The sequence below is a fragment of the Loxodonta africana genome, chromosome 10 (assembly GCF_030014295.1).
Source record: "Loxodonta africana isolate mLoxAfr1 chromosome 10, mLoxAfr1.hap2, whole genome shotgun sequence".
Classification (NCBI taxonomy): Eukaryota; Metazoa; Chordata; class Mammalia; order Proboscidea; family Elephantidae; genus Loxodonta; species Loxodonta africana.
Window position 1 is genome coordinate 26,390,554 of NC_087351.1, and position 72,089 is coordinate 26,462,642.

At 37.7% G+C, this 72,089-nt stretch overlaps 1 protein-coding gene across 1 annotated transcript; it reads left to right on the top strand.

The window, feature by feature from the left end:
• The first annotated feature begins 35,700 nt into the window (after nucleotides 1-35,700).
• Nucleotides 35,701-36,627, top strand: LOC100653724 (olfactory receptor 4K15-like). Its single transcript, XM_003423710.2, has one exon. It carries the CDS (start codon nucleotides 35,701-35,703, stop codon nucleotides 36,625-36,627), a length of 927 nt encoding a protein of 308 aa, XP_003423758.2.
• The last annotated feature ends 35,462 nt before the right edge of the window (nucleotides 36,628-72,089 follow it).

The following is a 72,089-nucleotide window of genomic DNA, read 5'->3' on the forward strand; positions in this document are numbered from 1 at the left end:
AGCTCCCCTTGGTGTGGAGAACTCAATCCTCAGGAAAAGTTAAAAGGGTGAACCAGACTCTATCAAATTCATGTTTTTTCTACTCAACCTGATAAAAATGTATGAAAATGTTCAAAATATTAAAGTAATATAACATACTTAAATAATGTTTTTGAAGTTTCAGAATACTATTTAATTTAAATTCTCTTTTACCAGTTTTCATTTTAAGTGATATCACATTTTAATTTGAGGAATCTTCTTGATCTTCTGATGTTTAGTGTTAGAAAGATAATGCCACACACCAAAGTACAGTTATGTTTCTGAAATAGTGTGGGATAAATGGTATATTGGAACAGGATTTAATATCAATTAGACATAAAACAATGTTTAACTCATTTTGCTCCTTTATAATTTCAACATTCCACAAGGCCCTGTTGATTCTTTTTGAAACATAGAATTAACAAACAAAAAAACCTAAAAAAGGACAGTGTCATATGATGAATATGATAATGAAAATAAAGTCAAATTTCTATATAATGGTCAATATATAGTTTACAAATTGTGTCTTTATATATTACCTTAATTGACATTAGAAGACAGTTATACTTCTATTACTGACAATGTTGAAATTTAGGTATTCAGGACACTTAAAGTAAAATACCTATGAATTCTGGGAGCATTCTTTAAAACAAACATATGACGCCATGACATCTAAAAGAGTGAAGCTTTGAGAGAGGAATGGTGATGGGAAGAGATTTCAGGTAATCAAAATGATAGAAGACCATTAGGTAGAAATTTTGTCCCTACAAGAGTGTGAAGTAGAATTAGATCCCTTGGACCTGAGACCCTTAGAGCATTTTCCTTCAGTGAAGATGTGGTTTTGAAGAGTGTTCTGAGCAGCACAAGGAAAATACCAAAAATGTGTTCTAATTAGCCTGATCTATGGATACAAAAATTGTTTACTCTTGGAAATCATAATCATGGGATTGTCCATATATGAATTCAGAGTTTGAATTTATGTAATAAATATAGATCATTCCAGGGGTCAAAAAATTCTTGGGGCACTTGGAAAAATAAAGAGAAAAATCTCTCTGGTTGGCCACACCCTTACCCTGGCCATACAGGATTCTTTTTTATTTTTTTAATTAATTTTTTATCGAGCTTTAAGTAAAAGTTTACAGATCAGGTCAGTCTTTCATACAAAAATTTACATACACCTTGCCATACACTCCTAATTGCTCTCCCTCCAATGAGACAGCACAGTCTGTCCCTCCACTCTCTCCTCCTGTCCATTCGGGTAGCTTCTGGCCCCCTCTGACCTCCCTTTCCCCCTCCAGACAGGAGATGCCAACATAGTCTCATGTGTCCACTTGATCCAAGAAGCTTGTTCTTCACAAGCATCATTTTTCATCCCATATTCCAGTCCAATCCCTGTCTGAAAAGTTAGCTTTGGGAATGTTTCCTGTCCTAAGGTAACAGAAGGTCTGGGAACCATGGCCTCTGGGGTCCCTCCAGTCCCAGTCTAACCATTGAGTCTGGTCTTCTTATGAGAATTTGCGGTCTGCATCCCACTGCTCTCCTGCTCCTTCAGGGTTTGTCTGTTGAGTTCCCTGTCAGGGCAGTCAGCGGTTGTGGCCGGGCACCATCTAGCTCTTCCGGTCTTAGGCTGATGTAGTATCTGATTTATGTGGTCCTTTCTGTCTCTTAGGCTCGTAATTACCTTGTGTCTTTGGTGTTCTTCATTCTTCCTTGCTCCAGGTGGGTCAAGATGAAATAATGCATCTTGGATGGCCACTTGCTAGGGTTTAAGACTGCAGACCCCACTCTCCAAAGTGGGATGCAGAATGTTTTCTTAATAGATTTTATTTTGAAAATTGACTTTGATGTCCCCAGAAACCATGGTCCTCAAGCCCCTGCCCCTGCTATGCTGGCCTTTGAAGCATTCAGTTTGTTCAAGAAATTCTTTGCTTTTGGTTTTGTCCATTTTTATTGACCTCGTCTGTACTGTGTATTGTCTTTCCCTTCACCTAAAATAAAACTTATCTACTATCTAATTTTTTTTTTTTTTACTATCTAATTAGTGAATACCCCTCTCCTTCCCTCCCTCCCTTCCCCCCTCTTAAGCATCAAAGAATATTTTCTTCTCTGTTTAAACTGTTTCTCCAGTTCTTATAATAGTGGTCTTATACAATATTTGTCCTTTTGCAATTGCTAATTTCACTCAGGAAACCCTGGAGGCATTGTGGTTAAGTGCTATGGCTGCTAACCAAGAGGTCAGCAGTTCAAATCTGCCAGGCGCTCCTTGGAAACTCTATGGGGCAGTTCTACTCTGTCCTATAGGGTTGCTATGAGTCAGAATAGACTCAACGGCAGTGGGTTTGGATTTTGGTTTGGAATTTCACTCAGCATAATGTCTTCCAGATTTCTCCATGTTATAAAATGTTGCATGGATTCAACATTGTTCATTATCAATGCATAGTGTTCCACTGGGTGAATACACCATAGTTTATTTATCCATTCATCCATCGATGGGCACCTTGGTTGCTTCCAACTTTTTGCTATTGTAAAGAGTGCTGCAATGAACATGGGTGTGCATATATTTGTTAGTGTAAAGACATTTCTCTAGGATATACTCCAAGGAGTTTGATTGCTGGATCATATGGTAGTTCTATTTCTAGTTTTTTAAGGAAGGGCCAAATCGATTTCCAAAGTGTTTGTACCATTTTACTTTCCCACCGGCAGTGTATAAGTGTTCCAGTCTCTCCACAACCTCTCCAACGTCTATTGTTATGAGTTTTTTGGATTAACGGCAGCCTTCTTGGAGTGAGATGGAATCTCATTGCAGTTTTGATTTGCATTTCTCTAATGGCTAATGATTGTGAGCATTTCCTCATACATCTGTTATCGGCCTGAATGTCTTCTTTAGTGAAGTGCCTGTTCATATCCTTTGCCCATTTTTTAATTGGGTTATTTGTCTTTTGTGGTTGAGTTTTAGCAGACTCATGTAGATTTTAGAGATCAGGCGCTGATCAGAAATGTCATAGCTAAAAACTTTTTCCCAGTTTGTGGGTAGTCTATTTACTCTTTTGTTGAGGTCTTTGGACGAGCATAGGTGTTTGATTTTTAGAAGCTCCCAGTTATCTGGTTTCTCTTCAGCATTTTTAGTAATGTTTTGCATTCTGTTTCAGCCATGTATTAGGGCTCCTAACATTGTTCGTACTGTTTCTTCCATGATTTTATATTTTTTATGTATATAGATTTTATATTTAGGTCTTTGATGCATTTTGAGTTAGCTTTTGTGCATCGTGTGATTTATGGGTCTTGTTTCATTTTTTTGCAGATGCATATCCAGTTATGCCAGCACCATTTGTTAAAAAGTCTGTCTTTTCCCCAATTAACTGACTTTGGGCCTTTGTCAAATATCAGCTGCCTATATATGGGTGGATTTATGTCTGCATTCTCAATTCTGTTCCATTGGTCTATGTGTCTGTTGTTCTATCAGTATCAGTCTGTTTTGACTACTGTGGCAGTATAACAGGTTCTAAAATCAGGTAGAGAGAGGCTTCCCATTTTATTCTTCATTTTCAGTAATGCTTTACTTATCTGGGGCCTCTTTCCCTTCCATATGAAGTTGGTGATCTGTTTCTCCATCTCATTAAAAAAAGTCATTGGAATTTGGATCAGAATTGCATTGTATCTATGGATCACTTTTGGTAAAATAGACATTTTTACAATGTTAAGTCTTCCTATCCATGAGCAAGGTATGTTTTTCCACTTATGTAGGTCTCTTTTGGTTTCTTGCAGTAGTAGTGCCTTTTATTTTTCTTTGTACAGGTCTTTTAAGTCTCTGGTAAGATTTATTCCTAGGTATTTTATCTTCTTGGGGGCTACAGTAAATGGTATCGATTTGGTGATTTCCTCTTCGATGTTCTTTTTGTTGGTGTAGAGGAATCCAACTGGTTTTTGTATGTTTATCTTTTATCCTGATAACTTTGCTGAACTCTTCAATTAGTTTCAGCAGTTTTTTTGAGGACTCTATGGTTTTCTGTGTATAAGATCATGTCATCTGCAAATAGAGATACTTTTACTTCTTCCTTGCCAACCTAGATGTCCTTTATTTCTTTATCTAGCCTAATTGCTCTGGCTAGGACCTCCAGCACAGTGTTGAATAAGAGTGGTAATAAAGGGCATCTTTGCCTGGTTCCTGATCTCAAGGGGAGTGCTTTCAGGCTCTCTCCATTTAGGATGATGTTGGCTGTTGGCTTTGTATAAATGCCCTTTATTATATTGAGGAATTTTCCTTCTATTCCTATTTTGCTGAGAGTTTTTATCATGAATGGATGTTGGACTTTGTCAAATGCCTTTTCTGCATCAATTAATAAAATCATGTGGTTCTTGTCTTTTATTTATATGAGAGATTACATTAGTTGTTTTTCTAATGTCGAGCCATCTGTGCATACCTGGTATGAATCCCACTTGGTCATGGTGAATTATTTTTTTAATAAGTTGTTGAATTCTATTGGCTAGAATTTTGTTGAGGATTTTTGCATCTAAGTTCTTGAGGGATATAGATCTGTAATTTTCTTTTTTTGTGGTGTCTTTACCTGGCTTTGGTATCAGGGATATGCTGGCTTCATAGAGTGAGTTAGGGAGCATTCCGTCCTTTTTTATGCCGTGAAATACCTTTACTAGTAGTGGTGTTACCTCTTCTCTGATAGCTTGGTAGAACTCTGCAGTGAAGGCATCCAGGCCAGGGCTGTTTTTTTGTTTGGAGTTTTTTTGATTGCCTTTTCAATGTCTTTTTTTGTTATGGGTCTACTTAGTTGTTCTATTTCTGTTTGTGTTAGTTTAGGTTGGTAGTGTGTTTCTAGGAATTCATCCATTTCTTCTAGGTTTTCAAATTTGTTAGAGCACAATTTTTTTGTTGTAATCTGATATGATTCTTTTAATTTCAATTGGGTCTGTTGTGGTATTGCCCAATTCACTTCTTATTTGGGTTATTTGATCCTTTCCTGTTTTTCTTTCGCCAGTCTGGCCAATGGTTTATCAATTTTGTTAATTTTTTCAAAGAACCAGCTTTTGGTCTTGTTAACTCTTTCCGTTGTTTTTCTGTTCTCTAATTCATTTAATTCTGCTCTAATTTTTATTATTTGTTTTCTTTTGGTGTTGACAGTTTCTTTCGTTGCTCTCTTTCTCTTTGTTCAAGTTGTAGGGATAGTTCTTTGATTTTGGCCCTTTCTTCTTTTTGTATGTGTGCATTTATTGATATAAATCCACCTATGAGCACTGGTTTCAATGTTTCCCAAAGGTTCTGATAAGAAGTGTTTTCATTCTCATTGGATTCTATGAATTTCTTTATTCCCTCCTTAATGTCTTCTATAACCCTGTCTTTTTTGAGCAGAGTATTGTTCAGTTTCCAAGTATTTGATATCTTTTCCCTACTTTTTCTGTTATTAATTTCTACTTTTATGGCCTTATGGTCAGAGAAGATGCTTTGTAATATTTCAATATTTTGGATTCTGCTAAGGCTTGCTCTATGACCTAATTTTGTTGTCTATTCTAGAGAATGTTTCATGTGCTCTAGAAAAGAAAGTATACTTTGCAGCTGTTGGGTCGAGTGTTCCGTATATTTCTATGAGGTCAGGTTGGTTGATTGTGGCATTTAGATCTTCCGTGTCTTTACTGAGCTTCTTACTGGATGTCCTATCCTTCACAGAAAGTGGTGTGTTGAAGTCTTCTACCATTATTGTGGAGCTGTCTATCTCACTTTTCAATGCAGTTGGAGTTTGTTTTATGTATCTTGTAGTCCCATCATTGGGTGCAAAAATATTTAGCATGTTTATAGCTTCCTGGTAAATTGTCCCTTTAATCATTATATAGTGTCCTTCTTTATCCTTTATGATGGATTTAACTTTAAAGTCTATTTTGTCAGAAATTAATATCACCCTCCTGCTCATTTTTGATTGTTATTTGCTTGATATATTTTTTCCATCCTTTGAGTTTCTTTGTGACTCTAAATCTAAGGTGTAGGCAGCATATAGCTTGATTGTTTTTTCTATCCAACCTGCAACTCTCTGTCTCATTATTGGTGCATTTAGTCCATTTACATTCAGAGTAATTATACATAGGTATGAGTTTAGTGTTGTTTTGATGCCTTTTTTTGTGCATTGTTGACAGTTTTCTTTTTCTACTTACTTTTTTGTGCTGAGAAGTTTTTCTTTGTAAATTGTGTGTTCCTCTTTTTCATTGCTGTTGAATTTGTTTTTGCCGAGTCCTTATGTTTATCCTGGTTTTTATTTTGAAGCATGGGGTTGATAGTCCTCTTTGTGGTTACCTTAATATTTACCCCTATTTTTCTAAGTATAAATCTAACTTGTGTCATCCTATATTGACTTGATTTCCTCTCCATGTGGAAGATCTATGCCTCCTATATTTAGTCCCTCTTTATTGATTATTGTCATGTTTTACATAACGACATCAATGATTCCCTGTTTTTATTTTTTTATTAATCTTATTTTATTTTTGTGATTTCCCTATCTGAACTGATATCAGGATGTTCTGTTCTACGTCCTTGTGTTGTGTTGATATCTGATATTATTGCTTTTCTGACCGAAGAACTTCCTTTAGTAATTCTTGTAGCTTATGTTTGTTTTTTTGCAAATTCTCTAAGCTTGTGTTTATCTGTAAATGACTTAATATCACCTTCATATTTAAGAGAGAGTTTTGCTGGATATGTGATTCTTGGCTGGCAGTTTTTCTCCTTCAGTGCTCTATGTATGTCATCCCATTGCCTTCTTGCCTGCATGGTTTCTGCCGAGTAGTCCGGACTTTTTCTTTCTGATTCTCCTCTGTAGGTGACTTTTCATTTATCCCTGGCTGCTTTTAAAATTTTCTGTTTATATTTGGTTTTGACAAGTTAGATGATAATATGCCTTGGTGATTTTCTTTTGGCATCCACCTTGTATGGGGTTCGATGTGCATCTTGGATAGATATCCTTTCAAGATGTCAGGGAAGTTTTCTTAAAAAAATCTTCAACAATTTTCTCTATATTTTCTGTTATTCCTCCCTGTTCTGGGATTCCAATCATGTGCAAGCTATTCTTCTTGATAGAGTCCCACATGATTCTTAGGGTTTCTTCATTTTTTTTAAAGTTCTTTTATCTGATTTTTCTTCAAGTATATTGGTACCATTTGCCTTATCATCCATCTCCCTAATTCTGCATTCCAATTCCTCAATTCTGCTCCTCTGACTTACTATTGAGTTGCCTAGTTTTGTAATTTTATTGTTAGGCTTTAAAATTTGTGAATGCTGTCTCTCTATGGATTCTTGCAGCTTATTAAATTTTTCATTATGTTCTTGAATAATCTTTTTGATTCCTTCAGCTGCTTTATCTGTGTGTTCCTTGGCTTTTTCTATACATTTCCTTATTTCATTTCTGATGTCGTCCCTGGTGTCTTGAAGCATTCTGTATATTAGTCTTTTGTATTCTACATCCGGCAATTCCAGGAATGTATCTTCACCTGGGAGAGATCTTGAGTCTCTGTTTTGGGGGTTTATAGAAGCTATCATGGTCTGCTTCTTTATGTGATTTGATATCAGCTGTTATCTCCGAGCCATCTATAAGTTATTGAAATAAGTTATATTTGCTCACTGAATCTTATCTTCTTGTTTTGTTTTGTTTCAATATACCCAGAAGGGCTGCTAGAGTGCACTAACTTGATTGTTGGAGACTTTGAAGCACTTATGTCTGTTATCAGATGGTTAAAGCTGTTACCAGGTATATGAGCCTATGAGTCCATTCAGTATTCTTGAATAGAGTAAGCTCAGGTGTCCTGATGGTCAGTCACCTAGTGTGTGGTGTAGGTTTTCACCTACCATCTTAGAGCAGTAGTGGTGATGGTTGTACACACCAGTTGCTGGTAGCAGCAGGGGGTCATACTCCCAAGAGGGTAGGGTGCTGACAGCCTTCCCCCAAGTGCCAGTGAGGAAGGAAAATTTCTGTTCTCTAGAGTGCTCTGGTGGGTGGGCTCTGCAGCTGTGCCTTAGGCACCTAATGCTTTTACTGGTAAAGACTGGTAGGCACCACTATCCTCAGACTCTTTTCGTAGGTGGGTAGGTGGTGTGGATGGAGCCTCAGCCCTCAGTTCCCTTTGTGGGTAGGAAAAGGCTCTGTTTAATAGGTAGAGTGATATCAGACCTCCAAAACATGCCTGTCCATGGCTCAGCTGAAACAATTACCATCAGACCTCTAACAGAATTGCCTTTGCATTATAATAGCCACTTGGTTCCATGTCGTGGTGAAAGCCAAAGACTGTGGATCTCTTAAGTCTGGAATTTAGCTGCTTCTGTTCTGATCTTCCAGTTTAGGGAAGTCAGGAAAGGATTTTTCTCATGATTGTTAATTGCTGCTTTTCCCAGGCCAAGAGAATGGGTTAGAAAAAAGCAGGGCACTTCTATCTCTGGCCCAGGGAATTTGAATGTTAGTGAAGACGACTGGGGCAGGGAGGGGAGGAAGTAAATAGATTAAAAAAAAAAAATAGAAGAGAGTAAAATAGATAAAATCACTTGTGTGGGGAAGGCTGTTTTATCTGAGATTCCAGAGGGGTGTGTAGCATATATGAGCTTCCTGGGTCCCCTCCGAGAATTCCCCAGGGCACTGGGCTGTGTCCAGTGCTTGCCTTGTCTCAGGAAGCCACCATCAGCCCCACTGCACTCGTGCCAAAGCACCACACCAAGGAATAAGGACTGGGTCACTGCTCCAGCTTCATGACTAGTTGCTGATTCTGTGCAGTCTCTCACTCCTCTGTCACTAAGATCGATTCCTTAGTTCTGTGTTTGATGGTCAGGGTTTGTAGATTGTCATGTATGTAATCAAGTCACTTGTTTTTTCGGGTCTTTGTTGCAAGAGGGTTCTGCCTAGTCAGACATCTTGGCCCCACCTCCCCACACAGGATTCTTCCACACAAAGACCTACTAAATTTGGGCTCAAAATCAAACTCACAAAACACACAGGGAGCATAGCTACAATGAACAAAAGTTAGAAAACAGAATAAACAGTAGACTAACTTCCCATTCCCAACTTAAGTAAGTAATAAATCTATTGGAAAAGGATATGAAGTGAATTTGTTTAAAATGGTTAAATATTAAAAGCAAATAAAAATAAGATAATATTACCATCAAAAAAAAAAAAAAACAGTTGATTTATGTTCTTTGGAAGATGATTTTTTTGTTTTTTTGTGTTTCTTCTCCTAATTACCACTAAAAGTATGGGAATTTTCTTTGAAACAAACATGATAATACTGTAAGAGTTGGACAGAAGAAGACAGACAGGCTAGGGTCTCAAGGAATGATTTGTTGGTAAGTTCCCTGAGTTTTCTTGGAGATGAAGTAGCCAGAAATTCAGAAATGTCAATGGGAGCAAGAGAAAGACAGAAAGAAGAAGGGTGGAAGGGAAGGGAAAGTAATGAGAGGAAAGAAAGGAAAAGAAATAAGGCTAGAAGGAAAGCAAGAAGGAAAAAAGACCCTATTCATAGGACCAGGAAACAAGTAGACTAGAAGTACAGAAAACTTTTAGGTGGTAACCACTCTAGCCAAATACCACAAAAAAAAAAAAAGGTGCCAACCTACTCATGCCAGCAAAAGTCAAGTGGGAATCCTACACTTCTACTTCCCCTTCATACCAGGTACAACTCTCCCCTCCAGCCACCTGTGGTGGGAGTCAAAGAAGGTCAAGCAAAGAATGAGCATTTCACTCCTATAGGGTCAGTGGAGGCCATATAGCAATAACAATGCATTCCTACTACTCCCAGTCTAAGAGGTATCAGTGCAGATCTAGTGGTGAGTCAGAACTCTCATTACCATCAAGCAGTACCAAGGAGCCCTTCTGCTCGGGTATCAGTGGAGGTAGAGTGGGAAATCTTGCTTCTACTTCCACTTTGCAGTAATAAGGCAACATCCCCCCTCCCATTCCACTGACAGAGTAGTATAAGAAAAAGCCAGCTAAACAGAAGGTTTAAATTAAGTCCATTCCTATAACACTCAAAATGCCAAGGTTTCAAGAAAGAAAATATTCACCAGTCATACAAATAACCAGGAAATCTCACTATGAATGAGAAAGGACAGTAGATGGCACACCAAGGTGACAGTGATGTTAGAAGCATCTGATAAGTATTTTAAAGCAGTCATCATAAAAAAAACTTCAATGACCACTTATGAACACATTTGAAACCAATAATAAAAATCCTCAGCCAAAAAAGAAAATAGAAAGTTTCAGCAAAGAAATAGGAGATATAAAGAATAACTAAACGGAAATTTTAGCAATAAACAACAACAAAAAAAATCAATGGATGGGCTTAACGGCAGAGTGGAGGAATTGAAGTAACAAAGGATAATGAAGTGAACATAGAACAATACAAATTATATAATCTGAGAGAAAATAGACTAAAGACAAATGAAAAGAACACTCTACCCTCAAGGAGGTACAGCATAACTCCTCACTCCTTAAGTGTAAGCTCCCCATAGTGACTTTCTTCCAAAGAGTAAAATATGGAAAAGAGAAAAAAAAATCTAACTTTACAATGGAGAAAACTGAGGAACACTGTCTCAGACAGATAATCAAGGTCAATACAAACAGTGATAAGTTATGCTGATAACATGTACACTTCATATGATTGATGAAAATGACATCTTTTTCTTGTGTTCTTCATCCAAAAATCCATATTCTGGGTATAATCATGAGAAAAACATTAGGCAATAAAAACAAAACAAATTTTTTTTTTCAAAAAATGTACAGACCTCAGGGAACTGTGGGAGTATAACAAAATGTCTAACTTTTGTGTCATTAGAGTCACAGAAGGAGAAAAGAATGAAGGTGGAGTTGAAACCACTTGATATAATGGCTGAATTCTTCCCAAATTTAGCAAAAGCCATGTATCTACAGATTCAAGAGGCCAAGCAAAGTCCAAATAATATAAATTCAAAGAAATTCATGCCAAGACACATGAGGGCCAAACTTCTGATAATTAAAGAAAAAGAAAAAAACACTGACAATAGTAAAAGAGAAAGAACACTTTATGTACAAGGAAAAAACAATTCAAACGACAGTGGCTTTGATATCAAAAGCCATGTTGGCCAGAAGGAAGTGCCATGACATATTTCAAGTGCTGAAAGAAAAGGACTGTCAACTCAGAGTCTTACACTGAACTAAAATATCCTTCATGAATGAAGAAAAATAATGACTTCTTCAGATGAAGAAAAATTGAGATAATTTTTCACCAGCCTACTGATCCAAAAAAATGGATAAATGAATAAGCAGAGAGGAAGTAATAATAGAAGGAACCTTGGAACATCTAGAAGGAAGGAAGAACACGGAAATAAAAAAATATAGGCACATACAATAGATATTCTCTCATCAGCTGTGTTGCCCACATCATGTTTAATGGTTGAAGAAAAATTATAACACTATCTAATGTGATTTGAAATATATGCAAAGGAAATATTTGAGACAATTATATTATTGATGGTGGCAGGTAAAGGGACATAAAGGGAGGTAAGGTTCATATGCTTTAACTGAGCTGGAATAATGACAGCACAAGTGGACTGTAATAAATTATTTGGATATAATAAATATCTAGAGCAACAACTACAAATTCTTTCCAAAGAAATGCATTTAAAATGCTACAGTTAAATCAAAGGATGTTTTAATAATATCTAAGTAACCTACAGGAAAAAGGCAAGGAAAAAGAAACAGATATACATCAGAGGAACAAACAGAAAACAAAAAATAAAATGGCTGATATAAGCCCAAACATGTCAATGATTTCATTAAATATAAAGTGTCAAAATATACCACGTGAAAGACAGAGATTGGTAGTGGACTTAAAAAAAAAACACAACTATGTTGTTGTTACTGTTGTTAGGCACAGTTGAGTTGGTTCCAACTATTAGTGACCCTATGTACAACAGAAAGAAACATCGTCCTGTCCTGCACCAACCTAACAATCGTTATGCTTGAGCCCATTGTTGCAGCACTATGTCAATCCATCTCTTTGAGAGTCTTCCTCTTTTTCATGGAGCTGCTACATTACCAGGCATGATGTCTTTCTCCAGGGACTGATACCTCCTGACAACATGTCCAAAGTATGTGAGATATTGGGTCACCATCCTTGTTTCTAAGGAGAATTCTGGTTATACTTCTTTCAAGACAGATTTGTGGTTTCTTTTGGCAGTCCATGGTATATTCAGTATTCTCGAACAACACCACAATTCAAAGACATCAATTCTTCTTCATTCTTCCTTATTTATTCTCCAGGTTTTACAAGCATATGAGGCAATTGAAAACACCATTGCTTGCTCATGAACACCTTAGTCCTCAAGGTAACATCTTTGCTTTTCAACACTTTAAAGACATCTTTTGCAGAAGATTTGCCCAATGCAATACTTCATTTGATTTATTGACTGCTGCCTTCATGGGTTAAGTGCTACGGCTGCTAACCAAAGGGGTGGCAGTTCGAATCCGCCAGGCCCTCCTTGGAAACTCTATGGGGCAGTTCTACTCCATCCTATAGGGTCGCTATGAGTCAGAATCGACTTGAGGGCACTGGGTTTTGGGTTGGCCTTCATGGGTGTTGACTGCGGATCCAAGTAAAAGGAAATCTATGACAACTTCAGTCTTTTCTCCATTTATCATGATGTGACTTACTGGTCCAGTTGTGAGAATTTATGTTTTCTTTATGTTGAGGTGTAATCCATACTGAAGGCTGTGTTCTTTGATCTTCATCTGTAAGTGCTTCAAGTCTCCTGCAGTTTCAGCAAACAAAATTGTGTCATATGTATAATGCAGGTTGTTAATGAGTCTTCCTCCAATCCTGATGCCATGGTCTTCGTCATATAGTCCAGCTTCTTGGATTCTTTGCTCAGCATATAGATTGAATAAGTATGGAAAATGCATACAAACACTAATGCATACCTTTCCAGATTTTAAACCACACAGTATCCCCTTGTTCTGTTTGAATGACTACCTCTTGGTACATGTAAGGTTTCTCATGACAACAATGAAGTGTTCTGGAATTCCTATTCTTTGCAATGTTATCCATAATTTGTTACGATCCACACAGTCAAATGCATTTGTACAGTCAATAAAAAGCAGTTATACTTCTTTCCGGTATCCTCTGCTTTCTAATTTTTTTTTTTTTCTGCTTTCAACAAGGATTCGTCTGATATCAGCAACTATGTCCTGTGTTCCACGTCCTCTTCTGAATCCAGCTTGAATTTCTGGCAGTTCCCTGTCGATGCAGTGCTGCAACTGCTTTAAATGATCTTCAGCAAAATTTCACTTGCATGTGATACTCATGATATTGTTTGATAATTTCACATTTGGTTGGATAACATTTCTTTGGAATAGGCATAAATATGGACTTCTTCCTGTCAGTTGATCAGGTAGCTGTCTTCCAAATTTTTTGTCATAGACGAGTGAGCACTTCCAGTGCTGTGTCTGTTTGTTGAAATATCCTAATTGGTATTTTGTCAGTTCCTGGAGTCTTGAATTTCACCAATGCCTTCAGTATAACTTGGACCTCTTCCTTCAGTACCTTCAGTTCTTGATCATATGTGACCTCCTGAAATGGTTTTGGTATAGTGACACTGTGTATTCCTACCATTTTCGTTTAATGCTTCTTGTGTCATTTAATATTTTCCCCATAGAATCCTTCTATATTAAGCCTGTGTTTAAGATCCTCTAAAATATGGTCCCGTAAAACTCTCTGACATATGCTATGCTGTAGCCAAACTGGTGGTTCTTGGGTCACTTCCACTTTTCTTCACTCACATCTTTGTTTATTTTGGGTACATACACCTAGTAGCCATTCCTCACTCAGTTTCTCTGCCTTTCGAAACTCCATGTCTTACTGAAGACCCTTCACAAATACTACCTTTTTGTCTTTTTCCTTCTTCTTTGTATTTATCTCCTCTATCCTTCTCCTTCTTCATACTTCCTCCTTTCCAGAATAATATAATCTCTCCCAATGCTGAATAGCTATGTCGTTTTATTTGACCTTCTCTTGTAATACATATACTATTGTAATACATGTACTAACGTACTCCAGTGTCCCACCTAGTCTGGAGCAAGGGAAAACAAAGAAAACTGAAGACACAAGGGCAAGATGAGTCCAAAGGACTAAGGGACCACAACTACCACAGCCTCTACCAGACCAAGTCAAGCACAGCTTGATGGTGCCCGGCTGCCACTGCTGACTGCTCTGAAATATATCACAATAGAGGGTCCCAGACAGAGCTGGAGAAAAATGTAGAGCAAAATTCTAACTCATAAAAAAAGACCAGACCTACTGGTCTGACAGAGACTGGAGAAGCCCCAGGAGGTATGGCCCCCAGATATCCTTTTAACTCAGTACTGAGGCCACTTCAGAGGTTCACACTTTAGCCAAAGATCAGACAAGCCTATAACACCAAACAAGACTAAATGGGCACACTGTCCCAGGGGCAAGCATGAGAAAGCAGGAGAGGACAAGAAAGATGGTAATGGGGAACCCAAGGTTGAGAAGGGGAGAATGTTGACATGTCATGGGATTGGCAACCAAGGTCACAAAACAATACGTGTATTATTTGTTTAATGAGAAACTAATTTGCTCTGTAAACCTTCAACAAAAGTAAAAAAAAAAAAAAACTCTGTAAAAGAGAATTAACCTCTAAAAATTCCACGAAGCACAGTTCTACTCTGACACCCAGGGGGCTGCCGTGAATGGGAGTTGATTTAATGGCAACTGCAACTGGATTATTACAGCAATTAGAATGTGGCTTGAAACAATATTTATTCCATGGATCCCACAAAGAGAATAGAAGTTACTTTATGAGAATGTAATGATAACTCTAAAAAATGCTCAGATATTTTGCCTGTGAATAAATATTTATAAGAAACTAATGCCACACTGGTTACAAGAGGCTTAAGATAGGTTGGGGTATGATTCTTAGAAGTGTGAGTCCCTAGTCAGAAATAATACTTGCTAGTCTTTGATATAAAAGGGCTTGTTAGCAATGGTCCCACTGGGACAAAATTACCCTTCAGTGACAAACGCATTTTCACCTCCACATCCTCTTAAATAAAGTGTGTAAAGCACAAGCAAGGCAGTTGCAAATTGTAGGAGAAGATCACATTTCTAATGTCATGATAGCTTAGGTTATCCCAGTGGAACTTCTGAAATAAAGAGTCAACAAATGCCAACTGTCTTAGTAAAGTCTATATGGGAACCCAGCAATGACTCATGTAAGTTTTGATACTTCTGTCACTTCAAAAAGTTCTTTGTAGACAACTTATTTTAATATTGTTTTGTATTTCTTTTAATTCCATCAGTGAGATTGAATTTGTCTCACGTTGTTTGAACACCCTCTTAATGCCCTGAGATGAGCTAACTCTTCATATGCCACTCAACCTCATGTCTGCAAAAGTGCATCTTCCTCTTCTGCAGACTCAGCCCCTGTGAGCTCTGACTTTATTCTCCAGTTATAGGAACCATAATGTGGTTCTCCTGTGAATGGCCAGTGTGTTGGCTTAAGTTCCTTCTTTACACATGTATGCACAAGCCTTTCTTTAGTTGATGCATTGATCTCCATGCTTGTAATTAGGCAAACACAATTTTAGAATGCTTAGAATACAGTTTATTCAATGAAAAATCTAGGTTTGTCACTTTCTTTGTCATATGATTACATTAATAGGTTACCTTTACCGAGATTCTTTTATATAAGAATAAAACCATACTCGAAGGGTTATTACGAGCTTTCCAGATTACATGTTTATACATACATGCATAGGTATATGAGCATATATGTATACATATATATGGAAACCCTGGTGGCATAGTGGATAAGTGCTACAGCTGCTAACCAAAGGGTTGGCAGTTTGAATCCTCCAGGCGCTCCTTGGAAACTCTGTGGGGCAGTTCTACTCTGTCCTATAGGGTCACTATGAGTCGGAATCTACTAGACGGCACTGGGTTTGGTTTTTTTGGTGATGTGTATATATGAAGTTCTGTATGGTGTATTTATGTTTGTATATGTTATATGTAAGTATAATTCTGTATATATGTACCTATATTTCTGTATATATATATATTTCTGTGTATATTAATATATACTTCTGTATATATGTATATATATTGAAATAGATATATCAATAATCTTATAAATGCTTTGTAGAATTCCTAGGAAATAATGAGTATACTAGAAATGGTGGATATTAATATCTCATCCAAAAACTCTAAAAATAAATAAAACAATCCAATTATAATTTATATTTAATAGCTTCTAAGTTTTTTCCGACATTGTCTTTTGGGTGCCATTCCTGGTGCCCTGGTAGCACAATGAGTGGTTAAAAGCTCCACTGCTAACGAAAAGGTCAGCACTTCAAAGCCACCAGCTGCTCCATGGGAACCTTATGAGACAGCTCTACTCTGTCCTATAGGGTTGCTGTAAGAGGGAATCGACTCAATGGCATCAGGTTTTTGTTTGGTGCCGTTCTTAGTTTACAGTTAATTACAAAGATTATTTCAGGCTTCATACTTTCAAAGGTCCCATGTTATTTGTGCACTGGCTTCAGTGCCTCAGCTTGTTGGTGAAGTATCCACAATTCAGCGCTCAGACAGAACCAATACATGCAAACTCAACCTAACTCTTTTACTTTTATCGAGGTAAGTTTGAGAGACTATCTTCTCTTTTGCACATGCCTTTCTGCTTGCCTCTTATGAAGATGTTTTTTCCCTTTAAGGGTTTATTCATTTTTTTTTCCTTTTGCATCTATAATGATTTGGGACCAGAAAGACACACAAATATGATTTTCCATAAGATTCCTATTACTAAGCTGAAAAGATGTACAGTGTATGGAATCACTCAAAATTAAATAATCAACAATAGAGATTTGGATTAAGATTTGATTTCTGGGTCCTAGATCTGTACACTCAGCATGTGTGTCTGCCTTAAGACTTATAGTACCGAGTGATCCAGGATTTCTGTTTATGTTAAAATAGTCTCTTATTTCTTATTATTTATGAAATTTCAATCAAAATCATGCCATGCAGTAGATTTTTCTTGTATTCAAAGCTATGCATTCAAAATTGATTCATAAGTAAATAGCTCTAAGTAATATTGCCTTCTGATTTTTAATCCCTGTTTCTAGTTTTACATTGTCAATTATATAATAGGAAGAATATTCTGCTGAATGTTCAGAAAAATGATTCAAATGGAGAGCTTTATCATAGTGCTTAGAGGACTTTACCAGTGCTCAATAAATTAGTATGATCATGATGGAAAAAGGTAATCAGTCTGAACACGCCCTTTCTTCCTTCCTTCCTCTCTCCCTCCTCTGCCCCCTCCTCCCTCCCTACCGTTTTTCTTTCCTTCCTTCTTTTCATCCTCCCTACCTTTTTAAAATTTAGTTGTCCTTTAGCATAGTCATGGTGTCAAGATGAGAGACAGAATGTGAGTGGACTCTTTTGAAATTTTTCATATTTCAAAAATCTAATTAATTACTTATGATTCACTTACTCTGTGGCTTGGCTTCTTTTGTCTGTAAACAAGAGAGGAGCCCTAGGGTACAGTATTTGAGTGCTATGGTGGTAACAAAATTCAATGGTTTGAGCACAACAGCAGCTCCACCAGAGAAAGATGTAGCAGTCTACCTCCTCAAACTTTATGGGGCAGTTCTACTCTGTTCTATAGGGCCCCTATGAGTCAGAGTGGTCTGGATGGCAATGGGTTTTCATACACAAGGACAGAACAATAACATAACAATTTGTGTTTCATCAATCATTATTCTGCCTGCATATTCATTCAAGCACACATATAATTATTCATATTATTTTTTATGAAGCTATTCATTAATTTGGCAATTTTTTTTTGAGCTTTTATAAACAGGCCCTTTGTGAGGCACAGGCTTAACTGTGGTGAGGAGGAAAAAAAAAGCTTAGTTTCTTTGCTTGTGGAGTTTAGAATCAAATTTAATCACTTGAGAGGTTATAATTTCAGCTTCTTTATTTTAAAATAAATAGCAACTAAATGAGTAATAAAACAGTTTTTTATACATTTGTACTTTGAGTTAATTGGTTATTGGTCCTCCTTTGGGTAATGAAGAATGTCTTAGACTGCTCTCTGATCTTTGGAACCTCTGGTATCATATCCTTCTCTGGTATCTCTAGCAAGGTTTGGTTTACTTTAGGAGATTAAAGTTAAAGAAAATATATGGCCAGTTACAAGGACATACAAGAGAGATTAGCCTACTTATGAGTCTCCTTAGCCTGGTACTAGGCAAAAGTATCAGCTTGATGAAATAGTTGGAAATTTTGTGAAGTGATTTCAGAGGCACGCTGAAAAATTTCATTCCTTACACTCCTTCAACTCTTTGCTGATACTTGTAATTTCTATGAGGGAATTTCATCTCTTTTAGCATAAAGCTTTGATTACCATAGAAATGGCATCCTTCATAATCACCCCCATCCAGCACTGGCACTCCCCTTTGTCCAGTAAATGTGGCATTTGAAGATGTGATCTCTCAAATTTTCACAATTAAGAACTCACTAAATTTATTTTCCCAAAGTCACCGTTGTTTTAAAGGCTTTGTTTAAAAACTAAATTTATTAATTCATAAGCTTTTTCCCTATATTTTTTTAAATAATGAAGAGACATTGCTGGTCAAAGATTTTTTTTGTGTGTGTGTGCAATCATTCTTCTTTTTTTATATAATTTTTATTGTGCTTTAAGTGAAAGTTTACAAATCAAGTCAGTCTCTCACACAAAAATCCATATACACCTTGCTACACACTCCCGATTATTCTCCCCCTTTAATGAGACAGCCCGCTCTCTCCCTCTACTCTCTCTTTTCATGTCCATTTAGCCATCTTCTAACCCTCTCCACCCTCTCATCTCCCCTCCAGGCAGGAGATGCCAACATAGTCTCAAGTGTCCACCTGATCCAAAAAGCTCACTCCTCACCAGCATCCCTCTCCAACCCATTGTCCAGTCCAATCCCTGTCTGAAGATTTAGCTTTGGGAATAGTTCCAGTCCCAGACCAAGAGAAGGTCTGGGGGCCATGGCCACCGGGGTCCTTCCAGTCTCAGTCAGACCCTTAAGTCTGGTCTTATGAGAATTTGTAGTCTGCATCCCACCTGTCTCCTGCTCCCTCAGGGGTTCTCTGTTGTATTCCCTGTCAGGGCAGTCATCGGTTGTAGCCAAGCACCATCTAGTTGATCAAAGGTTTTTTAAGCTGGACAACAAAGGCAGAAAACATTTGGGAAAATATTAGATCTAAATTTATTAAAATATTTTAAATAATTTTATGGAAAATTTGACACAAAGAAAAGGAAAAGGAAAAGAGTAAACTAAAATATTTTTGGAATATCTGTAAAAAAAAAAAAAAAAGGATAATACCTTAATAGGTAAAGTGTCTTTATATGTAAATAGGAAGAAGATGGAAGGCCCAACAGAAAAATGTTCAAAGAACATGGATAGGCAATTGAAGAGAAAAAAATACAAATGGCCAATTCATGAGTGAATAAGTGGCCAACCCCATTAATAACTAAATGCATTGAAACATCATTTGGATGCACTTTCATGTAGCAAATAAGTAAAGATAAAAAGCTTGACATGCTCTCTTGACAAGAAGGGAGAGGTGAAGAATGGGCATTCTCATACATCAGTTTAGTGTGAAGAGTTGTGGCATAATGGACAGAAAGCTTCTACAGTGTATACTTACAATGAGATATCTTAAAAATTTATGTATACCCATAAATTTTTAGTTAAAAATATGGTTATTATATAAAATAATACAGAAAATTGAAAACATCCATTTGTTTTCAATGTAAAACAATGAAATGGAAATGTAAATATATTTATGATAATTACTGACTGTTATGATATAAAACAATATGTATTGTACATATAGTGATATATATATATATCCTTTAATATATAGTGGTTACATAACAATAAAGGGAAAATTGAAAACCCCCATTAAGAAAACATCAAAAATATATTTTTAAAAGCTGATATAAAATTACTCTGTTGTCATGTAAATATATTTGTGATAATTATTGAGTAGTATGATATAAAACAATATGTACTGTACATATAGTGTACATATCCTTAAATTAGAACACATGGGAATAATAACTATACAAACATTTTAGTTATTATCCCTCTGTGTTCTAATTAAGGATAACTTTTTATTTTATCGTATTACTTATTCAAAATCCTTTTCTTTTTCATGGCCTAGTAGTTAAGTGCTACCGCTGCTAACCAAAAGGTTGGCAGTTCGAATCTATGAGGTACTCCTTGGAAACTCTAAGCAGCAGTTCTACTCTGTCCTATAGGGTCACTATGAGTCGGAATCAACTCGACGGCAATGGGTTTGGTTTTGGTTTTGGTATTACTTATTTGATTTTTCTAAATTAAAAAAAATAGAATCTTATGAATTCAAAAGGGTCTTGCTATTTTTTTTTTAATCTGATGAAAAAGATGTTGCTGTTTTTGTGTGCCCTTCAGTTGATTTTAACTCATAGCCACCCTATAAGACAGAGTACAACTGCCCCATAGGGTTTGCTAGTCTGTAACCTTTACAGAATCAGATCACTTTTCTACCTCAGAACAGTTGGTGGGTTTGAACTACTAACCTTTCTGTTAGTAGCTGAGTGCTTAACCACTGCACCAACAGGGCTCCTTGGTTAAAAAGATAATACATGCTCATTGAAGATAACAAATACTTTGGGAAATACAGAAATGTGTACAGAATAAAGTGATTCTCATCCAGAGATAATGTCATAGATTGAATTGTGTCCCCCCAAAATATCTATCAACTTGGCTATGCCATCATTCCCAGTATTGTGTGATTGATTGTGCAACATTTTGTCATCCGATGTGATTTTCCTATGTATTGTAAATCCTATCATTAGGATGTTAATGAGATGGATTAGCGGAAGTTATATTGATGAGATTCACAAGATAGGATTGTGTCTAAAGCTAATTTATTTTGAAATATGAAAACGGAGAAATGAGCAGAGAGACATAGGGACCTCACATCACCAAGACAAAAGAGCCAGGGGAATAGCATGTCCTTCGGACCTGGGGCCTCTGTAATGAGAAGCTCCTCAACCAGGGAAGATTGATGACAAGGACCTTCCTCAGGAGCAGACAGAGAAAGCCTTCCCTTGGAGCTGATGCCCTGAATTTAGGCTTCTAGCCTCCTAGACTGAGAAAGAATAAAACTCCGTTGGTTGAAGCTATCTACTCGTGGTATTTCTGTTACAGCAGCACTAAATGACTAAGATCACCACGGTTAACATCGACATAGGGCTGCAAAATGTTTTTTATGTATATATACACTGTTGCAATAATAAAAAGAGATCCCTATGGAGGGATTTTAGCAAGTGAGTTTTGTACCTTATAATACTTTTCTTTATTTCCAGGTAAAGAAACAGAGTTTTGAACAGTTAAGAATGTTTATTTTGTCTGACTGCAGGTTTCAATAGCTGTCTGGAGAAAGGAGCCTGATGACCTTGGAATCCTAACATGCAACAGATACTAGGGGAGCAATTAACTGACTTTTGGTGAACAAAGGAAAGTAGAGACAGAAGGAACTAAAGACAGGCTTTACCATCTTGATTATTTTGACCAAGGTGGGGAAGCATCTTTGTTGTTGCTGTTACCTGTTCTTTAGTCAATTTCAACTCATGGTGACCCCATGTGTGCAGAGTAGAACTGATCCATAGAGTTTTCAAGGTTATGACCCTTTGGAAGCAGATTGCCAGGTCCGTCTTCTGAGGAGCCTCTGGGTAGATTCGAACTACCAAACTTTAGGTTAATAGTCAAACACTTAACTGTTTGCACCACCCAAGGAAACTAGGGAAAGCACCTTACTGCACTACAATGACTTCCTGTCTTCTCTTCTAGAAACAGTGCTGCCTGCAATGACTTAACTCTCTCCCAACTCAGGCTTTTTTGAAATTTCTATCCAGAAAATGAGTCCCTTCTGTTTCTTGATCGATGGAATCCAAAGTAGGGTGCACATACGTATCCCAGTAGGTGAGCTGCTTGAATGTGAAAAAAAAATTAGTAGTTCTCTTGATATTTATGAAACATTCTTTCTTAAACTTCAATTATATTTTACATTGTATGTATTATTTTAGTGAATACGTATGTAATTTACAGGTAAATGAGTATATCCAGTCATAGCATTTTGCAGTAAGGGAGGTGCAACGAAAGAAATTTGGAGACCACATTTTTTTTTTTTTTTTTTTTACTTTTAGCAGATGTTATTATTGGTTTTAACTCTCCTCTGACAATGTGTTCCTTATTGCCTGTTAGGGTGAATGCTCCCACAGCTCCCATCCTGTACACCTCCATTCTCTGACTTCCCTGGTACCGGGGCTCTGCTGGATCATGACCTCACCCTCTTCCAGAGGTGAGCTCCTTCACTGAGCCCAGAAGGATCTCAGGGTCCTGTTTCCTGCTGTGGGCTGCCCATAGGGACAGTAGACCAGGGAGATCCCGAAATCTGGCATCTGGCTTTGACACTTCACCTCTTTGAGCCTCAATTTCCTCATCTGCTAAATGGGATCAAGCAAACAAAACAGGAGTGTTAGGAGGAACACTAGGAGTGAAAGTTCTTTATAAACCGTAAGGCAGTGTGCTAAATCCAATATTATTTTTGTATATGTCTAGGAAATACACATGTAACAAAACATTTACCATTTCAACACTTCACATGTGCAATTCAGTGACATTAATAATGTTGGTCATTTTTTCAATGGTCAGCATTATTCACTTCCAATTTTTTTCTATCATTCTTTTTTTTTTAATGTGCTGTAAGTGAAAATTTACAAATCAAGCCAGTCTGTCATACAAAAATTTACATACACCTTGTTATGTACTGCCTAGTTGGTCTCCATGTAATGTGACAGCACATTACTTCTCTCCACCCTGTATTCCCCACGTCCATTCAGCCAGCTCCTGCCCCCTTCTGCCTTCTCATTTTCCCTCCAGACAGGAGCTGCCCACATAATCTCATGTGTCTACCTGAGCCAAGAAGTTTACTCCTCACCAGTATCGTTTTCTATCTTATACTCCAGTCCAATCCCTGTCTGAAGAGTTGGCTTTGGGAATGTTTTCAGTCTTGGTCTAACAGAAGGTCTGGGGATCATGACCTCCAGGGTCCTTCTAGCTTCAGTCAGAACATTAAGTCTGGTCTTTTTATGAGAATTTGAGGTCTGCATCCCACTACTGTCCTGCTCCATCAAGGATTCTCTGTTGTGTTCCCTGTCAGGGCAGTCACTGGTGGTAGCCAGGCGACATCTAGTTCTTCTGATCTCAGGCGGATGTAGTCTCTGATTTATGTGGCCCTCTCTTTCTCTCGGGTACATAATTGCCTTATGTCTTTGGTATTCTTCATTCTACTTTGCTCCAGGTGGGTTGAGGCCGAGTGATGCATCTTAGATGGCCGCTTGCTAGCGTTTAAGACCCCAGACACCTCTCACAAAAGTGGGATGCAGAATGTTTTCTTAACACATTTTGTTATGCCAATTGACCTAGATGTCCCCTGAAACCATGGTCCCCAGGACCCCTCCCTTGCTACTTTGGATTTCGAAGCGTTCAGTTGAATTCAGGAAACTTCTTTGTTTTTGGTTTAGTCCAGTTGTGCTGACCTCTCTGTGTTGTATGTTGTCTTTCCCTTCACCTAAAATAGTTCTTCTCTACTATCAAATTAGTGAATAACCCTCTCCCTCCCTGCCTCCCCACCCTCATAACCATCAAAGAATATTTTCTTCTCTGTTTAAACCATTTCTGAGTTCTTATAATAGTGGTCTCATACAACATTTGTCCTTTTGCCGCTGACTAATTTCACTCAGCATGACGTCTTCCAGATTCCTCCATGTTATGTTTCATGGATTCATCATTGTTCTTTAAAGTTGCATAGTATTCCATTGTGTGAATATACCATAATTGATTTATCCACTCATCCGTTGATAGGTACCTTGGTTGATTCCATCTTTTTGCTATTCTAAACAGTCCTGCAGTGAACATGGGCGTGCATATATCTGTTTGTGTAAAGGCTCTTATTTCTCTAGGAAATATTTCAAGGAGTGGGATTGCTGGATCGTATAGTAGTTCTAGCTTGTTAAGGAAGCACCAAATCGATTTTCAAAGTGGTTGTTCCATTTTGTATTCCCACCACCAGTGTATAAGTGCTCTAGTCTCTCCAAAGCTCTCCAACATTTATTATTTTGTGTTTTTCGATTAATGGCAGCTTTGTTGGAGTGAGATGGAATCTCATTGTAGTTTTTTTTTTTAATTAACTTTTATTAAGCTTCAAGCGAACATTTACAAATCCAATCAGTCTGTCACATGTACGTTTACATACATCTTACTCCTTTCTCCCACTTGCTCTCCCCCTATTGAGTCAGCCCTTTCAGTCTCTTGTTTCGTACCAATCTTGCCATCTTCCCTCTCTATCTTCCCATCGTCCCTCCAGTCAAGAGTTGCCAACACACTGTCCAGTGTCCACCTGATTTAATTAGCTCACTCTTCATCAGCTTCTCTCTCCCCCCTGCTGACCAGTCCCTTTCAGGTCTGATAAGTTGTCTTCGGGGATGGTTCCTGTCCTGTGCCAACAGAAGGTCTGGGGAGCATTGCCGCCGGGATTCCTCTAGTCGCAGTCAGACCATTAAGTATGGTCTTTTTATGAGAATTTGGGGTCTGCATCCCACTGATCTCCTGTTCCTTCAGGAGTTCTCTGTTGTGCTCCCTGACAGGGCGGTCATCGATTGTGGCCGGGCACCAACTAGTTCTTCTGGTCTCAGGATGATGTAGGTCTCTGGTTCATGTGGCCCTTTCTGTCTTTTGGGTTCTTAGTTGTCGTGTGACCTTGGTGTTCTTCATTTTCCTTTGCTCCAGGTGGGTTGAGACCAATTGATGTATCTTAGATGGCCGCTTGTTAGCATTTAAAACCCCAGACGCCACATTTCAAAGTGGGATGCAGAATGTTTTCATAATAGAATTATTTTGCCAATTGACTTAGAAGTCCCCCAAACCATGTTCCCCAGACCCCCGCCCCTGCTCCGCTGACCTTTGAAGCATTCATTTTATCCCGGAAACCTCTTTGCTTTTAGTCCAGTCCAATTGGGCTGACCTTCCTTGTATTGAGTGTTGTCTTTCCCTTCACCCAAAGCAGTTCTTATCTACTGATTGATCAATAAAAAACCCTCTCCCTCCCTCCCTCCCCCCTTCGTAACCACAAAAGTATGTGTTCTTCTCAGTTTTTTCTATTTCTCAAGATCTTATAATAATGGTCTTATACAATATTTGTCCTTTTGCCTCTGACTCATTTCGCTCAGCATGATGCCTTCCAGATTCCTCCATGTTATGAAATGTTTCAGAGATTCGTCACTGTTCTTTATCGATGAGTAGTATTCCATTCTGTGAATATACCACAATTTATTTACCCATTCCTCCGTTGATGGACACCTTGGTTGCTTCCAGCTTTTTGCTATTGTAAACAGAGCTGCAATAAACATGGGTGTGCATATATCTGTTTGTGTGAAGGCTCTTGTATCTCTAAGGTATATTCCGAGGAGTGGGATTTCTGGGTTGTATGGTAGTTCTATTTCTAACTGTTTAAGATAACGCCAGATAGATTTCCAAAGTGGTTGTACCATTTCACCAGCAGTGTATGAGAGTTCCAATCTCTCCGCAGCCTCTCCAACATTTATTATTTTGTGTTTTTTGGATTAATGCCAGTCTAGTTGGTGTTGGTGTGAGATGGAATCTCATCGTAGTTTTAATTTGCATTTCTCTAATGGCTAATGATCGGGAGCATTTTCTCATGTATCTGTTGGCTGCCTGAATATCTTCTTTAGTGAAATGTGTGTTCATATCCTTTGCCCACTTCTTGATTGGGTTGTTTGTCTTTTTGTGGTTGAGTTTTGACAGAATCACGTACATTTTAGAGATCAGGCGCTGGTCTGAGATGTCATAGCTGAATATTCTTTCCCAGTCTGTAGGTGGTCTTTTTACTCTTTTGGTGAAGTCTTTAGATGAGCATAGGTGTTTGATTTTTAGGAGCTCCCAGTTATCGGGTTTCTTTTCATCATTTTTGGTAATGTTTTGTATTCTGTTTATGCCCTGTATTAGGGCTCCTAGAGTTGTCCCTAATTTTTCCTCCATGATCTTTATCGTTTTAGTCTTTATGTTTAAGTCTTTGATCCACATGGAGTTAGTTTTTGTGCATGGTGTGAGGTATGGGTCCTGTTTCATTCTTTTGCAAATGGATATCCAGTTATGCCAGCACCATTTGTTAAAAAGACTATCTTTTCCCCAATGAACTGACACTGGGCCTTTGTCAAATATCAGCTGCTCATACATGGATGGATTTATATCTGGGTTCTCAATTCTGTTCCATTGGTCTATGTGCCTGTTGTTGTACCAGTACCAGGCTGTTTTGACTACTGTGGCTGTATAATAGCTTCTGAAATCAGGTAGAGTGAGGCCTCCCACTTTCTTCTTCTTTTTCAGTAATGCTTTTCTTATCCGGGGGTTCTTTCCCTTCCATGTGAAATTGGTGATTTGTTTCTCTATCCCCTTAAAATATGACATTGGAATTTGGATCGGAAGTGCGTTATACGTATAGATGGCTTTTGGTAGAATAGACATTTTTTCTATGTTAAGTCTTCCTATCCATGAGCAGGGTATGTTTTTCCACTTAAGTATGTCCTTTTGAATTTCTTGTAGTAGAGCTTTGTAGTTTTCTTTGTATAGGTCTTTTACATCCTTGGTAAGATTTATTCCTAAGTATTTTATCTTCTTGGGGGCTACTGTGAATGGTATTGATTTGGTTATTTCCTCTTCGGTGTTCTTTTTGTTGATGTAGAGGAATCCAAGTGATTTTTGTATGTTTATTTTATAACCTGAGACTCCGCCAAACTCTTCTGTTAGTTTCAGTAGTTTTCTGGAGGATTCCTTAGGGTTTTCCGTGTATAAGATCATGTCATCTGCAAATAGTGATAGCTTTACTTCCTCCTTGCCAGTCCGGATACCCTTTATTTCTTTGTCTAGCCTAATTGCCTTGGCTAGGAGTTCAAGTACGATGTTGAATAAGAGTGGTGATAAAGGGCATCCTTGTCTGGTTCCCGTTCTCAAGGGAAATGCTTTCAGGTTCTCTCCATTTACCGTGATATTGGCTGTTGGCTTTGCATAGATGCCCTTTATTATGTTGAGGAATTTTCCTTCTATTCCTATTTTGGTAAGAGTTTTTATCATAAATGGGTGTTGAACTTTGTCAAATGCCTTTTCTGCATCAATTGATAAGATCATGTGGTTTTTATCTTTTGTTTTATTTATGTGATGGATTACATTAATGGTTTTTCTGATATTAAACCAGCCTTGCATACCTGGTATAAATCCCACTTGATCAGGGTGAATTATTTTTTTGATGTGTTGTTGGATTCTATTGGCTAGAATTTTGTTGAGGATTTTTGCATCTATGTTCATGAGGGATATAGGTCTATAATTCTCTTTTTTTGTAATGTCTTTACCTGATTTTGGTATCAGGGAGATGGTAGCTTCATAGAATGAGTTGGGTAGTATTCCATCTTTTTCTATGCTTTGAAATACCTTCAGTAGTAGTGGTGTTAAGTCTTCTCTGAAGGTTTGGTAGAACTCTGCAGTGAAGCCGTCCGGGCCAGGATTTTTTTTGTTGGAAGTTTTTTGATTACCATTTCAATCTCTTTTTTTGTTATGGGTCTATTTAGTTGTTCTACTTCTGAATGTGTTAGTTTAGGGAGGAAGAAATTTTCCAAGAATTTATCCATTTCTTCTAGGTTTTCGAATTTGTTAGAGTACAATTTTTCGTAGTAATCTGAAATGATTCTTTTAATTTCATTTGGCTCTGTTGTGATGTGGTCCTTCTCGTTTCTTATTCGGGTTATTTGTTTCCTTTCCTGTTTTTCTTTAGTCAGTCTAGCCAATGGTTTATCAATTTTGTTAATTGTTTCAAAGAACCAGCTTTTGGCTTTGTTAATTCTTTCAATTGTTTTTCTGTTCTCTAATTCATTTAGTTCAGCTCTAAGTTTTATTATTTGTTTTCTTCTGGTGCCTGATGGGTTCTTTTGTTGCTCACTTTCTATTTGTTCAAGTTGTAGGGACAGTTCTCTAATTTTGGCTCTTTCTTCTTTTTGTATGTGTGCATTTATCGATATAAATTGGCCTCTGAGCACTGCTTTTGCTGTGTCCCAGAGGTTTTGATAAGAAGTATTTTCATTCTCGTTGCTTTCTATGAATTTCCTTATTCCCTCCTTGATGTCTTCTATAACCCAGTCTTTTTTCAGGAGGGTATTGTTCATTTTCCAAGTATTTGATTTCTTTTCCCTAGTTTTTCTGTTATTGATTTCTAGTTTCATTGCCTTGTGGTCTGAGAAGATGCTTTGTAATATTTCGATGTTTTGGACTCTGCAAAGATTTGTTTTGTGACCTAATATGTGGTCTATTCTAGAGAATGTTCCATGTGCACTAGAAAAAAAAGTATATTTTGCAGCAGTTGGGTGGAGAGTTCTGTATAAGTCAATGAGGTCAAGTTGGTTGATTGTTGTAAGTAGGTCTTCCGTGTCTCTATTGAGCTTCTTACTGGATGTCCTGTCCCTCTCCGAAAGTGGTGTGTTGAAGTCTCCTACTATAAATGTGGAGGTGTCTATCTCACTTTTCAATTCTGTTAAAATATGATTTATGTATCTTGCAGCCCTGTCATTGGGTGCGTAAATATTTAATATGGTTATGTCTTCCTGATCAATTGTCCCTTTTATCATTATATAGTGTGCTTCTTTACCCTTTGTGGTGGATTTAAGTCTAAAGTCTATTTTGTCAGAAATTAATATTGCTACTCCTGCTCTTTTTTGCTTATTGTTTGCTTGATATATTTTTTTCCATCCTTTGAGTTTTAGTTTGTTTGTGTCTCTAAGTCTAAGGTGTGTCTCTTGTAGGCAGCATATAGATGGATCGTGTTTCTTTATCCAGTCCATGAGTCTCTGTCTCTTTATTGGTGCATTTAGTCCATTTACATTCAGCGTTATTATAGATAAATAAGTTTTTAGTGCTGTCATTTTGATGCCTTTTCATGTGTGTTGTTGGCCATTTCATTTTTCCACATAGTTTTTTGTGCTGAGACGTTTTTCTTAGTAGATTGTGAGATCCTCATTTTCATAATGTTTAACTTTATGTTAGTTGAGTCGTTACGTTTTTCTTGGCTTTTTTCTTGAGTTATGGAGTTGATATTCCTTTTTGTGTTTGCCTTATTATTTACTCCTATTTTTCTAAGTAAAAACCTAACTTGTATCATTCTATATCGCCTTGTATCACTCTCTATCTGGCAGTTCAATGCCTCCTATATTTAGTCCCTCTTTTTGATTATTGTGATCTTTTACCTATTGATTTCCATGATTCTCTGTTATGTGTATTATTTTATTTATTTATTTATTTATTAGAATTAATCTTAATTTGTTTGTTTTTGTGCTTTCCCTATTTGAGTTGATATCAGGACCTTCTGTTTTGTGACCTTGTATTGTGCTGGTACCTGATATTATTGGTCATCTGACCAAACAGTCTCCTTTAGCATTTCTTGTAGCCTTGGTTTGGTTTTTGCAAATTCTCTAAATTTGTGTTTATCTGCAAATATCTTAATTTCTCCTTCATATTTCAGAGAGAGTTTTGCTGGATATATGATCCTTGGTTGGCAGTTTTTCTCCTTTAGTGTTCTGTATATGTCGTCCCATTCCCTTCTTGCCTGCATGGTTTCTGCTGAGTGGGTAGTCTGAACTTATTCTTATTGATTCTCCCTTGAAGGAAACCTTTCTTTTCTCCCTGGCTGCTTTTAAAATTTTCTGTTTGTCTTTGGTTTTGGCAAGTTTGATGATGATATGTCTTGGTGTTTTTCTTTTTGGATCAATCTTAAATGGGGTTTGATGAGCATCTTGGATAGATATCCTTTCATCTTTCATGATGTCAGGGAAGTTTTGTGTCAGGAGTTCTTCAACTATTTTCTCTGTGTTTTCTGTTCCCCCTCCCTGTTCTGGGACTCCAATCACTCGCAAGTTATCCTTCTTGATAGAGTCCCACATGATTCTTAGGGTTTCTTCATTTTTTTTAATTCTTTTATCTGATTTTTTTCAGCTATGTTGGTGTTGATTCCCTGGTCCTCCAGATGTCCCAGTCTACATTCTAATTGCTCAAGTCTGCTCCTCTGACTTCCTATTGCGTTGTCTAATTCTGTAATTTTATTGTTAATCTTTTGGGTTTCCACATGCTCTCTATGGATTCTTGCAACTTATTAATTTTTCCACTATGTTCTTGAATAATCTTTTTGAGTTCTTCAACAGTTTTATCAGTGTGTTCCTTGGCTTTTTCTGCAGTTAGCCTAATTTCGTTTGTGATGTCTTTAAGCATTCTGTAAATTAGTTTTTTATATTCTGTATCTGATAATTCCAGGATTGTATCTTCATTTGGGAAAGATTTTGATTCTTTTGTTTGGGGGGTTGTGGAAGCTGTTATGGTCTGCTTCTTTATGTGGTTTGATATGGACTGCTGTCTCCGAGCCATCACTGGGAAACTAGTTTTTCCAGAAAATCCGCTAATAAAAAAATGCAGTCAAATCCCTATCAGAGTTCTCCCTCTGGCTCAGGCTATTCGGATGTTAATGGAGCCGCCTGGGGAGGGTGGGGGAGGGATCAGAGAGCTAGGAGTGTAGCACCTCAGAATATAGCCAGAGTTGTTTGTCTTACTTGGAATGACTCTTATATCTGAGATTTCCGCGGGGCGCGTCGTCTATATGCACTGGCTGTGTGGAGATTGCCCCCTGGGGGGTCTGGCCCGCTGGCGTCAAGGTCAGATCCTCTGCTGTCAGCCCCACCCCCAAGGTTAAGGCTCCCTTACTGGGACGGTGCACTCCCGACTCCAAAATCAGTCGCTGCCTCCGGGGGACTCCCTGTCCCACCAGCCTCGTCCCGCTCCACTCCCGCGAACTGGGTGGGTTCCCCCCCTCCGGGGTCAGCTCAGGAGAACGGAGCAGCTCCCCGCACCTGGGCCGCGACTGCGGGTCCCGGCTGGGATGCCACTCTCCCCGCTCCAAGACCAGCCACTGGCTCCCGGGGACTTCTTCCACTGGCTGTTCCGCCACTCTGCCCGTGTGAACCGCCTGGGCCTGCGCGAACCGGTTGGGACTGCCCCGGGGTCAATTCAGGGGAATGTAGCTGATCCCTGTGCTCACGCCCCGCCCGCGCCCGCCAAAATCCCAGCAGGACGGCTCCCGGCTGGGATGCTGCTCTCCCCGCTCCGAGAGGGGTCACTGCCTCCTGGGGACTTCTCCCTCTCGCGCGCCGTGCGGCTCGTGCGAACCCGGTGGGCGCCGCCCGCACGAACGGCTGGGCCCCCCCCGGGGTCAATTCAGGGGAATGTAGCTGGTCCCCGCGCTCGCGCCATGGCCACTTCCTGCCAAAATCCCGGCGGGACGGCTCCCCGGCTGGGACGCTGCTCTCCCCACTACAAGACCAGTCACTGCCTCCCGGGGACTTCTCCCACTGGCTGCGCCGCCACTCCGCCGGCGCCAACAGGCTGGGCTCCCTCCCGGGATGAGTTTGGGGGCTAGGGCTGGGCCCCTTGTCTGTGCCATCTGCCCCCCTGGGCTCTGCCCCAAATCAGGCTCTGAAGGTCACCTGCCTGGTACCCTGGCTCCTGGCTCTGAAAACAATCGCTGTCTCCCCGTATTTGTTCGTTCTCTGTCTCTAAATCTGTGTTTGTTGTTCAGAGTTCATAGATTGTTATGTATGTGATCGATTCACTTGTTTTTCTGAGTCTTTGTTGCAAGAGGGATTTGCGGTAGCGTCCACCTAGTCTGCCATATTAGCCCCGCCCCTCATTGTAGTTTTGATTTGCATTTCTCTAATGGCTAATGATTGTGAGCATTTCCTCATGTATCTGTTAGCTGCCTGAATGTCTTCTTTGGTGAAGTGCCTGTTCTTTTCCTTTACCCATTTCTTAATTGGGTTATTTGTCTTTTTGTGGTTGAGTTTTTGCAGTGTCCTGTAGATTTTAGAGATCAGACGTTGATCGAAAACTCATAGCTAAAAACTTTTTCCCAGTCTGTAGGTTGTCTTTTTACTCTTTTGATGAAGTCTTTGGATGAGCATAGGTGTTTGATTTTTAGGAGCTCCCAGGAATCTAGTTTCTCTTCTGGTATTTGTGCATTGTTAGTAATGTTTCGTACACTGTATATGCCGTGTGTTAGGGCTTTTGCCTTGTTCCTATTTTTTCTTCCATAATCTGTATCATTTTAGATTTTCTATTTAGGTCTTTGATCCATTTTGAGTTCGTTTTTGTGCATGGTGTGAGGTACGAGTCTTGTTTCATTTTTTTGCAGATGGATATCCAGTTATGCTAGCACCATTTGTTAAAAAGACTGTCTTTTCCCTGTTTAACAGATTTTGGGCCTTTGTCAAATATCAGCTGCTCATATGCAGATGGATTTATGTCTGGATTCTCTATTCGGTTCCATTGGTCTATGCAATCATTGTACCAGTACCAGGCTATTTTGACTACTGTGGCAGTATAAGTTCTAAAATCAGGTAGTGTGAGGCCTACCACTTTGTTCTTCTTTTCCAGTAATGCTTTACTTATCTGTGGTTTCTTTCCCTTCTATATGAAGTCTATGATTTGTTCTTCCATCTCATTAAAAAATACCATTGGAATTTGGATCAGAATTGCATTGCATGTATAAATCACTTTGGGTAGAATAGATATTTTTACAATGTTGAAACTTCCTATCCATGAGCAAGGTATATTTTTCAACTTATATAGGTCTATTTTGCTCTCTTGCAGTAGTGTTTTGTAATTTTCTTTGTATAGGTCTTTTACTTCTCTGCTTAAATTTATTCCTGAGCATTTTATCTTCTGGGAAAAAAAAAAGGCTATTGTAAATGATATTGATTTGGTGATTTCCTCTTTGACGTTCTCTGTGTTGGTGTAGAGGAATCCAACTGATTTTTTTTTTTTATGTTTATCTTGTAACCTGATACTCTGCTGAACTCTTCTTTTAGTTTTAATAGTTTTCTTGAGGATTCCATGGGGTTTTCTGTGTATAAGATCATGTCATCTGCGAAAAGAGATACTTTTACTTCTTTGTTACCAATTTGGATGCTCTTTATTTCTATTTCTAGCCTAATTACTATGGTTAGGACCTTCAGCACAATGTTGAATAAGAGTAGTGATAAAGGGCATCCTAGTCTGGCTCTTGTTCTCATGGAGCAAGCTTTCAGGCTCTCTTCATTTAAGATGATGTTAGGCTGTTGGCTTTGTATAAATACCCTTTATTATGTTGAGGAATTTTCCTTCTATTCCTATATTGCTGAGAGTTTTTTTTATCATGAATGGGTGTTGAACTTTGTCAAATGATTTTTCTGCATCAATTGATAAGACAAGGTGGTTCTTGTCTTTTGTTTTATTTATAAGATGGAATACATTGTTTTTCTAATGTTGAACCATCGCTGCATAGCAAGTATGAATCCCGCTTGGTCATGGCGAATTATTTTTTTGATATGTTGTTGAATTCTATTGGCCAGAATTTTGTTGAGGATTTTTGCATCTACGTTCATGAGGGATGTAAATCTGTAACTTTCTTTTTTCTTTTTTTTTGTGGTGTCTCTAACCTGGTTTTGGTAACAGGGCTATGCTCATTTCATAGAATGAGTTTGGGAGTATTCCATCCTTTTCTATGCTCTGAAATACCTTTAGTAGTAGTGGTGTTAACTCTTCTCTGAAAGTTGCATAGAACTCTCCAGTGAAGCTGTCAAGGGCAGGGCTCTTTTTGTTGTTGTTGGGAGTTTTTAATTACCTTTTCAATCTCTTCTTTTGTTATGGGTTTAGTTGTTCCACCTCTTTTTGTAGTTTAGGTAGACAGTGTATTTCTAGAAATTCAGTCATTTCTTCAAGCTTTTCAAAATTGTGACAGTACAATCTGATATGATTCTTTTAATATCATTTGGATCTGTTGTGATATCACCCATCTCATTTCTTATTCAGGTTGCTTGCTTCTTCTCTTGTTTTTCTTTTGCCAGTTTTGCCAATGGTTTATCAATTCTGTTAATTTTTTCAAAGAACCAGCTTTTGCTCTTGTTAACACTTTCAGTTGTTTTTTGTTCTCTATTTCATTTAATTCTACTCCAATTTTTATTATATGCTTTCTTATGTAGGAACCACATTTCTAAAGGCAAGATTCCTGTTGTTGCATCCAGGTGTGCTTTATTCTTATATCCTGTTTAGTTTCTTTGTAATTATCCTATTAAATTAATTTTTATACCAAGTTAAAACTTCAGAATTCACCAAAATAGAACAGGTTTTATTCCTCAGATTAAAAAAAAAAAATCTGAGCCTCTTAAGAGACAGTTTTTTTCTAGAGCTTTTTCCAAAGTTCACAGAGATAATTAGCCTCTAAAATAAAAACACTTCTCTCTCAATTGATATGAACCTAAAATGCATTTAGATCTACAAATATTATTGAACACAACCTATGTGCAATGTGCTCTGAAGAACAAAGAAAAACAAAGGACAAAATATCATCCCTTTCCCTCAGAATCATAAAATGTGTTTACGTAAATTGTAGGCTAGACAGGCAGTTCATATCAGAAAATAAGACTTTTTTTTGTACTTTGTACCGAATATTACCTATTAAATTCACTCAAAGTCTGAATCATTTGGTGAAGAAGAGTCATCATAATTTTACAAATAGCCTAAATTAATAATGCCTAATAAAAAAGATAAAAATGGTATTAATTATATTATCTCAAATATTAACATGCTTGAATGTAAATAGATGCCACCAAAGTGCATAAAATATCTTGTTCTATTAGGTAGGATGGGGAAATACTTTGATATTTTGTCTACCATGTTAATTTGCACATAGAAATATTTTTATCATTGATGGAAAAAAGTCATAGTACTGAATATCTACGGACCTGGCAACTATTCTAAATATTTCACCTTGCATAACTCTTAATTCTTACAATTCTAGGAGGCATATATCATTCTTCCCCTAATTCACAGATGCAAAAACTGAGGCACAGAGAACTTAAGGAACATGTCCAAGGTAATACTGCTAGAAATTATGGGAGATAGAATTTGAAACCTATCAGTTTGAATCTAGACTTTCATTGTCCTATTTACTATGAATTTTAAAGTGGCAAAGGTAAGAGGTTAAAATTGTATTTTTAGAATATAGCTGTCACAGTGAGATACAGAGATGAAAGCCAGCATAGGCAGCCACTACAAAAGAAATGATTGCAGACAATGTGCATTTGTGTGCTTATGAGACTCTAAAGGAGCTCTGGTGGTGCAACGGCAGTTCAAACCCACCAGCAGCTCCATGGGAGAAAAAATCTGGCAATCTAATCCTGTAAAGATTACAGCCTAGGAAACCCTGTGGGAAAGTACTACTCTGTCCTGCAAGCTACACTGAGTCTGAATCTACTTAATGGCACAAAACAACAGCATGAGAATCTAAAGTACATAAGTGTATAGAGTGAAATTTGATGCCAGACTTGGTTTGCTCACTTATTCCCACAATCCTGTAATATTATTTCCATTTCCATTTCACTTTAAAGGAAATTTTCTGATCGGATGTCAGAAACTTGTAATTATGGACCAAGGAAATAACTCAAGAGTGACTCAATTTGTGTTGCACAGTCTTTCAGGTCCTCAGGAGCTACAACTTTTCTATTTTGCATTTTTCACACTCTTCTGTTCATCCATTGTGCTGGGAAACCTCCTCATTGTGCTTACGGTCCTCTCTGAACCTGCACTACACACACCCATGTACTTCCTGCTCAGCAACCTCTCCTTCATCGATGTGTGTCTATCCACCTTTGCCACTCCCAAAATGATTATTGACTTCCTCAAGGAGCACAAGACCATCTCCTTTGAGGCCTGCATGGCCCAGATATTCTTTCAGCATGTCTTTGCCGGTGGTGAAATGATGCTCCTTGTGGCCATGGCATATGATAGGTATGTAGCCATATGTCAACCCCTGCACTATGCAGCCACCATGAATGTACACAAGTGTACAGGTCTTGTCGTGGGCTCCTGGCTTGTTGGGGTGTTGCACTCAGTAAGCCAGTTGATCTTCATAGTAAATCTTCCATTCTGTGGTCCAAATCAAGTGGACAGCTTTTTCTGTGACCTTCCTTTAGTCATCAAACTTGCCTGCACTGATATCTATATCTTTGAGAGACTGATGCTTTTAAACAGTGGTCTAATAGCTACAAGCTCTTTTGTGCTCTTGTTTATCTCCTACACAGTCATTCTGATCACCTTGAGACTTCGATCCTCAATAGGCATGGCCAAGGCCCAGGCCATACTGACTGCCCATGTCACTGTGGTGACCCTTTTCTTTGGGCCCTGCATTTTAATCTATACCTGGCATTTCAGCAACTTCCTAGTGAATAATATCCTCTCAATATTCTATACTGTTTTCACCCCTCTCTTAAACCCCTTGATCTACACATTCAGAAATAAGGAGGTAATATCAGCAATGCAGAAACTGATGAGGCGAAAAGTAAGTTCTTAATGGTTTCTTGTCTTTCCCTTATAATAACAACCATACTAAAGGCACCCACTTATTTCCTTCGCTTTTAAAGCTATTTGTATTTGAACTAAGAAACTAAATCAATGGGGATAATATCTTCTATACTATATAGGGATGGTATTTGTTGCAATGTGAACTCTCACTGCAAACTACCCAGACTTAAGGACTAAATAGTGAATAGGTTTGGTGAGCTCATTAACTGAACTCGGAAACCAAATAGATTCATGCACTTAAACATGTATGCTGCATATTTCAACATGTTACAAATATCAAAATCTGGAGCCACAATTAATGTTTCTTTGTCTCAACATATTAAACTGAAGTTATTATTGCCACTCAATGTTAGTAGTTCAATGACTACATGCCAAAATGGATGTCTCTCTCTATATAATTAGAGGCTTTTTTCCAACAACACTGCTAAACACATACCTTTGCTCTATGAATTTGTTTACTGATCTCCTGGTCCTGCTATCTAATTTACACCACCTGTCTTAGTTATCTAGTGCTGCTATAACAGAAATACCACAAGTGGATGGCTTTAACAGACAGAAATTTATTCTCTTACAATCTGGGAGGCTAAAAGTCTAAATTTAGGGTACCAGCTCTAGTGGAAGGCTTTCTGTCTCTCTGTCCACTCCGAGAGAAGGTCCTTGTCATCAATTTTCCTTTGGGTCTGGGGATTTCTCTGTGCAGGGACTCCAGGTCCAAAGTATGTGCTCCATTCCTGGCTCTTTTTCTTGATGGTATGAGGTGCCCTCCTCTCTATTCACTTGTCTCTTTTATATCTCAAAAGAGATTAACTCCAAATACAACTTAACACTGTAGATTTTTTCCACCTCATTAACATAACTCTCTAATCCTGCCTCATTAACATCATAAAGGTTAGGATTTACAACACAAAGGATTATTACATCAGATTACAAAATGGAGAACAACTACACAATAATGGGAATTTTGGCCTAACCAAGTTCACACACATTTCTGGAGGTCACACTTCAATCCATAACAAAGCCCAGTGACCCTGCCTTTGAGTTAATTCTGACTCATAGTGCCCCTATAGGACAGAATCAAACTGCCCCATAGAGTTTCCGAAGAGTGCCTGGTGAGTTCAAACTGCCAACCTTTTGGTTAGAAGCTGTAGCTCTAAACCACTAAGCCACTAGTGTTTTCCAATCCATAACACCACCCAATAAAACACAAGTGAGAATATCTCCTTTCCAAAACTCTCAAAAAGGATAAGGTCATTGTTTTGAATTTTTTAAGAAGTCTATATTTCTCACTGTCCTTAGTAAATTACTGTAATATCCGAAATCTTATAGGATACTTTTTTTTTTTTATAACTGAGAACTAACAACTTTAGAAAACAGAAAAATGGAACTCCATATCTTTTGCTTATAAAACAATTATTATTTGATTTAGACTAAAATTATTCCTAGTAATAAAATGTTTTTCTTTTCCTATAAAATTGATACCTCTTCAAATTCATGTTTCTTCTATTCACCATTATAAATATGAAAATACATAATATATTAAAGCAATATAACACTTTTAAACAATATTTGTAAAGTTTCAGAATAATATTTAATTTACAATTTCATTTTGCCAGTCATCATTTTAACTGATACCCAATGCCATCATAATTTGAGGCATTCTTCTCAATCTTCTGCTGTCTAGTGTTTGAAAGAGAATGTCACACTCCAAAGTGCAGTTATGCTTTTGAAATAATGTGGGATAAATGGTAGATTGGAATAGTATTTAATATCAAGTAGGCCTTAAGCAATGTTTAGCTCACTTTGCTCCTTTGTAATTTCACCATTCTGCAAGACCCTATTGATTCTTTTTTGAAACAGGGGAATTAAAAAAAAAAAAAAAGAAAAAAAACTAATACAGGGCTGTATCATATGATGAATATAATAATGATGATAATAAAGTTAAATTTATGTATAATGGTCACTATATAGTTTACAAATTGTATCTTTATATAATATCTCAATTTACACTCACAAAATGCTAGAGAGTTACAAAAAGATTATACTTTTATTACTAACAATGTTGAAATTTAGGTATTCAGAGATACTTTAAGTAAAATCCCTATAAATTCTGGAAGCATTCTTTAAAACAAATATATGATGTCATGACATCTGAAAGAGTAGAAGCTTCAGGAGGAGAAGGGTGATGGGAAGTGATTCCAGGTAATCAAAATGATGCAAGGCCATTAGGGAGAAATTTTATCCCTGCAAGACTATAAAGTATAATTGATTTGTTGGGCCTGAAACCCTCAAAGCCTATTCCTTGAGTGAAGGTGTGATTTAGAAGAGTGCTCTGAGCAGCACAAGGAAAAGGCCAAAAATGTGTTCTAATTGGCCTTGTCTATGGATAAAAAAAATGTTTACTCTTGGAAATGATAATCATTGGATAATCCATATATGAATTTAGAGCTTGAATTTATAATCTCTGCATAGTCAGAAGAACTTTAATATGAAAAAATCAGCATAAATTATGGTTCACTCCAAGTGTCAATGAAATTCTTGGGGCATTTGGAAAAATAAGGACAAAAACCTCTCTGGTGGGCCATTCCCTTAAGACTGGCCACACAGGATTTTGACAAGCTGATTGAGTTCACAATCAAAATCACAACACACATGGGGAGCATATTTACAATGAATAGGAATTACAAGACAGAATAAAGAGTAGACTAACCTCCCATTCCCAACTTAAGTAATAAATCTATCGAAAAGGGTATGAAGTGAATATGTATAAAATGGTTAAATATTCAAAGTGAATAAAAACAGATAATATCACGATCGAAAAAAAAGTGATTTATACTTTTTGAAGATGATTTTTTTCTAATCCTGTATTTCTTGTAATTACCACTGAAAACATGGGCATTTTCTATGAAACAAACATAATAATACTCTAAGAGTTGAAGAGAAGGAGACAGTCTAGGGACTCAAGGAATTACCATGTGGTAAGTCCCCTGGATTTTCTTTTGATTATATATACTGGACTGGAAAGTAAAGAAGTTAGAAATTCAGAAATGTCAGTGGGACCAAGAGAAATACAGAAAGAAGAGGGGTCGAAGGGAAGGAAACAGAAAGTAATGAGAGGACAGGAAAGCAAAAGAAAGGAAAGGAAAGAACAAAAGAAGGAATGAAGGAAGGAAGGAGAGAAGGAAGAAAAACTCTATTCACAGGACCAGGAAAGAAGCAGCCTAGCAATACAGAATGCTTTTAGACAGTAACCACTCTACTCTAGCCAAACACCAAAAAAAAAAAAAAAACTTTCGGTGCAAACCGCACTCATCCCAGCAAAGGCAAAGTGGGGATCCTAGACATCAAATTCCTCTTCGAACTAGGCCCAACTCTCCCCTTCAACCACTTGTGGTGGGACCAAAGAAGGCCAAGCAAGGATCCAACATTTCACTCCCATGGGATCAGCTGAGGCCATATAGCAGTAACAATGCATTCCTACTACTCCCAGTCTAAGAGGTATCGGTGGATGTCTAGCAGAGGGTAAGAATGCTCACTGCATTCAAGCACTACCAAGGAGCACACCTCCTTGATTATTAGTGGAGGTAGAGTGGGAAATCTTGCTTCTACCTCCTCTTTGCAGTAATAAGCCAGCATCCCCCCTCCCATTCCACTGCCAGAGCAGTATAAGAAAAAGCCAGCTAAAACAGAAGGTTTAAATAAAGTCCATTCCTATAATACTCAAAATAGTAGGCTTCAAGAAAAAAATAATTACTTGTCATGCAAACAACCAGGAAATTTCACCATGAATGAAAAAGGACAATAGATGCCGTACCAAGGTGGCAGAGATGTTAGAAGTATCTGACAAATATTTTAACGCAGTCATCATAAAAATGATTCAGTGAGCAATTATGAATACATTAGAAACAAATGAAAAAAATAAAAATCCTGAGCATAGAAATTTTCAGCAAAGAAATAGGAGATATAAAGAATAACAAAATGGAAATTTTAGCAATAACCAAAATAAATAAATTCAATAGATGGGCTTAACAGCAGAATGGAGGAATTGGACTAAAGAAAAATAGTGAACTGAACATAGAACAAGACAAATTACATAATCTGAGAGAAAATAGGCTAAAAGTAAATTAACACTCTACCTTCAAGGAGGTAGAGCTTAACTCCTCACTCCTTAAGTGTGAGTTCCCCATAGTGACTTTCTTCCAAAGAATAAAATATGGAAAATGGGAAAAAGTCTAACTTTACAATGGAGAAAACTGACAAGCACTGTCTCAGCCAGGCACTCAAGGTCAATACCAACAGTGATAAACTATGACAATAACATGTACCCTTCCTATAATGTGATGAGAATGACATACTTTTCTTGTGTTCTTTGTTCCATATTCATATCCTGGGTATAATCATGAGAAAATTCATATCTTGTATACAATTATGAGAAAAATATTAGGCAAAAAAAAAGTTCAAAAAAATGAACAGACCTCATGGAACTGTGGGACTATAACAAAAGATCTAATATTTGTTTCGTCTGAGTCCAAGATGGAGAAAAGAATGAAGGTGGAGTTGATATCACTTGAAATAATGGCTGAAAACTTCCCAAACTTACCAAATGACATACATCTACAGATTCAAGAAGATGAGCAACCCCCCAAACAGGGTTAACCCAAAGAAATTCATAACAAGACATATGATGGCCAAACTTCTGATAATCAAATAAAAAGAAAAAAACATGGAAAACAGTAAAAGAGAAACAATAGTTTACCTACAGGGAAAAAACATTTCAAATGACAGTGGCTTTAACATCAGAAGCCATGTTTGTCAGAAGGAAGTGCCATGACATATTTCAAGTGCTGAAAGCAAAGAGCTGTCACCTCAGAATCCTATACCTAAATAAAATATGCTTTATGAATGAAGACAAATAGTGACATTATCAGATGAAGAAAAATTGAGATAATTTATCACCAGCCTACTAGTCCTAAAAGAATGCATAAAGGAATAAACAGAAATGAACCAATGAAAGACAGAATCTTGGAACATCTGAAAGGAAGGAGGAACATGGAACTCAAAAATATAGGCACATACAATAGATTTTCTCTTATCTGTTGAGTTGTTCAGATCATGTTTAATGGTTGAAGAAAAATTATAACATTATCTAATGTGATTTGAAATGTATGTAGAGGAAACATTTGAGGCAATTATATTATTGATGGTGGAGGGTAAAGGGACATAGAGGGAGGTAAGGTTTGTATGTTTCAGTTGAACTGGAAAAATGACAACATAAGTGAACTATAACAAATTATGTAGATATGATGTAATATCTAGAGCAACCACTATAAATACAGTCCAAGAAATACATTAAAAACACTATAGTTAAATCAAAAGGATGTTTAAATAAATATCCAAGTAACCTACAGGAAGGCAAGAAAAAGGAAAAGTTGTACATCAGAGGAACAGAAAACAAAAATAAAAAGGCCAATGTAAGCACTAGTATATCAATAATTTCATTAAACATAAAGGGTAAAAATACACCATGTGAAAGACAGAGATTGGTAGTGGTTTTAAAAAAAAATGACCTATGTTGTTGTTATTGTTGTTAGGTGCTGTCAAGTTTGTTCTGACTATTAGCGACCCCATGTACCACAGAATGAAGCATTGCCTGGCCTTGAGCCATCCTCACAATCTTGGTTATGTTTGAGGCCATTGTTGAAGCCACTGTGTCAATCCATCTCTTTGAGGATCTTCCTCTTTTTAGCTGAGCCTCTACTTTACCAAGCATGATGTCCTTTTCCAGGAACTGACCCCCCTGACAACATGTCCAAAGTATGTGAGACGTAGTGTTGCCATCATTGCTTCTAAGGAGTATTCTGGCTGTACTTCCTCCAAGACAGATTTGTTTATTCTTTTGGCAGTCCACGGAATACACAGTGTTCTTCGCCAACACTGCAGTTCAAAGGCATCAATTCTTCTTCATTCTTCCTTATTTATTGCCCAGCTTTCACACGCATATGAGGCAACTGAGAACACCACGGCTTGCTCATACTCATCTTAGTCTTTAAGGTGACATCTTTTTTTATTATTATTAATTAATTTTTATTGTGCTTTAAGTGAGTTTACAAATCTTGTCAGTGTTTCATATGAAAATTTATATACACTTTGCTATACACTCCTAATTGCCCTCCTCCTAATAAGACAGCACAATCCTTCCCTCTACTCTCTCTCTTCGTGTCCATTAGGCCAGCTTCTGGGCACCTCTACCCTCTCATCTCCCCTCCACACAGAAGATGCAAACATAGTCTCATGTGTCTACTTGATCCAGGAAGCTCATTCTTCACCAATATCTTTTCCCATCCCATAGTCCGGTCAAATCCTGTCTGAGGAGTTGCTTTGGGAATGGTCCCTGTCTTCGACTAACAGAAGGTCTGGGGACCATGACCTCCAGGGTCCTTCTAGTCTCAGTCAGACCATTACGTCTGGTCTTTTTTACGAGAATTTGGGGTCTGCATCCCACTGCTCTCCTGCTCCCTCAGGGGTTCTCTGTTGTGTTCCCTGTCAGGGAAGTCATTGGTTGTAGCCTGGCACCATCTAGTTCTACTGGTCTCAGGCTGATGTAGTCTCTGGTTTATGCAGTCCTTTCTGTCTCTTGAGCTCAAAATTACCTTGTGTCTCTGGTGTTCTTCATACTTCTGGGTTGAGACCAATTGATGCATCTTAGATGGCTGCTTCCTAGCTTTTAAGACCCCAGACGTCACTCTCCAAAGTGGGATACAGAATGTTTTCTTAATAGATTTTATTATGCCAATGGACTTAGATGTCCTCTGAAAACATGGTCCCCAAACACCTGCCCCTGCTACACTGGCCTTCGAAGCATACAGTTTGTTCTGAAAACTTCTTTGCTTTTGGTTTAGTTCAGTTCTGTTGACCTCTCCTGTATTGTGTGTTGTATTTCTCTTCACCTAAAATAAAACTTATCTACTATCTAATTAATGAAAGCTCTTGCTCCCACCCTCCCTCCCCGCTCTCATAACCATCAAAGAATATTTTCTTCTCTGATTAAACTATTTCCCCAGTTTTTATAATAGTGGTCTTATACAATATTTGCCCTTTTTCAACTAATTTCACTCAGCATAATGTCTTCCAGATTCCTCCATGTTATGAACTGCTTCATGGATTCATCATTGTTCTTTATCAATGTGTAATATTCCACTGTATGAAAACAGCATAATTTATTTATTCATTCATCCATTGATGGGCACCCTGGTTGCTTCCATCTTTTTGCTATTGTAAACGGTGTTGCAATGAACATGGGTATGCATATATCTGTTTGTGTAAAGGTTGTTATTTCTCTATGATATAATCGGAGAATTGGGATTACTGGATAGAATGGCAGTTCTATTTCTAGTTTTTTTTTAGGAAGCGCCAAATCAATTTCCAAAGTGGTTGGACCATTTTACATTCTCATGAGCAGTGTGTAAGTGTTCCAGTCACTCCACAACCTCTTCAACGTTTATTATTTTGTGCTTTTTGGATTAATGCCAGCCTTGTTGCAGTGAGATGGAATCTCGTAGTTTTGATTTGCATTTGTCTAATGGCTAATAATCGTGAGCATTTCCTCATATTTTTGTTAGCTACCTGAATGTCCTCTGTATTGAAGTGCCTGTTCATATCTTTTGCCCATTGTTTAATTGGGTTATTTTTCTTTTTGGGGTATCATATAGATTTTAGAGATCAGGCACTGATCAGAAATGTCTTAGCTAAAAACTTTTTCCTAGTCTGTAGATAGTCTTTACTCTTTCGATGAAGTCTTTAGGTGAGCATAAGAGTTAGAATTTTAGGAGCTCTGAGTTATCTGGTTTCTCTTCTGCTTTTTTTAGTAATGTTCTGTATAGTGTTTATGGCATATTTAGGGCTCCAAACGCTGTCTCCATGTTTTATTCCATGATCTTTATTGTTTTAGATTTTTTATTTAGGTCTTTGATCCATTTTGAGCTTGTTTTTATGCATGGAGTGAGGTATAGGTCATCTTTCATTTTTTTGCAGATGGATATCCAGTTATGCCAGCACCATTTGTTAAAAAGACTGTCTTTTCCCCACTTAACTGACTTCGGGCCTTTGTCAAATATCAGCTGCTAATATGTGGGTGCATTTATGTCTGGGTTTTCAGTTCTGTTCCACTGGTGTATGTATCTGTGGTTGTACCAGTACCAGGCTGTTTTGACTACTGTGGCAGTATAATAGGTTCTGAAATCAGGTAGAGTAAGGCCTCCCACTTTGTTCTTCTTTTTCAGTAATGGTTTGCTTATCTGGGGCCTTTTTCCATTCCATATGAAGTTCGTGATTTGTTTCTCCATCTCATTAAAAAATGTCATTGGAATTTGGATCAGAATTGCATTGCAACTATAGATGGCTTTTGATAGAATAGACATTTTTACAGTGTCAAGTCTTCCTATCCATGAACAAGGTATGTTTTTCCACTTATGTAGGTCTCTTTTGGTTTCTTCTAGTAGTGTCGTGCAGTTTTCTTTGTATAAAACTTTTACGTCTCTGGTAAGACTTATTCCTAAGTATTTTATCTTCTTGGGGGCTATTGTAAATGGTACTGATTTGGTGATTTCCTGCTGATACTCTTTTTGTTAGTGTAGAGGAATCCAACTGATTTTTTCATGGTTGTCTTGTAACCTGATACTCTGCTGAACTCTTGTTAGTTTTAGTAGCTTCCTTGAGGACTCTTTAGGATTTTCTCTGTGTAAGATCATGTCATCTGCAAATAGAGATAATTTTTCTTCTTCCTTACGTGTCTGGATGCCCTTTATTTCTTTATTTGGCCTAATTGCTCTGGCAAGGACCTCCAGCACAATCTTGAATAAGAATGTTGATAAAGGGCATCCTTGTCCTGGCTCCCATTCTCTTGGGGAATGTTTTCACAATCTCACCATTTAGGATGATGTTGGCTGTTGGTTTTGTGTAAATGCCCTTTATTATGTTGAGGAATTTTCCTTCTATTCTTATTTTGCTGAGAGTTTTTATCATGGATCGGTGTTGAACTTTGTCAAATGCCTTTTCTGCATCAATTGATAAAATCATGTGGTTCTTGTCTTTTGTTTTATTTGTATGATGGATTACATTAGTTGTTTTTCTAATATTGAACCATCCCTGCATACCTAGTATGAATCCCACTTGGTTATGCCAAATGACTTTTTTAATATGTTGTTGAATTCTATTGGCTAAAACCTTGTTGAGGATTTTTGCATGTAAGTTCTTGAGGGATATAGGTCTGTAATTTTCTTTTTTTGTGGTGTCTTTACCTGGCTTTGTTATCAAGGATATGCTGGCTTCCTGCAATGAGTTTGGGAGTATTCCGTCCTTTTCTATGCTCTGAAATACCTTTAACAGTAGTGGTGTTAACTCTTCTCTGAAAGTTCGGTAGAACTCTTCAGTGAAGCCATCCGGGCCAGGGCTTTTTTTTTTGGTTGGGAGTTTTTTGATTACCTTTTGAATCTCTTCTTTTGTTATGGGTCTATTTAGTTGTTCTACCTCTGTTTGTGTTAGTCTACATAAGTAGTGTGTTTCTAGGAATTCATCCATTTCTTCTAGATTCTCGAATTTGTTAGAGTACAATTTTTCATAGTAATCTGGTATGATTCTTTTAATTTCAGTTGGGTCCGTTGTGACATCGCCCATCTCATTTCTTATTTGGGTTATTTGCTTTCTCTCCTGTTTTTCTTCTGTCAGTTTGGCCAATGGTTTATCAATTTAGTTTTTTCAAAGAACCAACTTTTGGTCCTGTTAACTCTTTCATTTTTTTTCTGTTCCTTAATTCATTTAATTCTCCTCTAATTTTTATTATTTGCTTTCTTCTGGTGCCTGAGGGTTCCTATTGTTGCTCTTTTTCTATTTATTCAAGTTATAGAGATAGTTCTTTGATTTGGGCCCTTTCTTCTTTTTGTATATGTGTTTTTGTTGATATAAATTTATGTAAATTGGCCTCTGAGCACTGTGTCCCAAAGGTTCTGATAGAAGTGTTTTCATTCTCATTGGTCTCTATGAATATCTTTATTCCATCCTTAATATCTTCTATAAGCCTGTCTTTTTGGAGCAGGGTATTGTTCGGTTTCCAAGTATTTGATTTCTTTTCCTGCTTTTTCTGTTCTTGATTTCTACTTTTATGACCTTATGGTTGATTGTGGCATTTAGATCATCCGTGCCTTTATTGATCTTCTTACTGGATGTCCTATCCTCCCTGAAAGTGTTGTGTTGAAGTCTTCTACTATAACTGTGGCACTATCTCACTTTTCAATGCTGTTAGAGTTTTTTTAATGTGTATTGCAGCCATGTCATTGGGTGAATAAATATTTAATATGGTTATATCTTCCTGTTACATTGTCCCTTTAATCATTTTGTTGTGTCCTTCCTTGTCCTTGTGGTGAACTGAACTTTAAAGCCTATTTTGTCAGTAATTAATATTGTCACTTCTGCTCTTTTTTGATAGTTGTTTTCTTGATATATTTTTGTCCATCCTTTGAGTTTTAGTTTGTTTGGGTCTCTAAATCTAAGGTTTGTCTCTTGTAGGCAGCATATACCTGGGTCATATTTTTTTATGGATTCTGCAACTCTGTTTGCGTGTTTAGTCCATTTACTTTCAGCATAATTATGGATAGGTTGAGTTTAGTGCTGTCATTTTGATGCCTATTTTTGAGTTTTGTTGACGGTTTCATTTTTCTACCAACTTTTTTCTGGTGAGAAGTTTTTAGTTTTTCTTTGTAAATTGTGTATTCCTCTGTTTCACTGTAGTTGAATTTTTTTTTTTTCGCTGAGTCTTTACGTTTATCTTGGTTTTTATTTTGAAGTGTGGGATTGTAAGTCTTGTAGTTACCTTACTATTTCCCCTGTTTTTCTAAATTAAAACCTAACTTGTATCTCCGTATACAGCCTTGATTTCCTCTCCATATGAAAGATCTATGCCTCCTGTATTTAAATCCCTATTTATTGATTATTGTCATCTTTTACATCATGATATCAATGATTCCCTGCTTTGACCTTTTTTATCTTATTTTTGTGGTTTGCCTAACTGAGTTGATATCCGGATGCTCTGTTCCGTGTTCTAGTGTTGGGTTGATATCTCCTTGTATAGGGTTCAACAAGCATCTTGGATAGCTATCCTTTCGTCTTTCATGATGCTGGGAAGTTTTCTGCCAACAAATCTTCCACAATTCTCTCTGTATTTTCTGTTATCCCACCCTGTTCTGGTATTCTGATCACTCACAAGTTATTCTTCTTGATAGAGTCCCACATAATTCTTAGGGTTTCTTCATTTTTATAAATTCTTTTATCTGATTTTTTCTTCAAATATATGGTGCCAAGTGCCTTATCCTCTATCTCCCCAATTCTGTATTCCACTTCCTCAATCCTGCTCCTTTGATTTCCTATTGAGTTGTCTAATTCTGTAATTTTTTGTTAATCTTTTGAGTTTCTGAATGCTGTCTCTCTATGGATTCTTGCAGCTTATTAAATTTTTCATTATGTTCTTGAACAATCTTTTCAATTTCTTCAACTGCTTTATCTGTGTGTTCTTTGGCTTTTTCTCTGTATTGCCTGATCTTGTTCCTGATGTCGTACCTGATGCCTTGAAGCATTCTGTATATTAATCTTTTGTATTCTACATCTGGAAATTCCAGGAGTACACCCTTATCTGGGAGTGTCCTTGATTCCCTGTTTCAGGCGTTTGTTGAAGCAATCATTATCTGTTTCTTTATGTGTTTTGATACTGACTGCTGTCTCTGAACCATATATGTTATTGTAATTATTTTGTGTTTACTGACTGTGTCCTAGGTTCTTGCTTCATTTTGTTTCAGTATACCCAAAGAGGCTACTAGAGTGTGCTAACTTGAATTATTGGAGCCTTTAAAAAAAAAAAAGGCACTAATATCCAGTTACCAGATGACTAGACCTGTTACCAGGTATATGAGATTAGGAGTCCATTCACTATTCTTGTATAGATTCAGCTCAGGTTTCCTGATAGTTGGTCGCCTAGTGTGTGGCGCAGGCTCTCAACTACTATCTTAGAGTAGTGGTGATGGTTGTATGCACTGGTTTCTGGTAGCAACAGGGGTCATACTCTGAGGAGGGCAGGGTGCTGACAGCCTTCTACCAAGTGTCAGTGAGGAAGGAGCATCTCTGTTCTCTAGAGTGCTCTGCTGGTGGGCTTTGCAGCTGTACCTTAGGCACCCAATGCTTATACCTGTAAAGACTGGTAGGCGCCACTATCCTCAGACCCCTTTTGCAGGTGGCTAGGTAGCGTGGATGGAGCCCCAGCCCTCAGGTCCCTCTGTGGTTAGGTGAGGGCTCTGTTTAATAGGCAGAGTGGTATCAGACCTCCGAAACTGGCCTCTCCACTGCACAGCTGAAACAATCACAGCAGACCTCTAACAGATTTGCCCTTGCATTGTAATAGCCACCTGGATCCATGTAGGTGTGAAAGCCTAAGTCTGTGGATCACTTATGCCTGGACTGGGGCCACTTCTGCTCTGAGCTTCCAGATTAGGGAAATCAGGAAAGTATTTTTCCCCGTTTGTTAATTTTCTCCTTCTCCCATGCCAGGAGGCTGGCTCAGAGAGGGTGCAATAGGTTCTATCTCAGGCCCAGGGAATTCAACTGTTAATGAAGCCAGCTGGGGGGGCAGGGAGGGATCACATAGATAGGAGAGAGCTCTTTCAGAAGAAGGAGGTATTAGATCCTTGGGTAAATTAGACAAAAACACTTATCTTGTGTCAAGAGCCAGAGCTACTGTTTTATCTCAGATTCCTGAAGCATGTGTAGCCTATGTGTGCTGGATGGGTCCCTGCTGAGATTGCCCTAGGGGGTTAGGGCTTCTTCCCATGCTTGTCTTCTTTCACTGAAGCAGCTTTGTCCTAAACAACACCTCCAGTCCTGCAGCCACCACACCAAAGGGTCGGGGTGCCGGCACTTCATTTGCCTTCTTTCACTGAAGAAGCTGCTTCCTAGATGCTGTGGGCAGCCCCACTGTAGACATGCCACAGGGTCAGAAGTGGGCCACTTTGCTTTCCTTCTTTTGCTGAAGCTACCTTGTCTCAGGAAACTACCATCAGTCCTTCCGTCACCGCTGTGCCAAAGAATGACGTTAAGGAATTGGAGCTGAGGCACTGCATTGGCTTGGCAACTAGTCCCTGCTTCTGTACCTTCTCTCAGTCCCCCATCACTCAGATCAATACCTTAATTCTGGGTTTCATGCTCAGGGGTTATAGACTGTCATATATGTAATTGATTGACTTGTTTTTCAAGTCTTTGTTGTAAGAGAGTCAGCGGAAGCTTCTAACTAGTTAGCCATCTTGGCCCTGTCTTTCAAGGTGACACCTTTGCTTTTCAACTCTTTAAAGATGTCTTTTGCAGTAGATTTGTGCAATGCAAGTCTTCGTTGAAATTTTTCACTGCTCCTTGATTGTAGATCCAAGTAAAATGAAATCCTTGACAACTTCAGTGTTTCATTCATTTATCATGATGTTGCCTATTGGTCCAGTTGTGAGGATGTTTGTTTTATGTTGAGATGTAATCCATACTGAAGGCTGTAGTCTTGATCTTCATCAGTAAGTGCTTCAAGTCTTCTGCACTTTCAACAGGCAAAACTGTGTCACCTGTATAATGCAGGTTGTTAATGAGTTTTCCCACAATCCTGATGCCACATTCTTTGCCATGTAGTCCAGCTTCTCAGATTGTTTGTTGAGCATATAGATTGAATAAATATGGCGAAAGGTTACAACCCTGATACACACCTTTCCTGATATTAATCCATGCAGTATCCCCTTGTTCTGATTGAATGACTGCATCTTGATCTATGTACCAGTGTCCCATGAAAACAATGAAGTGTTCTGGAATTCCAACTCTTTACAATGTTATCTATAATTTATTTTGATCCACAAGCCAAATGCTTTTGCATAGTCAATAAAACACAGGTATATAACATTCTGGTACTCTTTGCTTTCGACCAGGATCCATCTGACATCAGAAGGTTATCCCATGTTCCACGTCTTCTTCTGAATCTATCTTGAATTTCTGGGATTCCCTGTCAAAGTACTGCTGCAACAGCTTTCAAATGATCTTCAGCAAAATTTTACTTGCATGTGATATTAATGATATTTTTTGATAATTGCCACATTTGGTTGGATCACCTCTCTTCTGAATAGGCATAAATGCAGGTCTCTTCCAGTCAGTTAACAAGGTAGCTGTCTTCCAATTTATTTTTGGCATAGACGAATGAGTACTTCCGGTGCTGTGTCTTTTGAAATATCCTAATTGGTGTTCTGTCAGTTCCTGGAGACTTGTATGTCATGAATGACTTCACTGTAGCTTGGACCTCTTCCTTCAGTACCATCAGTTTTTGATTATATGTGACCCACTAAAATGATTGAATGTTGACCAATTCTTTTTGGTACAGTGACTCTGTGCATTCCTTCCATCTTCTTTTAATGCTTCTGTGTCATTTAATATTTTCCCCATAGAATCCTTCATTATTAAGCCTTTAATTAAGATCCTCCAAAATATAGTCCAGTGAAACTCTCTGGCATATGCTGTGCTGTAGCCAAGCTGCAGCAGTAGTTCTTGGGTCACTTCCACTTTTCTTCACTCACACCTTTGAATTTTGGTCTACAAAACACTGTGTAACCTTTCTTCCCTTGCTGTCTCTGTCTTTCAAATCTTTATGTCTCCTTTAAGGCCCTTCATGAACACTACGTTTTTTTTTCTTTTTCCTTCTTCTTTGTATTTATTTCCTTCTCTATCCTTCCCTTTCTTCATAGTTCTTTTCCAGAAAAATATAACCTCTCCCAATTCTGAAAATCTATGTAGTTTTGTTTGACCTTCTCTTGCAATACGTGCACTTTTCTCTTTATATTATTTTTCATTGTTTATTTTCTTTAATTGCCCATTCTAAATTGCAAACAACTTGTAAATAGGCACTCGGTCTTAGTCATTTTTGAATTGCTGTTCTGTCGTTTTAGATGTAGTAGATACTCTGTTTTTTTCAAATTATTGAATTTAATTGAGGGATACAGAAAAATAAGATATTTTCTATTTTGCCCATATAATTATAGTTTTGCTACATTTCAGCATTTTTCTATATCTATTATTTGAGCAGAAGTCCCTGGATTGTGCAAATGATTCATGCACTCAGCTGCTGACTGAAAGGTTGGAGGTTCAACCTTTCAGTGGTGCCTCAGAAAATAATGCCTGGTGATCTACTTCCCAAAAATTAGCCATTAATCTCGGGGGACACCTAGCTTAGTCGGCATAACATAGTTTATAAAGAAAATGTTCTACAATTTGGAGAGTAGCAACTGGGGTCTTAAAAACTTGTGAGTGGCCATTTAAGATATTCCACTGGCCCCACATCATCACAAGCAAGGGATAATGAATAAAACTAAAGACACAACAGAAATATCTTAAAAAAAAAGAAGTCCAAATGACAAAAAAAAACCTAATAGACCACAATTAACACAGCTTTCATCAGTCTGTGTTCAGCACAACTTGATGGTTCCTGGCTACCACCACTGACTGCTGTGAAAGGGCTCACAATAGAGGGTTCCAGACAGAGCTGGAGAAAAATGTAGAATAAAATTCTAACTTACAAAATAACCAGACTTACTGGTCTGACAGAGACTGGAGAGACCCTGAGAGTATGGCCCCCAGACAACCTTTTAACACAGTACTGAAGTCACTTCAGAATTTCACCCTTCAGCCAAAGATTAGACACGGTCATAAAACAAAACAAGACTAAATGGTTTCACTAGCCCAGTGGCAAGGATGAGAAGGCAAGAGGAGATAGGAAAGATGGCAATGGGGAACCCAAAGTCGAGTTGAGGAGAGTGTAAACATGTCTGAGGTTGGCAACTAATGTCACAATATGTGTATATTAATTATTTAATGAGAACCTAATTTACTCTGTAAACCTTCATCTGAAGTATGAAAAAACAGGAGGGGCCAAGATGGCGGAATAGACAGATGCTTCCGGGGAGCTCTCTTTACAATAAAGGCCCAAAAATACAAGTGAAATGAGTATATTTATGACAAGCTAGGAGCCCTGAACATCAGAGGCAAGCTTAGAAAATGAACTGAGGGATGGGGAGGAAGAGACGGTTCAGAAGCGGGGAGAAGTTAGGGGACCTGAATCATTGGGGGCCCTCAGGCACCATTCCTGGGAGCAGTGGCTGTGGACTGGTACTACCATTCAGCCACAGTTTCTTCAGGGAGAAGCAACCAGCCAAATAGCTTACTCACACCTCCGGAAGAAGAGAAGAACGGCACTCTCAGCAAAAGGTAAATACTCGCATATATTTTACCAGGCCCCCACCACCAACTCTCAAGCCAGCTTCAGCAGCTGACGCCCTGGCTTAAGATAGGCCCTGTTGAGCACCTAGAGCCATCTTCCTGGCCTTGGAGAATGAATAAATTTGCAATTGGGGAAAAAGATAATTTGCCAGCTCCACCAACTGGGGGATATCAGGACAGAAGTGGCCCCTGTCAAGGCATAAATGGTCCATGGACTTTGAGAATCATTCCTGTCTGCATGGACGTGTGTGGGTCTGTTCCCAGAGAATAGGCCCTTGTTGTCAGGCTACAACCATTTCAGCTGTGTGGTGGAGAGGTGGGTGTTTGATGTTTGGCATTGCTTTGGCCATTAAACAGGGTCCTCATCTATCCACATCAGGGCCTAAGGACTGGTGGCTCCACTCAAGTCACCAAGCCACCTGCAACCGGGGTCCAAGGGTAACTGCTGCCTCCCAGACCGTACAACCAAAAACACTGGGTGCCCGTGGTCCACCTGCAGAACCCAACCACCTGTACTCTCTAGGGAACAGGGACATGCTTTCCTCAGAGACACCTGGGGAATGATTCTCATCCCTCTCCCTTGTTCAGATTGTGACCCCCTGTTGCAACCAGATACCACTATCTACACCACTCACCCCTGCCCCCTAAGACTGTAAGGACCTTTACCACACACTTGATGATCAGCTACCTGGACAAATGAGCTGAATTCGTAAAAGAAAAGTGAGTGGACTCCTAGACTGATATACCTGATAACAGATCTAACTATCTGGGGACAAGACTTCAGAGCTCCAAAGGTGAAAATAATCAAGCTAGCTCACTCAAGCAACTCATTTGGGCATATCAAAGCAAAATAAAGCAAGAAGCTATGACACAGTAAGCAAACATAAAATAAACCAATACAATAACTTATAGATGGCTTGGAGACAACAGTCAATATCAAGTCACATAAAGAAACAGACCATGAACACCTCAACAAGCTCTCAAAACAAAGAATCCACAGATCTTCTAGATGAAAGTGTCTTCCTGGAATTACCAGAGGCAAAATACAAAAGATTAATATACAGAACCCTTCAAGACATCAGGAAGGAAATGAGGAAATACACAGAACAATCCAAGGAACACACGGATAAAGCAATTGAAGACATTAAAAAGATTATTCAGGAACATAATGAAAAATTTAATACGCCAGAAAAATCCATCAACAGACAGCAATCAGAAATTCAGAAGATTAACAATAAAATTACAGAATTAGACAACTCAGTAGAAAGTCAGAGGAGCAGTTCTGAGCAAGTGGAAGAAAGAATTTCTAAACTTAAAGTACTTGGCACCAATATATTTGAAGAAAAATGAGGTAAAAGAATTTAAAACAACAAAACAAAGAAAACTTAAGAATCATGTGGGACTCTATCAAAAGAAATAACCTACGAGTGATTGGAGTACCAGAAAAGGTAGGGATAACAGAAAATACAAAAAGAATTGTTGAAAATTTGTTGGCAGAAAACTTCCCTGATATCATGAAAGATAAGAAGATCTCTCTCTAAGATGCTCATCGAACTCCACATAAGGTAGACGTTAAAAAAAAGTCACCAAGACATATTATAATCAAACTTGCCAAAACCAAAGATAACGAATTTTAAGAGCAGCTAAGGATAAAAGAAAAGTCACCTACAAAGGAGAGCCAATAAGAATAAACCTGGACTACTCAGCAAAAAAAAAAAAAAAAAAAAAATTTTTTTTTTTTTTTACTCAGCAAAAACCATGCAGACAAGAAAGCAATGGGGTGACTTATATAAAAAACTGAAGGAAAAAAATTGACTTCGAAGAATCATATATCCAGCAAAGCTGTCTCTCAAATATGAAGGTGAAATTAGGACATTTCTAGATAAAAAGAAGTTTAGGGATTTCATAAAAACCAAACCAAAACTATAAGAAATACTAAAGGGAGTTCTTTGATTAGAAAAAAAGTACTATCAGTTATTAACCCAAGACTAGAACACTGGGCAGAGCAATCAGAAGACAACCCAGACACAGAAATCAAAAAAATAAATCAAGATAAACGCTCAAAACAGGGTAACAGGAAAGTTATTATGTAAAAGAAGACAACATTAAAACAATAAAGAGGGACTAAGAAATGTAGTCATGGATCTTCCGTATGGACAAGAAGACAAAAAAATGAAAGTTAGTTTTAAATTTAGAAATATAGGGGTAAATAAAACAGTAACCACAAAGGAGACAAACTATCCTACACATCAAAATAAAATACAAGAAAAAAATAAAGACTCAGCAGAAACAAAACCAAGAACAGCCAATAAGAGGATAGCACAATATATAAAGATAATTTAGTCAGCACATAAAATTAAGTGGGAAAAAGAAACTGTCAACAGCACACAAAAAAAGACATCAAAACGATAGCACTAAATTCATACCTATCCATAATTACACAGAATGTAAATGGACTAAATGCACCAACAAAGAGAAAGAGAGTGGTAGAATGGATTAAAAAACATGATCCGTCTATATTCTGCCTACAAGAGACACACCTTAGACTTAAAGACACAAACAAATTAAAACTCAAAGAATAAGAAAAAGTATATCAAGCAAACAACAATCAAAAAAGAGTAGCGGTGGCAACATTAATTTCTGACAAAATGGACTTTAATGTTAAATCCATCATGAAGGATAAGGAAAGCCACTAAATAATGATTAAAGGGACAATATACCAGGAAGCGATAACCATATTAAATATTTATGCACCCAAAGACAGAGTTGCAAGATACGTAAAACATACTCTGACAGCATTGAAAAGTGAGATAGACAACTCCACAAAAATAGTAGGAGAATTGAACACACCGCTTTTAGAGAAGGACAGGGCATACAGAATGAAGCTCAATAAAGACAAGGAAGACCTAAATACCACAATCAACCAACTTGACCTCATAGACATATACAGAATAAAGCAACAGCAATGAAGTATACTTTCTTTTATACTGCATATGGAACATTCTCTAGAATAGGCCACATATTAGTTCATAAAGCAAGCCTTAGCAGAATCCAAAACATTGAAATATTACAAAGCATCTTCTCTGACCATAAGACTATAAAAGTGGAAATTAATAACAGAAAAATCAGGGAAAAGAAATCAAACACTTGGAAACTGAACAATACCCTGCTCAAAAAAGACTGGATTATAGAAGACATGAAGGATGGAATAAAGAAATTCATAGACTCCTATGAGAATGAAAACATTTCCTATCAGAACCTTTGGGAGACAGCAAAAGCAATGCTAAGAGATCAATTTATATCAAGAAATGCACACATCCAAAAAGAAGAAAGGGCCAAAATCAAAGAATTATCCATACAACTTGAACAAATAGAAAGAGAGCAACAATAGGAACCCTCAGGCACCAGAAGAAAACAAATAATAAAAATTAGAGCAGAAATAGTGAAATAGAAAACAGGAAAACAATTGAAAAAATCAACAAGACCAAAAGTTGGTTATTTGAAAAATCAACAAAATTGATAAACCATCAGCCAAACTGACAAAAGAAAAACAGGAGAGGAAGATAACCCAAATAAGAAATGAGTTGGGTGATATTACAACAGACCCAACTGAAGTTAAAAGAATCATATCACATTTCTATGAAACATTGTACTCTAACAAATTAGAAAACCTAGAAGAAATGGATGAATTCCTGGAAACACGCTACCTACCTAAACCAACACAAACAGAGGTAGAACAACTAAATAGACTCATAACAAAAGAAGAGATTGAATAGGTAATCAAAAAACTTCCAACAAAAAAAAAAAAAGCCCTGGTCTGGACGGCTTCACTGCAGAGTTCTACCAAAGTTTCAGATAAGAGTTAACACTACTACTACTAAAGGCATTTCAGAGTATAGAAGAGGATGGAATACTACCATGCTCATTCTATGAAGCCACAATTTCCCTGATACCAAAACCAGGTAAAGACACCACAGAAAATGAAAATTACAGACCTATATCCCTCATGAACTTAGACGCAAAAATGCTCAACAAAATTCTAGCCAATGGAATTCAACAACATACAAAAAAAAAGTAATTCATCATGACCAAGTAGGATTCATACCATATATGCAGGGATGGTTCAACATTAGAAAAGCAATTAATGTAATCCATCACACAAATAAAACAAAAGATAAAAACCACACGATCTTATCAATTCATACAGAAAAGGCATTTGACAAAGTTCAACACCAATTCACGATAAAAACTCTCAGCAAAATAGGAATAGAAGGAAAATTCCTCAGCATAATAAAGGGCATTTATATAAACCCAACAGACAACATCATCTTAAATGGAGAGAGCCTGAAAGCATTCTCCTTGAGATCAGGAGCCAAACAAGGATGCCCTTTATCACCGCTCTTATTCAACATTGTGCTGGAAGTCCTAGCCAAAGCAATTAGGCTAAATAAAGAAATAAAGTGCATCCAGATTGGCAAGGAAGAAGTCAAGTTATCTCTATTTGCAGATGACATGATCTTATACACAGAAAAACCTAAGAAATCCTCAAGGAAACTACTGAAACTAATAGAAGAGTTCAGCAGAGTATTGGGATACAAGGTAAACATAATAAATCAGTTGGATTCCTCTACAACAAAAAGAACATCGAAGAAGAAATTACCAAATCAATGCCATTTACCATAGCCCCCAAGAAATAAAATACTTAGGAATAAACCTTACCAGATGTAAGAGACTTATACAAAGAAATCTACAATACCATAAGAGACCTACATAAGTGGAAAAACATATCTTGCTCATGGATAGGAAGACTTAACATTATAAAAATGGCTATTCTACCCAAAGCGATTGATACATTTGATGCAATTCTGATCCAAATTCCAAGGGCATTCCTTAATGAGATGGAGAAACAAATCATCAACTTCATATGGAAGGGAAAGAGGCCCAGATAAGTAAACCATTACTGAAAAAGAAGAACAAAGTGGGAGGCCTTACTCTACCTGATTTTTGAACCTACTATTATACCAACACAGTGGTCGAAATAGCCTGGTACTGGCACAACAACAGATACATAGACCAATGGAACAGAATTGAGAATCCAGACATAAATTCATCCATATATGAGCAGCTGATATTTGACAAAAGCTCCAAAGCAGTTAAATGGGGAAGACAGTCTTTTTAGCAAATGGTGCTGGCATAACTGGATAACCATCTACAAAAAAATGAAACAAGACCTGTACCTCACTACATGCACAAAAACTAACTCAAAATGGATCAAAGACCTAAACACAAAATCTAAAACAATAAAGATCAAGGAAGAAAAAATAGGGACAACATTAGGAGCCCTAATAGAGAGCATAAACAGTATACAAAACATTACTAAGAATGCAGAAGAAAAACTAGATAACTGGGAGCTCCTAAAAGTCAAACACCTATGCTCATCCAAAGACATCACCAAAAAAGTAAAAAGATTACCTACAGAGAGGGAAAAAGTTTTTAGCTAGGACATTTCCGATCAGCACCTGATTTCTAAAATCTACATGATACTGCAAAAACTCAACTGCAAAAAATCAAATAACCCAATTAAAAAATGGGAAAAAATATGAATAGACACTTCACTAAAGAAGACATTCAGGTAGCAAACAGATACACAAGGAAACGCTCATGATCATTACCCATTAGAGAAATGCACATCAAAACTACAATGAGATTTCATCTCACTCCAACAAGGCTGGCATTAATCCAAAAAACACAAAACAATAAATGTTGGAGAGGCTGTAGACATTCCAACACTTATATACTGTAAAATGGTCCAACCACTTTGGAAATCGATTTGACGCTTCCCTAAAAAGCTAGAATAGGGAACCAAGATGGCGGAATAGACAGACACTCCTGGCGAGCCCTCTTTACAACAAAGACCTGAAAAAACAAGTGAAACAAGTATATTTGTGACAAGCTGGGAGCCCTGAGCATCAAAAGCAAGCTTAGACAATGAACTGAGGGGCAGGGGAGGAAGAAGTGATTCAGAAGTGGAGAGGAGTTACCGGACCTGAATCGTATGGAGCCCTCAGGCACCATTCCTGGAGTGCCGGTGGTAGCGAGTTGGTACTAGCATTGGGCTGCAGTTTCCTCAGGGAGAAGCAGCCAGCCACACAGCCCACTCACACCTCTGGAACCTGAGGAGAACAGCGCTCTCAGCAAAACCTAAGTACTCGCGTGTAGTTTACCACGCCGCCCCCACCCCCAAGCCGGCTTCAGTGGCTGAATCCCTGGGCCTGAGATAGACTCTGATAAGCACCTAGAGCCATCCTCCTGGCCTTGGGGAAGGAAAAAATTTGCAACCGGGGGGAAAAGATAATTTCCTAGCTCCATTAATAGGTGGAGCTCAGGACAGAAGTGGCTCCTGTCCAGGCCTAAACCATCTGTGGGCCTTGAGGACCTTTCCCTTCTGCATGGACCTGTGTGGGCCTATTACAGGCAAATAGGCCCTTGCTGGCAAACTCCAACCATTTGACATTTGACACTGCTTTATCTATTAAACAAGGTCCTCACCTATCCACATCAGGGACCTAGGAGTGGTAGCTCCATTCACGTCACCCAGCCACCCGCAAAAGGGATCCAAAGATAACTGGTACCTACCAGTCCTTACAACCAAAAACTTTGGGTGCCTGTGGTCCCTCTGCAGAACCCACCCACCTGCATGCTCTAGGGAACAGAGCCACGTTTTCCTCAGAGACACTTGGGGGTCAGTTCTCAGCCCCCTGCCTTGTTCAGAGTGTGACTTCTTGCTGCAATCAGATACCGGTATATATGCCAATCAACCCTGCTTCTCTAAAACTGTAGGACAGAGCCTGTACCACAAACTTGATGACCAGCTACCTGGAAACTTGAACTGAATTCATACAAGAAAAGCAAATGGACTCCTAGACTGATATACTTGAGAACAGCTCTAGCCAGCTGGGGACAGGACACGAGAGCTCCAAAGGCGAAAATAATCAAGCTAGCTCACTCAAGCAACCCATAGGGTATACCAAAATAAAACAAAGCAAACAGCTGTGATATAGTAAGCAAGCATAAAATAAACTAATACAATAACTTATAGATGGCCTGGAGACAAGAGTCAATATCAAGTCATGTATAGAAACAGACCGTGATAACATCAACAGGCTCTCAAAACAAAGAGTCCAGGTGCCTTTTAGGTGAAAGTGCATTCCTGGAATTACCACATGCAGAATACAAAAGTTTAATATACAGAACACTTCAAGAAATCAGGAAGGAAATGAGGCAATACGCAGAACAAGCCAAGGAACACACAGGTAAAACAATTGAAGAAATTAGAAAGATTATTCAGGAACATAATGAAAAGTTTAATAAGCTGGAAAACTCCTTAGACAACAATCAGAAATTCAGAAGATTAACAATAAAATTACAGAATTAGACAAGTCAATAGAAAGTCAGAGGAGCAGAACTGAGCAAGTAGAAGCTAGAATTTCTGAACGTGAAGATAAATCACTTGGGACTAATATATTCGAAGAAAAATCTCATAAAAGAATTTTAAAAAATGAAGAAACCTTAAGAATCATGTGGGACTCTATAAAGAGAAATGACCTACGAATGATTTGAGTACCAGAACAGGGAGGGATAACAGAAGATACAGAGAAAGCTGTTGAAGATTTTTTGGCAGAAAACTTCCCTGATATTGTGAAAGATGAGAAGATATCTATCCAAGATGCTCATTGAACTCCACATAAGGTAGATGTTAACAGAAAGTCACCAAGGCATGTTATATTTAAACTTGCCAAAACCAAAGATAAAGAGAGAATTATAAGAGCATCAAGGGATAAACGAAAAGTCACCTACAAAGGAGAGACAATAAGAATAAGCTCGGACTACTTGGTAGAAACCATGCAGGCAAGAAGGTAATGAGATGACATATTTAAAAAATCGAAGGAAAAAAATTGCCTGCCAAGAATCATACATCCATCAAAACTGTCTCTTAAATATGAAGGTGAAATTAAGACATTTCCAGGTAAACACAAGTTTAGGGAATTTGTAAAAACCAAACCAAAACTAAGAAATAGTAAAGGAAGTACTTTGGTTACAAAATCAATAATATCAGGTATCAACCCAAGATTGGAACACTGGGCAGAGCAACCAGAAGTCAACCCAAGACAGGGAAATCCAAAAAAACAAAGCAAGATTATGAAACAAAAAAAAAGCCCAAAACAGGGTAACAGTGATGTTATTACATAAATGAGACAACATTAAAATAATAAAGAGGGACTAAGAAGTGTAATCATAACCTTCCATATGGAGAGGAAGATATGGCGAAACAAAGAAATAAAAGGTAGTTTTAAATTTAGAAAAATAGGGGTAAATACAAAGGTAACCACAAAGGAGACAAACTATCCTACTCATCAAAATAAAATACAATGGAAAAATACAGATTCAGCAGAAACAAAATCAACAACAACAAATATGAGGAAAGGACAATATATACAGAAAATCTACTCAGCACCTAAAATCAAGTGGGAAAAAGAAACTGTCAACACACAAAAAAAGACATCAAAATGATAGCACTAAATTCATTCCTATCCATAATTACCCTGAATGTAAATGGACTAAACGCACCAATAAAGAGACAGAGAGTGACAGAATGGATTAAGAAACAAGATCCGTCTATATGCTGCCTACAAGAGGCACACCTTAGACGTAGAGACACAAACAAACTAAAACTCAAAAGATGGAAAAACAACAATCAAAAAGAGCAAGAGTGGCAATATTAATTTCTGACAAAATAGACTTTAAAGTTAATTCCATCAGAAAGCATAAGGAAGGACACTATATAATGATTAAAGGGACAATACACCAAGAAGATATAACCATATTAAATATTTAGGCACCCAATGACACGGCTGTAAGATACATAAAACAAACTCTATCAGCATTGAAAAGTGAGCTAGACAGCTCCACAATAATAGTAAGAGACTTCAACACACCACTTTCAGTGAAGGACAGGACATCCAGAAAGAAGCTCAATAAAGACACAGAAGGCCTAAATGCCTCAATCAACCAACTTGACCTTGTAGACATATACAGAACACTCCACCCAACAGCAACCAAGTATACTTTCTTTTCTAGTGCACATGGAACATTCTCTAGAATAGACCACATATTAGGTCATAAAGCAAGCCTTAGCAGAATCCAAAACATTGAAATATTACAAAGCATCTTCTCTGACCATAAGGCATAAAAGTGGAAATCAATAACAGAAAAAGCAGGGAAAAGAAATCGAACACTTGGAAACTGAACGATACTCTGCTTAAAAAAGACTGGATTATAGAAGGCATTAAGTATGGAATAAAGAAATTCATAGAATCCCACGAGAATGAAAACACTTCCTATCAGAACCTTTGGGACACAGCAAAAGTGGTACTCAGAGGCCAATTTATATCAATAAATGTACACATTCAAAAAGAAGAAAGGGCCAAAATCAAACAATTATCCCTTCAGCTTGAACAAATAGAAAGAGAGCAATAAAAGAAACCCACAGGCACCAGAAGAAAACAAATAATAAATATTAGAGCTGAACTAAATGAAATAGAAAACAGAAAAACAATTGAAAGAATTAACAAGACCAAAAGCTGGTTTTTTGAAAAAATCAACAAAATTGATAAACCACTGGCCAAACTGACAAAAGAAAAACAGGACAGGAATAATAACCCAAATAAGAAACAAGAAGGGCGATATTACAACAGACTCAACTGAAATTAAAAGAATCATATCAGATTACTGTGAAAAACTATACTCAAATTTTAAAACCTAGAAAAAATGGATGAATTCCTAGAAACACACTACCTACCTAAACTAACACAAACAGAGGTAAAACAACTAAATAGGCCCATAACAAAAGAAGAGATTGAAAAGGTAATCAAAAAACCCCAACAAAAAAAAAGCCCTGGCCCGGATGGCTTCACTGCAGAGATCTACGAAACTTTCAGAGAACAGTTAACACCACTACTACTAAAGGTATTTCAGAGTATGGAAAAGGATAGAATACTACCATGCTCGTTCTATGAAGCCACCGTATCCCTGATACCAAAACCAGGTAAAGACACCACAACAAAAGAAAATTATAGACCTATATCCCTCATGAATGTAGATGCAAAAATCCTCAGCAAAATTCTAGCCAATAGAATTCAACAACATATCAAAAAAATAATTCACCATAAGCAAGTGTGATTCATACCAGGTTTGCAGGAATGGTTCAACATTAGAAAAACAATTAATGTAATCCACCACATAAATAAAACAAAAGACAAGAATCACATGATTTTATCAATTGATGCAGAAATGGCATTTGACAAAGTTCAACACTCATTCATGATAAAAACTCTCAGCAAAATAGGAATAGAAGGAAAATTTCTCAACATAATAAAGGGCATTTATACAAAGCCAACAGGCAACATCATCTTAAATGGAGAGAGCCTGAAAACATTCCCACTGAGAACGGGAACCAGACAAGGGCACCTTTATCACCAATCTTATTCAACATTGTGCTGGAGGTCCTAGCCAGAACAATTAGGCTAAATAAAGAAACAAAGGGCATCTAGATTGGCAAGGTAGAAGTAAAAGTATCTCTATTTGCAGATGACATGACCTTATACACAGAAAACTCTAAGGAATGCTCCAGAAAACTACTGAAACTGATAAAAGAGTTCAGCAGACTATTGGGATACAAGGTAAACATAGAAAAATCAGCTGGATTCCTCTACTCCAACAAAAAGAACATCGAAGAGGAAATCACCAAATCAATGTCATTTATAGCAGCTCTCAAGAAGATAAAATACTTAGGAATAAATCTTAACCAGAGATGTAAAAGACTTATATAAAGAAAACTACAGTACACTTCTGCAAGAAACCAAAAGAGACTTACCTAAGTGGAAGAACATACCTTGCTCGTGGATAGGAAGACAACATTATAAAAATGTCTATTCTACCAAAAGCAATCTATACATTTAATTCAATTCTGATCAAAATCCCAAGGGTATTCTTTAATGAGATGGAGAAACAAATCACCAACTTCATACGGGAGGGAAAGAGGCCCTGGATAAATAAGGCATTACTGAAGAAGAAGAAGGAAGTGGGAGGCCTTACTTTACCTGATTTTAGAACCTATTATACTGGCACAGTAGTCAAAATAGCCTGGTACTGGTACAACAACAGACACATGGACCAGTGGAACAGGATTGAGAATCCAGACATAAATCCATCCACATAACAGCAGTTGATATTTGACAAAATCCCCAAACCAGTTAAATGGGGAAAAGACAGTCTTTTTAACAAACGGTGCTGGTATAACTGGATATCCATCTCCAAAAAAATGAAACTAGACCCATACCCCATTCCATGCACAAAAACTAACTCAAAATGGATCAAAGGCCTATATATAAAATCTAAAACAATAAAGATCATGGAAGAAAAAAATAGGGACAACGTTAGGAGCCCTAATACATGGCATAAACAGTATACAAAACATTATAAAGAATGTAGAAGAAAAACTATATAATTGGGAGCTCCTAAAAATCAAACGCCTAAGCTCATCCAAAGACTTCACCAAAAGAGTAAAAAGACTACCTACGGACTGGGAGAACATTTTTAGCTATGACATTTCTGATCAGCGCCTGATCTCTAAAATCTACATGATACTGCAAAAACTCAACTGGATAAAGACAAATAACCCAATTAAAAAATGGGCAAAAGATATGAATAGACACTTCACTAAAGAAGATATTCAGGTACCTAACAGTATATGAGGAAATGTTCACGATCATTAGCCATTAGAGAAATGCAGATCAAAACTACAATGAGATTTCATTTCACTCCAACAAGGCTGGCATTAATCCAAAAAACACAAAATAATAAATGTTGGAGATGCTCTGGAGAGATTGGAACACTTACACACTGCCGGTAGAAATGTCAAATGGTACAACCACTTTGGAAATCGATATGGCGCTTCCTTAAAAAGCTAGAAATAGAACTACCATATGATCCAAAAATCCTACTCCTTGGAATATAACCTAGAGAAATAAGAGCCTTTACACGAACAGATATATGCACACCCGTGTTTATTGCAGCACTGTTTACAAGAGCAAAAAGATGAAAGCAACAAAGGTCCTCATCATGGAATGAATGGATAAATAACACATTCACACAATGGAATACTACACATCGATAAAGAACAGTGAGGAATCTGTAAAACATTTCATAACACGGAGGAACCTGGAAGGCATTATGCTGAGTGAAATTCGTCAGTTGCAAAAGGACAAATATCGTATAAGACCACTATTATAAGAACTTGAGAAATAGTTTAAACTGAGAAGAAAACATTCTTTTGTAGTTACGAGAGGGGGAGGGAGGGAGGTTGGGAGAGGGACATTCGCTAATTAGATAAAATTCGATAGTAGATAAGAACTACTTTAGGTGAAGGGAAAGACAGCACACAATACAGGCGAGGTCAGCACAACTGGACTAAACCAAAAGCAAAGAAGTTTCCTGAATAAACTGAATGCTTCGAAGGCCAGCGTAGCAGAGGCAGGGGTCTGGGGACCATGGTTTCAGGGGACATCTAAGTCAATTGGCGTAACAAAATCTATTAAGAAAACATTCTGCATCCCACTTTGGAGAGTGGCATCTGGAGTCTTAAACGCTAGCAAGCAGCCCTCTAAGATGCATCAATTGGTCTCAACCCACCTGGATCAAAGGAGAATGAAGAACACCAAAGACACAAGGTAATTATGAGCCCAAGAGATAGAAATTCCACATAAACCAGAGACTACATCATCCAGAGACCAGAAGAACTAGATGATCCCCAGCTATAGCCAATGACTGCCCTGACAGGGAAAACAACAGAGAATCCCTGAGGAAGCAGGAGAGCAGCGGGATGAAGACCCCAAATTCACGTAAAAAAGACCAGACTTAAGGGTCTGACTGAGACTAGAAGAACCCCAGTGGTCATGGCCCCCAGACCTTGTGTTGGCCTATTACGGGAACCTTTCCCAAAGCCAACTCTTCAGACGGGGTTTGGACTGGACAATGGATTACAGAGGGATGCTGGTGAGGAGTGAGCTTCTTGGATCAGGTGGACACTTGAGACTATGTTGGCATCTCCTGCCTGGAGGGGAGATGAGAGAATAGAGGGTGTTAGAAGCTAGCAAAATGGACAGGAAAAGAGAGAGTGGAGGGAGGGAGCGGGCTGTCTCATTAGGGGGAGAGCAATTAGGAGTATGTAGGAAGATGTATAGGAGTTTTTGTGTGAGTGACTGTCTTGATTTGTAAACTTTCACTTAAATCATAATAAGAATTAAAAAAAAAATAAAGTACCAAAAAACAAACTTAAAAAAAATAGCCATTAAAAAGTTTATGAGTCTCAGTTCTACTCTGACACCCACGGGGTTGCCATGAGCAGGAGTTGATTTGATGACGAATGGAACTGGATTATTATAGCAACTAGAATGTGGCTTGAAACAATTTTTATTTCACAGAGCCATCAGAGAGAATATAACTTACTTTACAAGAATGTAATGATAAGTCTAAAAAATACTCAGACATCTTGCCTATGAATAAATATTCATAAGAATTAATGTCATGGTGGTAACAAGAGGCTAAACATAGGTTGCGAGCATGATTCTTAGAACTGTGAATCCCTAGGCAGAAATTATACTTGCTAGTCTATGATATGAAAGGACTCATTAGCAATGGTCCCACTGCGAAAAAAATTACCCTTCAATGACAAATACATTTTCATTTCCACCTCTTCTTAAATAAAGTGTGTAAAGTACTTGTTTGAGGCAGATTGTAAGCTGTACGACAAGACCACATTTCTAACATCATGATAACTCAGGTTATTCCAGGGGCACTTCTGAAATAAAAAGAGTTGTCAAATTCCAGCTGTCTTAGTAGCCTACATGGCAACCCAGCAATGACTCATGTAAGTTTTAATACTTGTGTCACTTCAAATAGTCTCTTATTTCTTATTATTTATGAAACTCCAGCAAAATTCATGTCATGCAATAGATTTATTTTGTATTCAAAGCTACACATTTAAAATAAATTCATAAGCAAATAGTTCTAAGTAATATCACCTCCTGATTTTCAATATCTGTCTCTCTTTTTACATTGTTAGCTATAAAAGGAAGAATATGCTGAGGAATGTAAAAAAAATGATTCAAATGGAGAGTTTTAACATAGTGCTTAGAGGACTTTACCAACACTCAGTAAATTAGTATAATTATGATGGAGAAATATAGTCAGTCTGAAGATGCCTTTCCTTCCCTCTTCCCTCCCTGTTTCTCTCCCTCCCTCTGTGCCTTCTTCCCTCTCTCCTTTCCTTCCTTCTTGTCTTTTTAAAAATCAGTTTTCCTTTAGCATAGTCATGGTGTCAAGATCATAGAATGTGAGTGGACTTTTTTGAAATGTTTCATGTTCTGAGGTTCAAAAAATTACTTCTGACTGACTGACTCTGTGGCTTGGCTTCTTTTGTCTATAAACAAGGAAGGAGCCCTAAATAGTGGTACAGTATTTCAGCGCAATGCTGATAACCACAGGTTCAATGGTTTGAGCACAACAGCAGCTCCACCAGAGAAAGATGTAGCACTCAGCTTCCTCAAACCTTATGGGGCAGTTTAGTTCTACTCTGTCCCTGAGGGTCCTTACGTGTCAGAATGGACTCAATGGCAATGAGTTTTTGTAAAAAACGATGAAAGAATAAAGTAATAATTTATATTTCATCAATCATTATTCTGCTTACTAAAACTGTATTACTTTCATTCATGCATGCATATAATCATTCGTATTATTATTTATGAATCTATTCATTAATTTGGTAACTACTTTTTGAGCTTTTATAAGCAGGCTTCTATGTGAGGTACAGGCTTAACTGTGGTGAGAAAAAAGGCTTGTTTCCTTTGCTTGTGGAGTTTGGAATCAAATATAATCACCTGACAGTTTATAATTTCAGCTTCCTTATTTTCAAATAAATAGCAACTAATGAGTAATAAAACAAATTTTTATATATTTTTCTTTGGCTTCGTTGGTTTTGTTCCTCCCTTGGGTAATAAAGAAGTATATCTTAGAGTTTCCTCTGATCGATGGGACTTCTGGTATTCCATCTTTCTCTGGTAACTCCTTGTATTAAGGCTTGGTTTATTTTAGGGTATTAAAGACAATACATGAACAATTACAAGGACGCACAACAGAGATTAACTTATTTATAAGGCTACTTAGCCTGGTACTAGGAAAAAGTACCAGCTAGATGAAATAGTTGGAAATTTTGTGGAATGGTTTCAGAGGCATGCTGAAACATTGTTCCTGACCCTCCTTCAACACTTCGCTGGTACTCATAATTTCTAGGAGGGAATTTTCTCTCCTTTAGCATAAGTCTCTGATTGCCATAGAAATAGCATCCTTCATAACCAACTTCACCCAACACTGGCACTCCCATTTGTCCACTAAAGGTGGCATTTGAAGATGTGACCTCTTAAACTTGCACTATTAAGTACTCACTCAATATACTTTTCCCATAGCTGCCATTGTTTCAAAAGTTTTCTTTAAAAACTAAATTTATGAATTTATAAGCCTTTTCGCTACACTTTTCTAAATAATGAAACTACATTAGTAGACAAAGCCTTTTTGAGCTGGACAACAAAAGCAGGAATAATTTGTGAAAATAATAGATCTAAATTTTTTTTTAAATATTTTATAGAAAATTTGACATAAGTAAAATCAAAAGGCAAACAGTAAATTAAAATATTGGTGGAATATCTTTAAAAAAAAAAAGATACTACCTTAAGAGGTAATGTGCCTTTATAAGTAAATAATAATAAGATGGAGGGCCCAATAGAAAAATGGTCAAAGGACGTGGACAGGGAATTGAGGAGAAAAAAATACAGACAATTCATGAAGAAATAAATGGCCAACCCCATTAATAATCACTAAATGATTGAAACATCAATCAGATGCCCTTTCATGTAGCAAATAAAGTTAGAAAATGTGACACATTGTCTTGCCATCTTAAATGGTGCAGGTAAAATGCCTTGAGTCCCACCTAGGGGAAACATGGCTCCTGGGCAAATACTCCCGGTCAGGAAGTGGAAGTTACTCTATTCTCTTTCACTACTTTCCATGGGACAAAACTATGACCTCTTATGAGATTCTATCACATGAGTTACATCAATTGGGACATGGAGGGGCAGGTTTCTGGCCATAGGAGTAAGCAAGTGATCCAAGTCTGGCCAGTCATGATCTTCCAGACTGTGATTGGTCCAAGGGTCAAGCAAGGTTAAACCTTGGCTTAGGGTCAAAGTCTCACCAGGATATTTGATATATGGATCCTGAGTGACTGTTTCTCTTCTCTCCGGGATTGCGACCTATGAAAGCCTTGTTAGCCTAGCCTTGTAGAATTCCTGGTTCTTTATGAGTAGCAGTGACAGTTTAGAGGGACTGGCTGCAGTCCTAGTACAGCAATGGCTCCAAATAGGCATACTCATACATCAATTTAGTGTGAAGAGTTGTGGTATAAAGAACAGAAAGTTTCTAAAGTGCATCCTTATAATGGTATGTCTTAAATAAAAAATTATATATGCACATAAAGTTTTAGCTAAAAATAAGATTATTATATATTAATAATAGGGAAAATTGAAAACATCCATATAATAAAATATCAAAACTACATTTTTAAAAGATGAAATAAAAGTACCCTATTGGCATGGAAAAAAGTTTATGGTAATTGTTGAGTAAGGTTATAAAACAATATATGTGAGTGGTAGGTTATAAAACAATATAGTGATATGTATATACCCTTTAAGTAGAACACACAGGGATAATAAAAATAAACTATATAGTTATATATATATATACATACATGTGTATTTTTACCAAAGATAATTTTTAATTTCATCATGTTATATTTGATTTTTCTAAGTTAAAAAAAGAGGGTTATCATTTCAAAACGGCATGTTTTTTTTTGTTGTTGTTAAATCTGATGGAAAAAAATGTTGCTGTTGAGTGCCCTCGAGTCAATTCCGAATCACAGCCATCCTGTAGGACAGAGTAAAACTACACCATAGGGTTTCCTAGTCTGTAATCTTTACAGAAGCAGATAGCCAGGTCTTTCCTCCTTTGGAACAACTGGATTGAACTGCCAGACTTCCTGTTAGCAGCTGAGTGCTCAACCACTGCGCGAACAGAGCTTCTTGATTACAAAAGATAATACTTGTTCATTGCAGAAAGACCAATACCTCCAGAAATACAGAAATGTATACAGAATAAAATAATTCTCTTCCAGAGATAATCACTGTTAACACTGGCATAGGCTTGTAAAAAGTTTTCTATGCGTACAGACACTGTTGCAATGGTAAAAAGAAATTTCTGTGGAGGTGATTTTAGCAAATGAGTTTCAAATCCCTTTAGTACTTTTCTTTCATTCCAGGTAAAGAAACAGAATTTTGAACAGTTAAGAATGTTTACTTTGTCTGGTGTCACTAGCTGTCTGGAGAAAGCGGCCTGATGACCCTGGAATCCTAAAATGAATCAGATACAAGGGGAGCAATTAACTGCCTTTTGGTGAACAAAGGAAAGTAGAGAGAGAAGGAACTAAAGAATAGATGTTACCATCTTGACTATTTTGACCGAGGTGGGCGAGCACCTTTGTTGTTGTTAGCTGCTGTTGAGTCGTTTCCAACTCATGGTGACCCCATGTGTGCAGAGTAGAACTGATCTATGGGGTTTTCAAGGTTGTGACTCTTTGGAAGCAGAATGCCAGGTCTGTCTTCTGAGGAGCTTCTGCGTGGTTCGAACAGCCAACCATTAAGCTAGTAGTCAAGTGCTTAATGATTTTCACACCCAGGGAACTTAGGGAGAGCACCTTACTGCTCTACAATGGCTTCCTGTCTTCTCTTCCAAAAACAGAATGCTGCATGCAATGACTTAACTCTCTCCCAAGTCAGGCTTTTTTGAAATTTCTCTCCAGAAAATTAGTCACTTCCATTTCTTGGGCAATAGAATCCCAAGTTGGGTGCACCTGTGTATCCCAGCAGGTGAGATGCTTGAACAGGAGAAAAATATTAGTAGTTCTCTTGATATTTATGGAGCATTCTTTCTTAGATTTCAGTTATATATTACATTGTATGTAATACTTTAGTATATACGAATATGCATATAATTTAGAGGTAAGTGAACATATCTGATCATAGCCTTTTGCTGTTTGTTGCTGTCGTAAGGTACCATCTAGTCATTTCTGAATCATAGCAACCCTATGTACAAAAGAGCGAAACATTGCCTGGTCCTGCACTATCCTCATAATCATTGCAGCCACTTTGTCAATCCATCTCGTCAAGAGTCTTCTTCTTTTTCCCTGGCCTTCTGCTTTACCAAGCATAAAGTCCTTCTCCCGGGACTGATCCCTCCTGATAACATATCCAAAGTATGTGAGACATAATCTCACCATCCTTGCCCCAGAGAATCATTCTTGTTGTACTTTCTTTCAAGACAGGCTTGTTCGTTCTTTTGGCAGTCCATGGTGTATTCAATATTTTTTGCCAACACCACAATTCAAAGTCATCAATTCTTCTCCAGTCTTCCTTATTCATGATCCAGCTTTCACTTCCATGTGAGGCAACTGAAAATATGATCACTTGGGTCAGGCACACCTTAGTCTTCAAAGTGACTTCTTTGCTTTTCAACACTCTAAAGAGGTCTTTTGCAATAGATTTTCCAGATGTTTCATTTCCTGACTGTTGCTTCCCATGGGTGTTGATTGTGGATCCAAGTAAAATGAAATCCTTGACAACTTCAATCTTTTCTCCATTTACCATGATGTTGCTCACTGGTCCAGTTGTGAAGATTTTTGTTTTCTTTATGTTGAGGTGTAATCCATAATGAAGGCTGTGGTCTAGATCTTCACCAGGAAGTGCTCCACGTTCTCTTCACTTTCAGCAAGCAAAGTTGTATTGCCTGCATATCTCAGGTTATTAATGAGTCTTCCTCCAATCCTGATACCCTGTTCTTTCTCATATAATCCAAATTCTCAGATTATTTGCTCTGCATACATCTTTCTTGAGAATAGGCATA

Coding starts and splice junctions, on each gene's coding strand:
- LOC100653724 (XM_003423710.2), top strand. CDS start 35,701: ATGGACCAAGGAAATAACTCAAGAGTGACTCAATTTGTGTTGCACAGT.